This window comes from Carettochelys insculpta, chromosome 6, assembly GCF_033958435.1.
Source record: "Carettochelys insculpta isolate YL-2023 chromosome 6, ASM3395843v1, whole genome shotgun sequence".
Classification (NCBI taxonomy): Eukaryota; Metazoa; Chordata; order Testudines; family Carettochelyidae; genus Carettochelys; species Carettochelys insculpta.
Window position 1 is genome coordinate 107,293,801 of NC_134142.1, and position 63,843 is coordinate 107,357,643.

Below are 63,843 nucleotides of genomic sequence, written 5' to 3' on the forward strand. Positions count from 1 at the left end.
CCCATGCATTCATTTACTCTCATATAAAGCATATAAAGTGCTGCCAAATCAGAAAAGTATTGATTTACATCCAAGTTTCATAGGTATAAACCACCATGAGGAATGAGGCAATCACCTAAGAGGGTAGAGTGTTGATTATACAATTGTGAAGGGCATGTAAAATATTCTACTGAACCTACAAACCAAATAAAAGGGTAAAAAATCCCTTTCTCCTATAGGAAATGCAACAGATGAAAGAAAGGCTAACATTTTCAATCTATGTTTTGATTATCCTAACAGATACTCATTTGAAAATACAGAAAGTCACAAGAATACATTGTCATATACCAAGATAATATACCCTACATCTTTCTTGAATGGCTGAGTTATCCTGCTAGATTTTCATACATTTAGGTTGGCTGTATGAGCACTTGTGATCACTTTCTTCCCTTTCAGGATAACTGTGGCTTACCTGGTATCTTTTAAGGAATCTTGGAGCAAAAAGAAGTATAATTCTACAAATTAATGCAAACCAATGAAAAATATAAATAAAATGTTTAATGCCTGTAATTTATTATATACATAATATGCCAAACTTTTATCTGCACTGTGCATGTGCAAAAAGTATACATTTTCTTGATAGCACCAAGAAAAGAGTTAAGCTATGTAAGTTTTTACCTGATTTGTCACATTGTGTAAAAAAACACTTTGCACAAATGAAACGGCCAAAGAAAATCATAGGCTAAACAAAAACTGCTCAGTTACACACTGACAATTCAAATATTGCATCACAGTCATCAGAATAAATAAAAGTCAAGTACATTCATCACAATTTACACATCAGTCTCTCTCCATATATTTTCTCTCTGTGTTTGGTCTCCTGCAGTAGCTAGAAATATGACTCAGATACTAGATGAAGTTTCCAATGAAAACTTTCTTGCACAATTTTGGGGTTTACACAAAAACAATTTCCAACTCCAGTGAAGAGATTATTTCATATACTTTGAAAGATTACTACTTGCAAGCATAGCACAGAGTTGCACATTAAGGAATCCTGTGATATGCATTACCCTGACCTGAGGACACTGCTCTGAAGTTAAAATACAGCTGAACTATAAATATAAAACATTTTCAAAAGAAGTCTAATACAAAGTGCCCTTAACTTCTTTTAGTACTCTGGGTAAAGAAATAGCTACTATACTTGTGCAGTCAAAGCCTGTATGAAAGCAAATAGTTTCAGGCTACTGAACTAAAGGATGTTATCTGTGATAGCAGAAACAGACTACTTTTTTAGGCTCCTACATTCATGAACAGATTTTCTTTTTTTACACACAATTTAGTAAAAAGGCACATCTTCAAAAACTTAACTAAAAATCTGAAACCACAACAAACATTTAATTATGATTAAAGTCATTAGCTTAACATGTAACCCTCATAAGCACAAATAGGAATTTTTTTTGGTTTGTTTTTTCCTTCCGAGTATTTTGAAAAATCATCAGGTATTGATTACAGTAACAAAAGTATCTGGTAGAGAGTAAACTGATTCTTGGATATAAAGCCAGGATTTTTTTCAAAGAATGTTTTTGTACTTTCCCATCTGAATTACAAAGAATATAGTAAATGTACAAAGACATGTTAATTAAAATTTAGTAACATACAACATTTGAAAAATCATTAGTAACCCATACTAGTTAGGAGAAAGTATTTTGTTGTCTGCAAAGATTAAAAGACAAATTATCAAAAAAACTAAACAACGATTATTTTGTGAGAACAAAGAGTGCAAGGTGTACTGTGAGGAAGGTTCACAGTGCAGACATTCAATCATCTACAAGACAAATGACAACAAAGTGCTTTCAAGATTAAAGATTTCAACTAATCTTGTAACAGTGGTTAAATACAACATAACTGCCAATCAAAGAAGTAAAAAAGGACAATCTGGGTTTTATTTCACCTATTTTTATCTAAAATTTAGATTTAGCTCTAAACTGAGTATTTTGGAGTTGTCATTTTCTTAAACATATTTTTAAAAATTTCAGTGGATCATACAGACTGTTTTCCATTTCCAAAGGTTTTTCAACAATTCAGATGATTACTTGTGGCAAATATAGCTACTGGGCTAACAAAGATCTAGGAGGTCCAGTTCAGTTTTAAAAAAATGAACAGCAACTTGGTCCAGGTTCCAACATTCAGATGTTGTCTTGAGTGGATAATGCTAGAAACGACAAACAATTTCAACTGGTCCCATTAAGCAGAGCAAACATACAGTGACATGTAAATAATAAACCAATGAGGTTACATTACGTTTCATCATCTCAAATATATATAATTGGTACATTAACACAACAAAAATGGGTCCATCTTTATTGTACTTGTTCTCTCTCTCTCTCTCTCTCTATATATATATATATGTCTCTGTGTGTGTGCATATATATATAGAGAGAGAGAGAGAGAACAAGTACAATAAAGATGGATCCATTTTATGTAATGTTATATAGTTTTTTTTGTTTGTTTTTTTAAATCAGGGGCATGCTGGTAGTTACACCTTTATCTGGGCATCTCTCTTAAATACTACTACAAGAATCTGTAACGACTATCCAAAGATTTCATTCATTTTAACAATGTGTTGAAAAGGTGGAATGCTACACCACTGCCCAAACCAGTTTATAATATGGAGAATGCCCCTTTTTTTTCTTTACAATAGATCAAGATACCCGCTGACCTGATCCTTCCACATTGATGTTAGACTTGGTATTTCTGGAAGCAGCAATAACAAGAAATACTCTCTGATCGACTAAGCTCCCTTCTTTCCTGCGAGTCTACTCATTTTTCATGCAATTTCTCTTCCCACAACTCTTCCTGTTTCCTTCACCAGTGTCTTCTGCTTACCCCCAATAATTTCCCACAGCACTCTGCCAAATGTTTCTAGCATTAGAAGTTAGCAACAGTTCAAGTATCTAATGGTAGAAATACTACTAAGGGAGAACTAATGCTTGAAGCGAGTATGGTAGCAATACTGAATCTTTGGTGAGACTACACACCATGGTAGCTTGGAGGATAATAAAATAGATTAGGGCTGTGAATCCAGATGCAATCTCTGCAGATTTAGGTTAATCCTGTGCCTACATGCTTAAGTTTCTTCTCAGTATATATCTTTGTAGTGCATAGCTTGAAATAAAGGTGTGTATGGGCATCAAAACAGAGGGTGTAACTCTCTTGATATACATCAGATTTACATTTTTGGTTTACTAAAATGAAATCAGAAGCATTCACTAGTTAATTCAGGATGACAACTGCCAAGTTATTTGATATCACAGAGGAATTAAAAATGCAACTTGGCTTGATCAGAAAAATGTCTGAAAATTCTGTATTTCACACATCTTAATTCTAAATGTACTCCTCCAGTCTTTGGAACTGCTTGCATAAACAGCTGCTTCATATATTAAAAACCTGTTTTTAAAGTCAGAGAAAACCTAAGTGTACTGTGAACTCAATATGTAAAAACAGCTGAAATTGTAAAAATCAATTTTAAGATTCACAAGGGAGAAAAAAATTCCTAAGCACAAGTTATATACAAACACTGCAAATTCCTATTAATTCAGGAAAAATGTTTATTATCTCTGTTTTACCAAGATAGATTGGCATTGACATTCCAAACAAACTCCAATGTAATCTTTTGGTCACACTGCTAAATGCAAGATATAATACATGACAAGCATGTCTTAAAAATCAAAGGTTCTTCTGATTGTTTAATTACTCTTTTTGTTAAGACACAAGGTTCTCAAATCAGAAAAGCTTATAATTTTATTGCTTTAGACATCCGTGGCCAGGGCTGAAATTTATAACCAAGCTATTCTGAATAGAAGGTATTTCAATATTTTGAGGGATCCTAACTCAGGAAATTTAAGACCCAAAGCAGTAATTTTCTCTCTCAAGAATAACTAAGGAACATAAACAACATTCATATTTTTTCACATCAGATGCAAAGTGCACGTCTGATTTACTGGTATATGGGCCCACATAAATCTTGCAAGCCAGTGCATAGTTAGTCTATATTTCTGATGGCATTCTGAACTAATTTAGTCAATGGAAACATTCATTAATATTTTTTATTCCAAAAATCTGCCTTAGTTTCTTTGTGTAAAAAATTAACCCTGGCAAGTATTAAAAATAAATATTTTAGGGTCAAACTAAAGCCTTGTTTTCCAATGCCCTGTCCTCCCTTTACATATTCTCTTGCTCTCCAATAAGTGATTAAAAACTAAAGCTGTACTATAAGAAAAGCTGAAATGGGGAGGCAAAGGGGTGACCAGGAGAGTAGGAAAAAAAAAGAACAAATCCACTCTAAATCAGTTAACGTGTCCTCAGCTTCTTTGCCTGCCTCTTACGCTTCAATTCCTCCTCTTCACGTCTCATTTCTTCCAGATCTTCTTGAACACCAAGTCTCAAACTGCCAAATGAAAGATATCACATCCTTTACACACTGCTACCCAGGAGGCATTAATGTGTACAAGTCCTTTTCACCGAGAAAAAGTAACTAACACAAATTTAGAGTTTAAGTTAAATACACACATCATGTATTGAAGTATTAGAAGTCTGGCTTAAGACACTGCTTTTCTTTTTAAATGAAACCTGCATGGTACCCAGAATTTTAGATCTGTTGGGTTAGAAAGATTTCTCTACTCTTCAAGGATTCACAAGCAGCCTAGGATATTTGGTTGAAGCATTTTGGGGCAGAGAGATATTTTGCATATGTGCTTTACAATTAATACCATTATTTCCCTGGAGTACTAAAAACTTCAAAAAACAGGTTTTTTCAGTTAAACAGGCAGCCAGGGGATCAAACGTTTCAGGGTCCTAATTACACAATCTGGTGAAGAGCAGTTGCTGTGTAGCATTCATTAAAGGTTTGGACAGCCGGTACCCTTAACTCCTACTGAAGGCTGACTAACTTTGTGAAAAGAGTCGCTGTATCTGGGGAAGCAATCAAGACCAAACTTACTGAGAAGCTGCAGTTACGTAATATCTAACAAACCTTTTGAAAGAAAACAAAGGCCCAACAATGGCAAAAGGAAACTCAGGTAAGTATGTTTGAGTCCTAGTATTGAGTAGCTGGAGTAAAACACTGAGATAATTTTATAAATATATCACATTCACTTTCAAACCACACAGATATAATTACAGACTGTTGGTCTGTGTTACATATTGTCACTGAAGAGAGGCTCCAGCCATGCATGACTGAAATTCAAAAATATACTTTATTTTTCATTATTTTATTAATACTGCATTTTGCATTTCTGTGTCTGGACAATATTTATATAAGCATCTACTAGTCAATTCCTTTTCCAGCTCTCAATTAGTAATATCCTATAAGGTTTTTGATTGGAATGATAAGACATTTACGGAAGATTTTTGGCCTTAAGTTTTACATAAGCCTATTTAGGACCAAAATTTCACTTGTCTAATGTCCATTTTAGTTCAGCTGCATGACTTCAAAGATTCTAGTAGCAAGCAGAAGAAAATTCTTGCTACCAAAATTTAAATCTAATGCATACCTCCTGGCTTCCTCTTTCTGTTGCTCTTTCCAGCTACTCTCCATGTAACGTAAGGCATAATCACTTTCATCATTATATCTGAAAGCAAATAGTCATATTTAATCCAACAGCATTAGAAACAAATATTTAGAGCTAATCTACACTAATACAAATAGTTGAATTATGACTAACCATGATTTTCTTAGAAAGATTATCCTGATCTACGCCCTATTACATTTCTGCAAAAAAATCAAAATTAAGGTTTAAACCACTGAATAATAAGCACGCTTCAACTTACTTAACCACATATTTGTTAACCCGTACTCAATAGTGAATTACAGAAAACATGTCCTGTCCTATGCAGCACACCTGACAGATGACATGGGCCATTCTGTTTCATTTCCATTGCAGTGCTAACTACGTCACACCTACTGTTGCATGTTCAGGTGTCCTTCACAGCACAACATGAAAAAAGCTAAAATCCTTCCTAGTATTCTTCATTAGAAAATAAAAATTTATCTGTATGATTAGTCTTTGAGCCAGTAGCTCAATATTGTAAAAGAACAGCTCCTGACAGTATGCCAACTTTTACTAAGTCTCTTATTTGACTAATTCTAATCTTTTCCTCACCTTTGCACTGCTTAGTTACCCAGCCTCCTGCCCATCCACCACAAAATGGCAAATCAAAGTACCAAAAGTAGGCAACTGCTTCTTCCTTCACAAATTCAACGATGTGGTTGAACAGTCATGATATTTTCATGACAGCCATAGCAACCAGCAGGACAGCTATGGAGGAATAATTGAAAGGAGAAGACGATAATACTTCTGCTTCATAAATCTTCAGGTCAAAAATGTTCACCTGACAGTATCCAAACTAATTAATTCATATGTTGGGTTATGCCTACATGACAACACTATGAGGGTTGCCCTAATGTGTCAAAGAAAACATGGATTTTATCAAGAAAAATTGAGGATTTAGAAATAACATTAAGTTTAAAAATATACATTTTGAAACAAAGCCAAGTACAAAACGAGGCAAATCAAAGGCTTCATTTCTGCGTAAATGTGCACATATATTTATTGCTCTAGAAACACCTATCAGAGGCAATTAACACAAACTGAAGAGCTAGCTATAGAGCTTTTGCTCTGGGGACAAGATACAACAACATTGACTACAGAGCAAATTTAGAAGAGAACTTGTGAAATATTACACATTTCTACAGAAGGCATTAAATACTACAGGACTGGAAAGGTGTGTTCTCATCACGTACAGAGATTGAGGAACTGACAGAAAATAATTTCATCACTTATGTTTCATTACCACAAAAATTTATATAATTATATTTTTTTAATCAAAATGTCATATAGCATGAAGTCAAACACCACATCTAAATATATTATGCAACATTATTACTTTTATCAGCCAAACCTGTAATTTCATGGTAGAGCGAGACATCAAGCTCGTTTGAAAAGATGTATTTTCCATAAAGCCATGGTGAGAGGCATTAATTACATTACCATCCTTTAACTGTTCATTAACAAAGACTTATAACAGACATTCCATTATCTTGCCTGGAATTCACGGAAGGCTGTCAGAACTATTATTACATGGGTCATCCCATTTAGCCTTTTTTAAAACTTGACAAAACATACATTTTCTCCACATCTTCTGGAACTTCCCCTGTGCTCCATAACTTATTGAAAAACAACATTAACAATCCAGAGAGCTCCTTGGCCAGCTTCTTAAACATTTTTGGGTGCTAGATGTTTTAAAATCAGCAGGTCCATATAACTAATTTTAATAGCTTCTGTTTAACACCCCCAGAAATTTTTATGAATACAAAGTTTTTCCACCCCAAATACTGAACATGAATATTTACTGAACCCTTCTGTCTTTTATCATTGTTGACAAATCTACCATTTCCATACAGTAACAGACCAAAAACATTCTCAGGATTTCTTTTAATTTCCCATATAGTTTTAAAAATCCTTCATATTGTCATTAATTCTGCTGGCTACAGATTTTCCCTGGTGTTCTTTTACTTCCAGTCTCAATTTTCTACAATTCCTAACTTTCAATTTATATTCATCACTGTTTCCCTTCTTCCATTTGTGATATAGTATTTATAGTTGTTTTTACTTCCCTTCTAAGTCAGACTCAAAACAAAACAAAAACAACCCAGCATGGCCTTGCACTTCAGTTCTTGGTTTGTGGCTTTGGGGGCATTTCGTAAGGCTATGTCTTCAATAAAAGAAAGTCAATTTTAAGGAATTTAACTCGATTTTATAATGGGACTATCACTGCAAATACCATTAAGTCCATATTCAGAGGTGAGAAGGTTGATTTTCTTACCCTGCCCTCTCCAATGTGATATAACATCAAGTTTGAATTTACAAGGTTGAATTAATGCTAGTGGGAGAGCACCCAGCTGACTCAACCATTTCAATAGGTTGTTCAACTTGTTTACTTTGCTTCACATTATACAGTACTGGCTCAAGAATCATTGAAATGGCAGCAGAATGTAACTATGAGGAACATACGGAGTACACGTGGCTTGCGGGAGGATTTCACAGGAAGCAATGTAGTTTGCTTTTAAGGAAAACCATAACCTTGTTACCAAGTGAGTTCTGGGATCACCCAACTGACAATCATTTCAACAAGTTGCTCAACTTATTTTCTGCACTTCACATTTGTATGGGGCATCCCCCACCAAGGCAGCATACAGCTGACAGACTAGCCCTCACCTCACCACACCATGTGGAGGCTGGGCTGTGGGGACCACACTTGCAGACAGAGGTATGTCTTGCCCTGCACAGGGTGAGGGCTTCTTCTCTGCAAGAAACTTATTTTCTCTGCTCACATTTTACAGGGCTAGCCCTGGCAAGGTGCCAAGCTTCTGGCAGGCTAGCCCCTGTGCCACCACACCACATGGTGGCTGGGTCATGTGGACCATGCCTGCAGACAGTGGCATGTTGTCCTGCACAGGGCTTCATTGCTTGAGAGGGCTTACTTTCATTGGGACGGAAGCAGAATGTGACTGGGGGACATAGGAAGTATTCTCCCTTCCCAAATCATGTGGCTCATCAGAGGATTTCCTATGATGGAATAGAGCTTGTGCGCTCTCTCTCCCCTTTCCCTCTCACACACAGGCAGTTGCTAGGGCTTTTTAGTAGAAGAGGCAACGGAAACCCCTTCATTCTTTCCTCAACTTTTCCTTTTCTTCTCAGGCCACTATTAATTCCGACAGGGTAATGGCTCCTTCCAGCAGCCCACCAGACACCAACACCCTATGGAATTCTTTCTGTCTCTTCTATATAGTCTTGGGGATTCATAATGAGTCTGGAGCTAATACTTCTAATGGTTTCCTCCCCACCTGTTGGAGACCTCAGTGCAATGGCTTCCTTAGAGTATTCTTCACTTCTATGTGGTGATGACTCACAGATTTCTCTCTCTCCTTCAAGCCAGGCTTTTTCAGCCACATATAATGAAAATGTGGTAGTGCATCTTCTTTCCTTGTGAATATGAAGTCTTTCCATAGTCCCATGGATCCTAGTTGGTGAATTTTCACTGGAAGAAGAGACACTGACCACTAGAAACAAATTCCCTCTGTCTTTTTCTCTTCTTCTGAGTCATGCTAACCACTAGATATCAATGCCCTCTGGGATTCCATACTTTTCCTTTTTTCCTTGAGAATAATATGAAGGCTTTCACTGGTTGCACAGGCCCACTTTATTCCATTTGGGTATCATGGGGTTCAGCTTCTGAAGCCCACCTGTTTGGTATATTTTCACTGGGTAAGATATTTCTGAAAAATGGACTTTCACTTCTGTGTGTTGATGGCTCACAAATTTCTCTCTCATTCAGACCTGGCTCCTTCAACCTTGTATTTAATGTCAATTTGATGTCTCTTGCAAAAGCTCTTTTCTAAAAGCTACCTCTTTCCATAAAGATGATTTTCAGTTAAAAAAAGCTCCATCTTTCCATAATGTGGACAACCCAAAATCTCTCTCACCAGGGAAAGAGACTTCTGAAAAATGGCTGTTTGTTTTCAATGGCACGGGTGAATGAGGGCAATGCAGTCTGGGAAGATGACACTACACACCTACAACCACTTACGGGGGACGTTCTGCCCCATAATGCATTGGCAAAAAAAAAAAATGAGAATGCAATAGGGCTGAAGGAACTGTGGGATAGATGCCTGCAATGCACTGCTCTAACAGTTGGACTTTGGAGATTTAGTGGGGATGCACTAAATCAACTTTTTGAGCAGGTGGGCACACAGCGTTTTGACTTTATAAAAACCTAATGATACAAAATCTATATAATATATTCAACTTTATTTCACAGTGTAGATGTAGCCTAAGATGTTTTGAAATTATCCTCAATTATAATTCAAATTTTCTGATTAGATTAATAATTATTTTCAGCTTTCTAAAGTTGGCTCTGCTGTAGCATCGGGTACATATATTACTTGTCAGGACTTTATTCTGCTTGCACATTATAAATGTGATCAAGTCATGATCATCTGTAACTAAGCCACCATTAATTTTTAGTTCTGTGATCAGTTAGTTATGTGTTAGAACAAGGTTTAATAAAGAATTCTCTTGCATTGAATTCAACACTTATGGGCCATGTCTACACGAGCCCCAAACTTCGAAATGACCACGCAAATGGCCATTTCGAAGTTTACTAATGAAGCGCTGAAATGCATATTCAGCGCTTCATTAGCATGCGGGCGGCCACGGCGCGTCAATTTCGAAGCGCCGTGTTCGCCCGCATGCTAATGAAGCGCTGAATATGCATTTCAGCGCTTCATTAGTAAACTTCGAAATGGCCATTTGCGTGGCCATTTCGAAGTTTGGGGCTCCTGTAGATGTAGCCATGGTTTATCAACATTATTTTAGGATGAAAAAATTAATTTCTCTTACTTAGTCCGATCATAGCCAAATATTTCTCGAATGTGTTTTGATATTTCTTCCTGGGGCTGCTCTTCATCATCAATGAAATCATCCATTTCAGAATCATATTCATCATCATCATCTTCTATTTGCCTTTTATAACTTATAGGTGGAAGAGGGGGCCTTGGAAGATCTAAAAAGAAAGAGTAAAAATATTTATGATGTCTGTAACCCAGGTGTCACTAAATAATCTTAACTACTGAAATTATTATTTTTATTTTTCTTCTATTCATACTTTTCCTCATTATTTCTCTTCCCTCTTTTTCTTAATAAATAAATGACTGCACTGGACTTTATGGAGGAGTATTTATGAGACAGAGGTACAGATTACAGCTCTGGGCATTCCAAGGGCCTCACCAAGATGAAATAAATATTTCCTCTAAGCTACATGCACATGCCAAGTTTCCCATCCTTACAGTCAATTTCATCCCACAGGAACTGACAGAGAGAAATAATTTACACTAGCATATTTGTTCAACCATGGAATTTCAAATACACTAGTTTACAAAAATGCTATTCTATTTACAACTACAAAGATTATTTTTTAAAGCTTCACTTCCCAATGCCAATATAATGGAGTAAATTCAGAAAACAGTTAAAGACACTTCACAGATTTGCTGTGGGGCTTAGTGTTTACACCGTGCTTTGAAGGCCTTGTAAATAAAGTACTGTTAAATATTAAATTAAGCACAATTTTAAATGACACCTGATTTCAGAAATCATTTCTCTACCCTTGGACACTCATCTAGCCACCATTAAAAATAGCTCGGTTGCATCTACAGTGACCCTCCCTTTTGGAAAGGGCATGTCAATGCAGTGGATTGAAAATGCTAATGAGGTGCTTGTATGAATATTCAGAACCTCGTTTGCATAATGACAACCACTCACCATGTCAAAAGCGCTGCTTTGGAAATGTGCACTAGCCGTGTAGACAGGGTTCCTTCAAAAGGAAGCCCTGCTTTCAAAACCACCCTTCTTCCTGAAGCAAATTAGGAAGGGGGCGCTTTCGAACCCCATCTATACAGCTAGTTTGCATTTCAAAAGTAGCACTTTTGACGTAGCGAGTGGCCAACATTACACAAATGAGACACTGAATATTCATATCAATGCCTCACTGGCATTTTTGATCCGCTGCATTTACATGCCCCTTCTGAAAGGGAGGGCCAGTGTAGATGCAGCCCTCATGTTTTAAATGTATCTGAAAAGACACAATTACTTTTTTTGTCTAGTTGGATTCCCCTTCTTCCCTTCCATTAATTTTGTACTTTCTCCTTCCCTGGAAAAGATATACCTAACGATCTTGTTTTCTTAGGTGTGTCAGGTGAAGAGGAAAGAAGTACTATAATGAGTGGCAAAGGGAGAGAAAAAGTCACTGTGCTATTCAGCGACAATCTTCAGAACAAAACTCAGTTTTAAGTGTATCTGAAAGCTAATCTATCTACATACAATTTGTCAACAATTCTGCTCATCTGCAACCCCAGAAGTCTGGAACAAACAATACATGAAACCTAGTAACACAAAACGTAATTTGCTGAAAACAGCGTACCTCGTGAATTAAACACTGGTCTATGCCCGGAAGTCGGTCTTGCTCCATTCATATGTGCACTGCTTGGTCTCGAGACTAGATTTTTTGATGAGATTGTTTCTGACACAACCGTGCACTTAGGTTTGGGAGTTGCAACCGAGCTGTTTCCTGGTTGCCCTGGTCCAATGCTTGAACTTGACTTTCCAGGTCCTCGACCCATGCCACTCCCCAGCCCCGCAGGCTCCCCCATCCCCATGTTGCTTCCTGGCCGCCCAGGCCCGCCCTTCCCTGCACTGCTTCCCAGCCGCCCAGGCCCCCCACTTCCTGCACTGCTCCCTAGCCCCCCACTCCCTGTGCCACTCCCCGGCCGTCCAGGCCCCCCACTCCCTGTGCCACTCCCCGGCCGTCCAGGCCCCCCACTCCCCGTGCTGCTCCCCGGCCGTCCAGGCTGCCAACTCCCCGTGCTGCTCCCCGGCCGTCCAGGCCCCCCACTCCCTGTGCCGCTCCCCGGCCGTCCAGGCTGCCAACTCCCCGTGCTGCTCCCCGGCCGTCCAGGCCCCCCACTCCCCGTGCCGCTCCCCGGCCGTCCAGGCCCCCCACTCCCCGTGCTGCTCCCCGGCCGTCCAGGCCCCCCACTCCCCGTGCTGCTCCCCGGCCGTCCAGGCCCCCCACTCCCCGTGCCGCTCCCCGGCCGCCGTGGCCCCCCACTCCCCGTGCCGCTCTCTGGCCACCGTGGCCCCCCACTCCCCGTGCCGCTCTCTGGCCGCCGTGGCCCCCCACTCCCCGTGCCGCTCTCTGGCCGCCGTGGCCCCCCACTCCCCGTGCCGCTCTCTGGCCGCCGTGGCCCCCCACTCCCCAACCGGCTCATCCCTGCATCACTCTCTGGTCGCCCAGGCCTGCCTGGGCCCATGCTGCTCCCTGGCTGCCTGTGCCCACCCATCCCTGTGTTGCTCCCTGGCCTCCCAGAGCTGGAATTTTTAACAATTTCATGGTGGAGGGGCATTGCACTACCCAGTTTTGTATGGGGAGAACTAGATTTTTTCAGACTAAGTTCTTTAGAAGATTGTACTTTCTGAGCCCCATTGACAGGTGCTTTTGATCTTGGTGTAGGAGAGCTTGACCCAAGTTTTCCTAGTCCATTGACTGAAGATTTACTATTGATACCACTAGATGAGATTTTTAAAGATCCACATTGTGTAAATTTTGCTTGTTCTGCTTGACTGGATTTGGAGGAAGATGATAACCTTGCATGTTTGTCACTAAACACAGGTCCACTGGATTTCTTATCAGCACCACACAGAGAGCTGCCTTTTGAAGAGGAACGTTTATCCACTGAATTTTTGCTAAGTTTTGCATCGATAAATTCTTTTTGAGAAAAGATTTTTTTGGAAGAACTTGGTGCAGCTATACTCTTACTATCTTTTTCAGGATTTTTTTTCTCTTTCTGAGTTTCCCTTTTTTTGTTTTTCCGGTCCAAAAATTCTCTCTCTCTCAATTCTTCTGCTGTTCTTGGCCTTTCTTCGGTTTTTTTCACTACTTTTATTTCTACTGGTTCATACTGTTTTTTTTCAGCCAGTCTCAAAAGATCCATAAAGTTGATAGGGGCTGGAGCACTTTTGGGAGGTGCCTTTGGTTTCACTGCAGTTTTGGATGGTTTTTCTTCATATTCCTCTGGTTCATGCTCAGATTCAGTCTGACTGTATTCAAATTGCTCTACATCATCTTCTGTCACATATGCTGCATCTGTGTGTTGACTGACTTTTTCACAAGTGTGTCTCTTTTTGGGTTTGTCTTCAACAGGAATGCCATTATAACCATAGAAGTTGTCCTTTGTCCGTGAAGCCATAGCTCTTGCTTTTCTGTCATGTTTCAGTTCAATACGCTTAGCTAGAAGTTCCTCCTTCTTCCTTTTTGCTTCTAGCTCTGTAACAGAATGACCAAGAAAGGATTTTTCAGTCATTTCTAATTTAAATTTTTAAAGACAGTGAATTCCAGAGGGGTTAAGTAAATATTACAAAGCAATGGCTACAGTTCAGTCTGCATAACAACTAGGGGGAACTTTAAAACACCAATGATCGGAATAAAGGCTATAGTCAAAAGATTTAAAATTAATCCAAATGGCATTAACATATCTAATTTTAAAAGCACACTGTTACGATGTAAAGACAGGAAGCCTGGCTTTTTGTCACTATTGGACATTGTTAAATACAGTTTTTTCAACTTTAACAGTTATAACAGAAGTTCAAAACAATTTCTTGTACCCTCTCCTGATTAGGGCTACAGTAAATGCTTTCATATCCAGCAGCCTTGTTATGCTTATAAGTAGTATACACGATCTTTTGGAGGAATAAGGCAAGAACGCTGCGTTCACTGAGAATACAGACCTTTATATTACATGCATATAATATACACACAGTTCTCTCTCTCTCTCTCTCTCACACACACACACACACACACCTTGTGGTTGCCTACAGTTATCAAAAGTTGCTCACACTAATCCACTGGCCAGAAGGATTAGATGTGTATGTGGAGCCAGGTTCTGTTGATCCGGAACAATGCTCCAATGTTGGTAAGACAAGAAGAGGAACCCAACTCTTTAGTGGTGCATGCATCTTTTATAGCTTTTAGTCCATAGTTCTGATTCTGTCCCACTTTCCTAGTACTAACAGTCATCATTTGGGTTTGATCCTTTCCCACTACCCCAGGTTTCTGTGTGACTCATCACCTGAAGATGGGACTTAATCTTCCTCTCTGTGTGGGCCACTGCTATAGAGTTCAATTCTCATTGTTCTTCCCCAACTAAGTCTGTTGTCCAGACACACTAGCTCCAAAGGTTAACTCCGTAAGCATCCACATTCGCACTTCCAGATGGTTCTCACACACATACATCCTCACACAGAGACAGCACAAGGTTTACAAGCTAATATAACAGAGCATATCCCTCAAAATGAAGTCTTAGATACAATATGGAGTCCAATACAACGTGTCTATGACTATAAAAGAACAAATAGAAAGGATAATACAAAGGTACAAAGCAATCTAAAGAGTCATACAAAAGTATGAAATAGTACAAAGCTCCTATCAAGAGATACAGGGAATACAGGGAAATACAAAGATACATTCATGGTAACACAAAGTTTCTATTAAAATATATGTATCTATTTAGGGTTTTGACAGCTCTAGGTCTGAGAGGTTGCTGGATATACAAAGTATTCTGGATAATAGAGAGGTATGCCTAGCAATGCATAACACTAAAGAAAAACAAGATTAGATATGGAGAAAGACAAAAATACATGCAGAGTACTTTATTCACCCACAGTAGTAGTGTACACTAATCTAACGTTGTATTTGTTGTATTTATTTGTATTTACTCTCACTAGACTGTATTTATGGAAAATTTAACCAAAAATTACTTAGTGTGAAAATGCCAGTTATTTGAGAGTTTTCGATGATAGAATGCCAGACATGAAAGTGCTTACTGTATTAGTCCCTTTCTCGTTTTGACAATAGCACGCACATGCTGCTGAGCATATATTTGGATCCATGAAGGAGAATGAGCACATCCCTAAGGATCACTGTTTTACAGTGGGTTCTGACTCCACAGCTATTATGTCATTACATTCCAAGAGTGGGAATCTATAACGATAAAATTCAAAGGCTTTTAATTAATAGGGAAAAGCATCCCAAATGGAGTTACTGAAGAAGCAGTTCGCCAGTAGGTACCTTTTTTCCTAATTTCTTCTTCTTTACGTCTCAAAAAAGCTTGCACTGCTGCAGACTGGACACCCTTGACTTTTGGATCTTTTTTGGGAGGGCCAACTGCCAAACTGTACCTTTTCTGCAAAGAGAAAGCAAATTAATCAGAAGAAAAAGTATTTAATATTGATAGCTGTTTCTACTAGACATGAAAAATCACAATCAATGAGAAGTATCACAGGGCTAGCCAAGTTAGTCTGTATCTTCAAAAACAACAAGTTCTGTGGCACCTTATACACTAACAAATATTTTGGAGCATAAATAAGATTTTTGCCCACGAAAGCTTATGCTCCAAAATATCTGTTAATGAGAAATTTAGGCTACGTTTCCGCTGAGGACCTTGTAACAGCATAGCTGAACATTTGCAGCTGTGCTGCTCTGAAGTCTCCCATGTAGCCTCTGCATGCCCGTGTAAAACAGCTATTCTGAGGGCATAATTAAACCGCCCTCAGGGTACAGCAGGAGCTACGTTGGAAGGAAACCCCCTTCCGGCAATGTAGCACTGTTCCCACCAGTACTTTTTTCAGTGAAACTTTTAGCAGTTGAGGGTATAGTTTTTCCATACCCGTGATTGACAAAAGCTCTGCCAACAAAAATGCTAGTGTTGACAAACCCTTAAAATATGTTAACAATAAAAGGCAATATTCATTACACAACAGACTTCAACAAGAAATTAGGCTGGTGAGCACTGCACAGGAATAGGCCCTATGTACCAAAGCCACAGCAAAGGAGCCAGTCTGGGCATAAAAGGAACAAGGAAGCAGAAAGGAGGAAATGGACCAAAACTGAGGACAGACAAAAACTAGAACAGAAGAGAGAAAAAATAAGAAAAGGAGGGGTGATTGAAAATACGTGCAACAGATACTCCAGTGGCCCAGTAGAAAGAGCCATTAGAATGGACCCATATGTAGTGCTATACCAGGGATGGACAACCAATTAGGGTTGAAGAGCCATGTGGATAGAGTGCAAAGAACCATACAGCTATCTATTTAGATATAAAAGATACATAGACAGGTAGATAGATAAAAATAAATATATATCTGGCTCAGTGCCCTCCCCCTTCCCCAGAGCCAGACATCACAGCCCCCCACTCTAACCCAATCCCCTTCCCCTCCTCCAGGACCAGGCACCCCCAGCCACCACACTAACAAGGCTCTCCCCGTGAACCAGAGCCAGGCACCCCAACCTGCACCCCTCCCACACCCCCTCCAACTTGATGCTGGCAACTCACCAGACTTTGACTTAAGTGGTTATCATCACCACCACCACCACACACACCTTTTGAAGTGGAAGAAGAAAAAGGAGAGACTAGGGAATTACTGGAACTTCTTTCCACATACAAAAAGACATACTTCAAACTAGAGGGTTACAAAAAGAAACGGAACCAATGGGGAAGATAAAGGAAATAGGGGACATAAGTTAAAGCCAAAAGTAACTGGGGGAATCCAAAGAAAAGAAAGAATTTTAGAAAGCATACATCTTACTTTCTGCTAATAAGCCAAAGCCTTAAACTAATCAGACTGCTAGGTGATACAGCATCCACCTATAAAATTTTGAGATTTCCCCCATTTGAAAGACTATCCTGGGAAAGTACACTGAAATCCTACCACATATGAAACCACAAGTATTCCTACAGCTGGCAGCATGCTGAAACACACCATTGCTTGGGTGGCTTGTCTCATTAACAAATATCACCACCAAGACCCTTAATTGAAGAAATCATTTCACTGAGAATCATGGGGGGCAAAAATCTACACCCAAATACCAAGAAAGCAAGCCGTGCTAGTCTATACACTAGCAAAACAAAAAGCAGTCAAGTAGCACTTTAAAGACTAGCCAAATAGTTTATTAGGTGAACTTTCGTGGGACAGACCCACTTCTTCAGACCATAGCCAGACCAGAACAGACTCAATATTTAAGGCACAGAGAACCAAAAACAGTAAGCAAGGAGGACAAATCAGAAAAAGATAATCAAGGTGAGCAAATCAGAGAGTGGAGGGGTGGGGGGGAAGGTCAAGAATTAGGTTGAGCCAAGTACGCAGACAAGCCCCTGACTCACTATAGGGGCTTGTCTGCGTACTTGGCTCAACCTAATTCTTGACCTTCCCCCCCACCCCTCCACTCTCTGATTTGCTCACCTTGATTATCTTTTTCTGATTTGTCCTCCTTGCTTACTGTTTTTGGTTCTCTGTGCCTTAAATATTGAGTCTGTTCTGGTCTGGCTATGGTCTGAAGAAGTGGGTCTGTCCCACGAAAGCTCACCTAATAAACTATTTTGCTAGTCTTTAAAGTGCTACTTGACGGCTTTTTGTTCCAAATACCAAGGAAGCACAAAACCTGGCTAGCAGTGTAAAGTTACATATTTGAGTATATATCCATTTGGAGTTTTTCAGCACTTAATTTCTGATTAAGACTGCAGCATACCAATACAAATTATGGGAGCGTTTTATATAAAAAGCAAGTGCGTTAAAACAAATATGTACCTACTGAGATTCAAGGTTCAGAAGATCATTTCTATGTGCTAATTTAAAAAAAAAAAAAAAAAAAAAGCAGCAGCCAAAACTGGTTCCTAGAACACCAGCTGCAAGACTCTTGTAGTAACTGTTTAAATGTTGCCTTTTAATAATTCCTGAAATTGCTAAAGCGAAACTTTAAAAAAAAAACCCCACAACCTCATTTCAGTAGCAAAACTTGACATTCAGCATCAAAAGCTTTCGACAACCGGAATTCATCTATTGTTCAACATGCTGCTGCATAAAATGCTGCATCTTCACAATCTGGGGACTTCTCGCAAGCCCCTTACCCTTTTGGATAGTTTTTAACAAACACAAACAACAAATGTTTGCACTTGCAGGTGAAATCAGTGGGACTTATATTAGTAAAGACAGCCAGAGAGAGCAGAGATTTCCAGTTTGGCAAGTTGTTTGAAAGGCACCAGTAGCAATTGTTAGTAGCTCAACTTCACTATTGGGTACAAAATACAACATCCTGGGATCTAAGCATTTCACAGGACCTGCAGTTTCTCACGTCTGGGTTTTTGGTTCAACTCCAACCTACATTTCTAGTAGGTGAATATACTGCCATAAAAGAATTCTTACAAGATCAATTGGAAGTAAATTGGCACCTTCAGTCCAGCTCTTACTGGGCAGATACTAACATCATTAAGACTGATCCTTTTGCTGACAGTTTCAGGTGTTAGACCCAAGCCTGGAAGGACAAAAAGACTCAACTACACATTCATTCTTAAGAAGAGATCCTTCCAGAACAAGGCTGATGCGCAATGGCGAGCAGTTTACAGACACCTGTTATATTCTTGCTCTGAGGATGATTTTGTTCCTAAAGTGCATAGCACATTTCTCCAACAGTAAATTTAGTTTTGAGAAATTATTATTCAATGTTTTCATATGACTTTAAAAATGATTACACAAAATAGAGTTTTAATGGGACCACTTGGCCAAAAATGCTTCACTTATAGCACAGCCAAATTCAAACTTATCTATCACATTAGAAAGGCTTATAACAAAACTGAGTGTTAGAGAACTATTTCTGAGCACTGTACTATAATGCAACAAAATACACTGTATGGCAGACCACAGCCTGTAGACTGCAAGAGCCTAACAGAAGGCATGCACATGGGGAGCTGGGTCAATGCCTTCCTGTTCCCTAATTAGGCTGACAGCCAGGGCTTGTTAAGGACCAGATGCAGTACTAGGCCAATCAGGCACCTGCTGCTGGGGTAAATCTGATGGCCCACTACAAAAGGCTTTCCTTCCAGGCAGAAGGGTGAAGCAGTGGAGAAGCACACAAGGAGGAAAGGCTGGAGGTTGCAGAGCAGAGCGACCAGGTACCAGAAGGAATTGGTGGATGAAGCGACCCAGGGAGAGGCTGTTACATTACGGCAGGGATAAGAACCCCACTAACTGCCCCTCTCTCTTAGGGATCCTGGTCCTGGACTCCTCCCACCCTTCCCCTGGAGGATTGCCCCACTGGGTAAACAGGGGCAGCCACAACCCTGTAAGGGGAGTCTGCTCCACCTCCACAGAGCACTTGCCTGTGATAATAGCTCTGTAAATTGAGACCCTTGCCTTTAGAAGGATCCAGGCAGCTAAGGGGCCACCACAAGTCTCTGAGGCACACACAAAACCACTGAGAAGCACAGAAACCCTTAGGGGCCTGATAGGGACCTTGTCACAACTGCTTTCCATTGAATAAGCAACATTACAATCAACACTTTCAATACCATTTGTGCGTGAATTTGTACATGAGAAACATTAGTATTTTTTTAAATGGGTCCTTCTAAGTCAAGGAAGCTTTGGGTCATTTCTATTTGATCTTGAAGATGCAGTTTACAAATTATTTGTTGTTTTTCCTGTTCTGAATCAGTAGTTCTAGACCAAAAAGTATTTTGTTCAAACTCTGATGGTAAGCATCGTGAAATAAATAATCAAAACAGGTTTATATATTTAGCTCTATTTAAAAATCAACAGTTGGTCTGAACCATAAAGCTGTTCCAGAATCATCCAACATGAATTTCCAGGCAGGACAAACAAGATAAGCATGAACATTCTACTGTTTAATCAAGGAAGCAGAAACACCACCAATCAAACTTCACAGCATTATCAGAAAGTTTGTCGAAAAGAATAGAAAAACAGCCTTTAGAAAAGAGCACGTCAAGCTATTCTGGAACAGTGTGCTTCTCAAACTGTAAACACCAAATCTCTCTCAGGGGAGTGACTGATAGCAGGTCCAAGGCTAAATATTGCTAAAATGTAACACATTTGTGGGAAAGGAAAGCCAAATACCAGATACATTTTCAGGGATCATCCAGAGGGTGTTGAAACACCTCATCCTCAACTGTATGTTACATGCCTTAAAGTACTGAAAAAATTGCTTACCGCACCAATGATTTATATTGTTAGAAGACATTCTCTTCTCCACCCACCTCCTTTTAGGCTCCACTGTGCTCAGAGAATGCTCACTTTTAACCTCATATTCCCTGAGTTCTGCCCACAACCAACTCAACCCCCGACAGCAAGGCAAGCCGGATGAGGCTCCCTCTGTCCCAGATCAAAAGGGAGGAGATGTTCAAAAACTAAGTGTTTTCAGACTTCCTTTGCCCAGGAACGAGCACTTGCACTAGAGTCCTGTGGTTCAGCACTCTACACAGCACGCTGAGCTACAACTAGACCAATGGCTCTCAAAATATGGGTCAGGAATCTAACATGAGTCATGACCCTATTTTAATGGGCCCACTGAGACTGGAGTTAGATATACTGGGACTCAGGGTCAAAGCACTGGTTTGTGCAGCTCAGTTTTCTGGGCTCTGGCCTGGGGCTGAAGTCTTGGGGCTTTGGCTTTGCCCCCCTTCACACCCCAAGTCAGCAGGGCTTGGGCAGACTTTGGTTTCCATTCTCCTGCCACCCCTCCAACAGGGTCCTGTAGCACAGGTTGAAACTCCAAAATTTGTGACTCTCTGGTCTGGCAACATCTGCAGTTCAGCACAACCATGGACATTGCTGGACCAGAGAGCCCTGGTGACCTAAAGTGGGAACCAGCTGAGAGTTGGGGTCTTGGAGCTTCAGCCCAGCCCAGCAGCCACAGATGAGCCAGTGATGGGGAAGGCAACATCCAGCCATGGCCAGGAAGCGGTGGCTTGCAGCAGGGCTGAGGAGCAAGGTTCAGGGAGTAGAGCTGAGAACTGGCCTCCCCTGGTCTGGCAAAATCCCTGATATGGGACTGCTCAGCTCCTGAGGGTTATGTGAGGGTTGGATTCCCACATACCCTCGCATAACTCAAATTTTGCATAAGTCGGGGGGTGGCTTTTTCGCCCGGCAGTATGCACGTTCCACAGCCAGGGAAGCAGCAGGAACACATGGAGCTACTTTTCAAGGTCAGTCCTGGGGTTGAGGGGGGAGCAGTTGGGGAGATTTAAGCCTGGTGGCGGGTTGGAGCTGTGGGAGAGGGGGATTAAGCCGAGGGGGGCGGGGGTTAGGGCTGCAGGTGGGTGAGCTGGAGCCACGGGGGGGTGTGTGTGTGCGTGCATGCGCATGCACACATGCCATAGCGGCAGCCGGAGCAAGGGGGAGGAGCCGGGCGTGTGTGAACCCAAGGCAAGCAGGGGTGGGGGGGTTTGAGCTGGAGCCACACATGGTTGAACTGAAGCTGTGTGCGCGGGCAGGGGGCGGGTTTTGAACCATGGCAGCAGGGAGCAGGATTTTGAGTTGTGTCGTGCATTTCGAGGGATTACTGTAATTTTTGTTACCAGAATGAGGTCATGGTGCAATGAAGTTTGAGAATCTCTCAACCAAGCTACTAAGCCAGCCGAATTTTTCTCTATGCCTGTAAAAAACCTGTGACTCACTTAAACCCTTAAGAACTGGGATCTACTTGGCTTAACCTGATGGGTGGCAAATAATAAATGTTAGATTACTGTTCATCAGCCTGAACATTTGTTATTGTCACAAAACCTTAGATTACTGTAGCTAAAATGATTACAGAAACACTACTTTTCTGTTTACTATATTCATTTGGCAACATTTACCAATAGCAAGTTTCATGATTCCCTCCATATAGTCATTTCTCCTTGATTGTATGGGTCATTTACACACCAACAGATATTAATTTAAAAACATATGAGAAGTAGCATTCCTGCACACATTTTGGTTATAGAATCTGGTGGAGCCTAGAGCTCAATTACCAAAGAAAATAAAGGTCAGAATAAATTTTGTCACATCCTATGGTCTGCCTATTATGGAAGTTGGTCTAGCAGGATGACAGATATTTCTATGCTCTGGCTTTTGCGCTAAGAGGCAGTTACATGACATGAGCTGTGTCTACACGTGCACGCTACTTCGAAGTAGCAGCACTAACTTCGAAATAGCACCCATCGCGGCTACACGCGTCGGGCGCTATTTCGAAGTTAACTTCGACGTTAGGCGGCGAGACGTCGAAGTCGCTAACCTCATGAGGGGATCGGAATAGCGCCCTACTTCGACGTTCAACGTCGAAGTAGGGACCGTGTAGACGATCCGCATCCTGCAACATCGAAATTGTGGGGTCCTCCATGGCAGCCATCAGCTGGGGGGTTGAGAGACGCTGTCTCTCCAGCCCGTGCGGGGCTCTATGGTCACCGTGTGCAGCAGCCCTTAGCCCAGGGCTTCTGGCTGCTGCTGCTGCAGCGGGGGATTCATGCTGCATGCACAGGGTCTGCAACTCGTTGTCGGCTCTGTGTATCTTGTGCTGTTTAGTGCAAGTGTGTCTGGGAGGGGCCCTTTAAGGGAGTGGCTGGCTGTTGAGTCCGCCCTGTGACCCTGTCTGCAGCTGTGCCTGGCACCCTTATTTCGATGTGTGCTACTGTGGCGTGTAGACGTTCCCTCGCTGCGCCTATTTCAATGTGGTGCTGCGCAACGTCGATGTTGAACATCGACGTTGCCAGCCCTGGAGGACGTGTAGACGTTATTCATCGAAATAGGCTACTTCGATGTAGGTTTCACGTGTAGACGTAGCCATGATGTGTGTGTGGACTGACTGTTGGTAGGTGTGTCATGCTTTTACTCTACATCACAGCCAGTCCTCATTTTATATGTAAAAATGACATGCCAAAGTTTCCACCGCCCAATAAAGACAGTAATACACATTCCAAAGAGTACTTGTATATCTTATGGGTCTTCAGCTGTTCATAGCCTTTTTCAAATACACACGTGGGCTACAGTTATACTATGGTTTCTATTTCAGGATACATTTGTATCCTGAAAGAGAAACCTGGTGGCCAACACCACACTCATAATTGGGATATTTTGTTCCCGTTACCCCTCGTTGCAAGTGGAATAGTGGGAAGTTCAAAATAGGCACTTATTTTGAACTCCACTGCCATGTGGCCAGCACCAAGTATGAAATAAGTTATCTTGAAAGAACTTAAGCAATTTGTGTAACACAAATTGCATAAGTTATTTTGAGATACTGAAGCCCTAGCCTTGGTGTCATAAGCCCTCTTGGCTTGACCTGTTCATAACCGTTCATGAATTGAAGCTACTTCTTAGCCATGTGTCTGCAAAATTCTGCTGGAGTGTACTACTTCAGCATTCAACTTGCACTGCACCCATTTAAATTCAGCATTAGTCAACCTGGTTCATTTTACTCACTATAAAAATAATTCTGCGTTGCTATAAAATAATGTACCTTCAGTGAGTGCTGGTCTGGAGGAAAGTTGTTTCACAGTTTTGGGTGACTTCCATGATATTTAAGTGAAATGCACTTTCAGCTTATTAAGTGATGTGTTTAATGAATGTCCTATAATAAGGATCAGCCTTTCATCAGAAGTAAGAGAGATCTCTTGTAAGTGGATTTTAACCTACGGTCCACAAACTATATTTAAAGGGTCTGCAAAAAGTTTTTGCTGCTTTAGAACACTGTTTTACCACCTGGGATCCACAGACTGTGTCTAAGATTTCCAAAGGGGTCCACACCTACAATTGTAATTTTTTAGAGATCTGCAAATGAAGTAAGATTGAAACCCACTGTCCTATGTGAAAGCATTTCAGTTACTGATGAAGTCTCTGGCACCAGCCAGGGCACAGATGTAAATAAAGGGGTGGAACTGATTGTAATGGGTCTCAAAATGTTTGTTACAAAGTTTGTAATTTCATTTTGCATATCCAATATTTTGCACTCTTTAGTACCTTCCATCAAGATATCTCCTCCAAGTACTTTACCATCTTTAAGCCAAAGAACATCTCTCTGAAGCAGAGACATGGCCACATATCACACAGGGAAATGGAAATAAGGGTTTAATCAATCCTGCAGCCACTGAAGTCAATGCAAGGGTTTAGTCCTGCTCTCATTAACTAGTATGGTGCATGAGCAATGTACTCATGAAGAATGTTAACTGGTTAATAGATTGCCAGACCACTTAACCATTCACTGGCCTTTACTAGTTAACTCTGGCTGCAGCCAGCTGCACCAAGTTAGAGCAGCCATGGAGGAGCTAGTGGGTTGGGCAGCAGGACCCTAGCAAGATCCCATGGTTGCAATGAGGCCAGGCAGTAGGACTTAGGTTAAAACTCCTAATCAGTTAAGCGCTTTCATTTCACAGGTTAACCATTTTAATATGCCTTGTACTCATGCCTGCATCTTCAAACGTATTTAGACTCCTAACTTCCATTGGCGTTGATGGAAGTTAAGCATCTAAGTACTTCTGAGGATCTGAGTCCAATTGACCAGCCAAGTTCATGCTAGTAATCTGTGCTGGAACTGACTACTAAATATATGACACTGAAACCACTGTATAGTAGAATACCTACAAGAGACAGGAAAAACTGTGCTTACAGCTGCATCACACTTTTCTGAAGCTATTAAAGCTTTTGGCAACATATGCCTAATGAGCTCATTAACCAGATTTATACAGTCATGACTGTATTTACTGATAACTATACAATGTATTTTCTTTTGAAAATCCAACATTTCCCTTATCTTAATTAAACCACTACTTACAATATTAGTTATTTCTGAACTTGGTTTTCTATGGGGAGATGAACAGATCTATAATTGTACTGGGACATGATGCAATACTATCATTCACCATCATCATCCATGAAAACTGCTAAGGGATATTGCCTCCTGGCAGCTTGAGTACCACTCTAATTGATCTCTGGCTAAATCCTTAAGATTGCTAGCACAGTGGTGAGCAATCTGCGGCCCAAGAGCTGAATGCAGCCCATCAGGGTTCTACGTGTGGCCCATGAGACATTTTGTTTACCATTGCCCATGCACAGGGTTGACAGATTCTGCAGGTTTCCATATGCATAGGCTTTTTTCTATCAGTATTACTAAAATGACAAGCATGTAAAGCAAGGGCATGTGAGGTGTGTGCTGATTGCAGACATCAACAGAGAGAACGGTGTGCTCCTTCTGCATCCAATCAGGGTACAGCTATGGTTCAACTGGAACACCTCAAATTCTAGGTATGCAACTGCAGTTAGGGAAACTACCCTATCTGGGGAGCCCCAGCTGATGAACTTATCTTGGTTACAACAATTTTGTGGCCCGCTGAGATGATGGAGAGCCACTTACATGGACCACTCACTCGCCAATGTTACACATTGATGATCTGACTGAATGTTCAGTCTACAACTTTCTTGGGCAATATCATGCCATTGAAATTTGATAGCCACCTAATCACCAGCCACGTTGCAAAATTTGTTGGCAAACAGGATTTGCAATTTGTTATACTATCATTGTTTTTAACTAAAAATTGACAAAACCACTCAATTTCTTTTAAAAATGTGTTTTTGTTTTGATAAACTGAGTCAACTTTCACACAGATAGCCTTTTATGTAGAAAAGTGATCAAGAATACCACTTTGACTTCTAGCAAAGGGCTATTCCTTCAGATTTAATAGGACCAAGCAATTACAAACCTTATCTATTAAAATCACATTTAAATTCAAACAGGCAGCATCAACACCAATTATGCATTAGCCATACCCAGAAAAGGTTAATGAATGACAGATCAAATATTCTGGCTGAAGAACTTGCAAGTAGTGACAGAGAGAAAGCCTTGCTAGTGTATATACTATCAAAACAAAAGAGCAGTCAAGTAGAACTTTGAAGATTAACGAAATAATTTATTGGGTGAGCTTTTGTGGGACAGACCCACTTCTTAAGCCATACCAGAGCAGACTCAATATGTAAAGCACAGAGAACCAAACACAGTAATCAAGGTGGACAAATCAGAAAAAAAATTACCAAGGTGAGCAAATCAGAGAATAGAGGAGCAGAAGGTAGGGGAGGAAGTCAAGAATTAGGTGAAGCCAAATATGCAAATGAGCCCCTATAGTGACCCAGAAAATTCCCATCCCATGTTAATGTGTCAAATTTGAACATAAAAGAGTTCAGCAACCTCTCTTTCAAGAGTGTTGTGAGCCAATTTGGTGTCTGACCTCTGTAACTTTGTTCTCACCCACAATTATTTCTGATTTGGGGACAATTTATACCTCCTTGGGCACCCGCATGGCCCCACAATATGCAAATATATTTATGGCTGACCTGGAACAACGATTCCTCAGCCCTCATCCTCTATTGCCCCTCTACTTAAGATACATCGATGACATCTTTATGATTTGGACCCATGATATAGAGACTCAAGAAGAATTCCACAGCAGAGACTTTAACAATCTGCACCCCACCATCAATTTATGCCTCTATTACTCCACGTAAGAGAAACATTTCCTGGACACTACAGTACAAATCAAGGGTGGCCTGATCGGTGCCACACTGTACTGGAAACCCACTGATCGCTATACTTACGTACACACTTCTAGCTTCCACCCTGCACACGTAACTAGATCCTCTGTTTATAGTCAAGCCCCTAGGTACAATCGCATTTGCTCTGAATACTGCCAGAGACCAAAAACTACAAGATCTTCACCAAATATTCATAAACCTGAATTACCCACCAGGAGAAATGAAAACACAAATCGACAGGGCCAGATGAATACCCAGAGACCAGCTACTCCAAGACAGGCCCAAAAAAGCCAAGAACAGAACACCTCTGGTCATCACCTGCAGCCCCCTACTCAAATCACTGCAACAAATTTTTGAAGACCTACAACCTATCCTTAATCAGGATGCCACACTCCAGAAGGCTGTAGGTGACAGGCGTGTTCTCTCCTACAGACAACCTCCCAACCTTATGAAGATGCTCACCAACAGCCAGTCTATACTGCAGGAACACCAGTCCTGGAACTTTTCCTTGCAACAAAGCCCGCTGCCACCTTTGTCCACATATCTTTTCTGGAGATACCATCACTGGACCTAACCAGGTTATTCACAGAATCACGGGCACATTCTCATGTTCCTCAACTAACATCATTTATGCCATCATGTGCCAACAATGCCCAGATGCTTTGTATATTGGACAGACTTCAAACTCTCTTAGACAAAGAGGTAATGGGCACAAAACAGACATAAAAACACTCCTGATCCACAAATCTGTTAGCCGGCATTTTAATGGAGTGGGCCATTCTGTTAAAGACTTAAGAGTCTGCATGTACTGAAGAGGAATCCTCACAACACTCTTGAAAGAGAGGCTGCTGAACTCTCTTTTATATTCAAATTTGAGACATTAACACATGGTCTGAACCGGGATGAGAATTTTCTGGGTCACTATATGGGCTCATTTGCATACTTGGATTAATCTAATTCTTGACACACACCCCCCCCCGCCGTCCCTTCTGCCCCTCTACTCTCTGATTTGCTCACCTTGATTACTGTTTTTGGTTCTCTGTGCCTTAAATATGAAGTCTGTTCTGGTACGGCTATGGTCTGAAGAAGTGGGTCTGTCCCACAAAAGCTCACCCAATAAATTATTTTGTTAGTCTTTAAAGTGCTACTTGACTGCTTTTTTGTTTTGCAAGCAGTGGTTTTGCTCCATTTTCAAGGCAGGCTGCCCAACCAACCTCAGCATTCCCATTCCACCTTAATTGTGCCTCTTAAAATAGTCATTTATAGCCTGGCCAAAGTTGAGTTTGGAGCTAAATTGTCTCTCTGCTAGACCTAATTATAACTCTACCCCACTTTTCAAATTGTTGCGTGAAGGCTCTAGATTCAGAAGCTCTAGATTCTATTAAGAAAGCATCAAATAATTTAAAGGGAAAACTGCAGCAAGATGCTCCAAGTGATTTTATTCCAAATACAAGATGGATTCTGTTGGGGGAAACAAAAGATGTTTAAGTCTGAAAGCCAATTAATGATAACACAGACAAAAAGACAGCAAAGCAAGCTTTCCAGTACCCTTAAACTGCCTTTATGTTCACTCAGTGACAAAGTTAGACAATCTGTTTTGGTTTTCCAGTTTTAAATATCTGGTCGCCAATGAATTTATTCCACCCAAAATACTACATTGATAAAGCATTAAGGTTAAAGCAGCAAAAATCAGGAAAAGTTTACAGTGAAACTGCACGCCTTACCTGAGACCATGAGCATGGAGTACAATACTACTGAACAAAGATGACATACTAATTCTAAAAAATACGGATAAGACTTTTCTACAATTCAAATGCTTATGCACAGCATCCTGTATTTTTTTCATTGTCATTAAGGTGGAATATTTTTGTCCTTTACTGACTTTGACTTACAAGTCCTCATAGGCACCCACACTATAACCTCATCTATAGTACATAATCTTTCCTTGAGCAAAATTCAGGGAAGAAGTCACTCAGTTAGGAAAGTATTGGAGGGGTAGCCGTGTTAGTCTGGATCTGTAACAGCAACGAAGGGTCCTGTAGCACCTTATAGACTAACAGAAAAGTTTTGTTAGTTAGGAAAGACGCTAACCTAGCTATAGTAACAGAGAGATAGCCGTGTTAGTTTATATTCTATCAAAACAAAAAAACAGTCCAGTAGCACTTAAAAGACTAACAAAATAATTTATTAGGTGATGAACATTTGTGGGATAGACCCACTTGGTCTGAAGAAGTGGGTCTGTCCCATGAAAGCTCATCACCTAGTAAATTATTTTGTTAGTTTTTCAGGTGCTACTGGACTGCTTTTTTGTTTTAAACCAGCTCTGAATCTGTGGCCTGTATATGCCAGGAAATTTCGCTAATTAGTCTGTATGATATATTTAACATGAAGTATGATGCATACCTTTGATTCATACTGTTTTTATAAATGGCTTTCATAAACTCAGGCATACACAAATAACATCTTTTATTATAGTGTGTCCTAGTAATAGAAAAAATGTACTAAATGGCACACAGTGTATGCAATCATGTAATTAAAGATGACATTGCAGAGAATGTGCAGATGGGGGAGAGTTATGTACAATATGCAGCTTAATTTAATTGACTTTCCATAGCATTAATCTTTAACTATACAACTTCAACACTCTCTTCACACAATTTATTTTTTCTTTTAGAAGAACTTATGCAAACAAATGTTCTTAACTGTCCCGCTGGTTTACAAAGGACTTGACATAGCATATATGTACATATTTCATAATCCAGAATTATTTTTGCTATACCCCACTGAAACACATTGTCAATATTACATTTGGAGTCAACAGCAGGGAGAGATGCCCTACACATCTATGTTCAGAAGTCCAGAAGAAACAGTCTCTCCTATGAACCTTAGTTTCTGCACCAAAGAGACCATGCAGCAGAGTTCCTCCCTGAAAACCTCACTGAGAGCAGCAACCCTTTCCTAGCCCCTGCACACTGCAGAGATGGCCTTATCTTCAAACATAAGTTGCAGAGGTTTAACTCATACAAGGTGCATTTTTTCACTCTACAATTAAGTGAATCATGTAAGTAAATCCTGCTGATCCAGCTTCCTCTGAAGACAATGGCAATGGCTAACCACCTCTGACAAGCAACAGGAACAAGACTGGGCCCTTGAATAGTACAAAACATCATCTATGGAATATGAGAACTGTTTCAACAATGCATGCTAACAACATGCAACTAGTAAAGATAGGAAACAAATACAGCATTCCATTAAAACAGCAGGAGAAAACTGAGTAGATATAACAATTTTAAAGAGGAGTAGCCAAGTTAGTCTGTATCTTCAAAAACAAGTCTTGTGATGTTTTATAGACAAACAGATATTTTAGAACATAAGCTTTCATGTATCTGATGAAGCAGTCTTTTTCCAAGAAAGCTTATACTCCAAAATATCTGTTAGTCTATAAGGTGCCACAGGACTTCTTGTTGTTATTTTAAAGGTCTATGACATCTAACTACTACAAGACACAAATAGATCAAGTGTTAAAAATAAACACACAACATTGAAACAAATGAATGACCTCTCAGAACAAAAGTTTAAGAGTCTTGCTTTCCCTCACTAACACCAAAAACAAGTGCCTCCAGCTACACTGAGATGAATGCAGATATCAAATGTTACCAGGAAACAAAACTCTAAACCATGGGTGTCCAACCTTTTGGCTTGCCTGGGCCGCACTGAGTGAAGAGGAATTGTCTTGGGCCACATATAAAATATATAATATAGTTAACGTATATAAATCACATAATCATGTTAAAAGTTTACGATCTTGTAGGGCCGCATTACTAGCTGTCCAGGGCCACATGTCACCCGCGGGTTGGACATGCCTGCTCTAAACCTTTGAGTTGTCTTGTCCATAAGAAGAATTTAGTACGTAGCAACAGCAAATTTCCTTAACTAGCTGGAGCAATCACTGCTGAAAAATGAAAGGAGTCATTTGCTTTCTCCAAACAGGTACACAGTAAATAATTTCAGGGTCTGCCAGTAAAAGTGTAGCAAGGGCAAGAACAAGGACTCCAAACCACCTGATAACAGTACCACTACGAGGTCAGTGGCCCCTGCCTGCTATCAGAGTTCACACGTACCAAACAAGTAGCTCATTTTATACACACCTCTAGATTTGCTTCCGTTTGCTGTATAACTGAAAAAAGGCAAAAAAATAATTTGGGGAGTTTTACATAGACAAATATATTAATCCTAGCACACTGCAGCCTTCCTCCTGCCGCTGCCGCTGCCGCTACCTGCACATCACAGCAATCACAGCCAGCACAGCTCTGCCGGGCTGGTTAGTAGGTAGGGCTGCTCCAGGACGATCTTACTTTCTGCCTCTGTCCCACGCCGGAGACGGCTCTAACTGACGCCGCAGCAGAAGGATTAACTCCCTGCGCACACCGCACCCGAATGCGCCTCTCATTTCGGGCAGGCTGAGGACGGGCACCCGCAGCTCCCACTGGGCCGCGCTACGCCAGGGAGCTGACTCTCGATTGGCAGAGATCTCAAAGGTCAGCTCCCAGGTCAACGCGTGCCCGCCCGTCCCTCCAGGGCCCCAACCTCCCTTCGGCGCCCCCTCCAGCCGGCCTCGTCCCAGCTCCCAGCTCAGTGGTCCTCACCCCGGCTCTCACCGATACCGAGTTCAGCCCCTGCTGCTCAGACGCCACCATGAGAACCTCTCGGAAATCCATGTCTGCCCGGGGCCGGCTCCGGGAGGTGACAGGCCCCAGCCCTCCCAGCGGAGGCCGCTTCGCTCCGCTCCAGCTGCAGCCCCGCCGCGCCCACTTCCGGCCTCCCTTGGCCAACGACAGTGCCGAGCCAACGTCTTATAAGACCTCGTACACGTCACCCCTTCGTATGTCACTTCCTGAAACGTCATGTTTCCCCCTCAGTCGCTGGGACACGTGTCAACATCAACATGTGACTCGCGTTCTGCTGACTCCACCTCTTACAAACCGCAGGGAGGGGGTTAGGTGGCGCCCACACAGTGCAGGGTGCGGAAGGGATTAGCGCTCTGGCTGCGACCCCGAAAGTGGAGGGAGGGTGGGGGAAATTAGGGTTCCTCACCACAGGGTGCAAGGGGGGGAAAATCACATAATTTTTTCCCCCTCCTCCACAATCCCTGTCCGTAGGAGTCAAGGGAGGGGAACTGAGGGCTATACTTCCTTGCCCATGATGCAGAGAACTGGGAAATCAGGTACCTGGTCCCCATCCTTCTAAAAAATGCAGGGAGGAGAATCAAGCCTCTTTTGGCTTTCTGATGCAGTCTGGGACGGTGGTGGGATTCAGAGCTTCACAAGCCCAAAATATTCCCAAGCAAATTAAAATTTTCAATTCTAGGTGCAAGTTCTAAAACATAATGCAAACTACTCCTGTTTCCACTTTGCATCACCCACCTTGCTAACCTGCAGTTTTATGAAGAATTCTATGATATTTGGCATTTTTCTTAAAGCATCATTTCCTGGAATTGTGATTGTAACAGATTCTCAGTTTTTATTTTTTAAAGAGTAACTTTTAGTTCTTTTGGTTGCAGAGAAAAATGAGATCCCTAAAGACTCAAAAGCCAGATGGTAAATGAAAAATATCCAATTTTTGTTATTTTTTAAAAATGTCATGGTAAGCTGCTCTCATTGTTTTAGAACTTATCTTATCCTTTTTGAATGTGTGGCATGAGCAACCCTGCATCCCAAAAGTTAAAAAGGGCAAATACACACTTGAGGAAAGAGCATGCTGGCTGTATGCACCGTATAGTTCCTTCAGCATGTCCTTAGGTTGCTTCTGTTGGCCCCCAACACTGCTCTGTCCTTCCTCCAATTTGGAAAACAGAATCTGTTTTGGGAAGCGCTGACCAGACATCCAAACCACATGACCAGTCCAACAAAGTAGCTGATGAATGATAATGGCTTCAATGCTGGTCAAGTTTTACTCTTTCAGGAGGCAAGTGTTCATGTGCCTATCCTCCCAAGAAATTTAGAATTCTCCTGGGCAGTGTTGATGTTGTTCACGTGCCTTCAAATGATGCTTGTATGTTGTCCAGGTTTCACATGCCTCCAGTAGCGCTGGAACAATCACTGCATGGTATGCAAAGAGCTTTGTCTTGGGATAGATGTCCCAGTTCTCAAAGACCCTTTGTCTCAGGTGGGAGAAAGCAGAGCTTGCACGGCTCAGACTATACCTGATTTCTGCATCAATGTGGACTTTAAGAGAAAGAAGACTTCCAAGATACGGGAAGTGCTCCACATTTTCCAGCAGTCCTCCATTGACTTCAGTGGAAGGTACATGAGATTGTCCCATCAGCGAGGGTTCTTGGACCACCTTCTTCTTTTTGATGTTCAGTGTGAGGCTGAGATTCTTGTATGCTTCAGTGAAGACACTTACGATGGTCTGAAGGGCTGCATGATAAAGATCAGCAACCATGTTGTTGTCCATACACTGGAGCTCCATGATTGAGGTTGTGAAGGTCTTTCTTTTAGCCTTCAGTCTTCTGAGACTGAAAAGCTTCCCGTTCATTCTATAGACAATCTTTATACCATCTAACATAGTGAATGCTAGTGGGAAAGGGGTAGGGTTAGAAGTTGCAATAAAAAAGAACAAGTTAAAAATCACTTAGAAAAATTAGATGTCTGCAAGTCACCAGGCCTGATGAAATGCATCCTAGAATACTCAAGGAGCTGATAGAGGAGGTATCTGAGCCTTTAGCTATCATTTTTGGAAAATCATGAGAGACAGGAGAGATTCCAGAAGACTGGAAAAGGGCAAATATAGTGCCCATCTATAAAAAAGGGACTAAGAATAACCCAGGAAACTACAGGCCAGTCAGCTTAACTTCTGTGCCAGGAAAGATAATGGAGCAGGTAATTAAAGAAATCATCTGCAAGCACTTGGAAGGTGGTAAAGTGATAGGGAACAGCCAGCATGGATTTCTAAAGAACAAGTCATGTCAAACCAATCTGATAGCTTTCTTTGACAGGATAACAAGCCTTGTGGATAGGGGAGAAGTGGTGGATGTGGTATACCTAGACTTTAGTAAAGCATTTGATTCAGTCTTGCATGATATTCTTATTAATAAACTAGGCAAATACAACTTAAATGAGGCTACTATAAGGTGGGTGCATAACTGGCTGGATAACCATACTCAGAGAGTAGTTGGTAATGGTTCTCAATCCTGCTGGAAAAGTATAACAAGTGGGATTCCTCAGGGGTCTGTTTTAGGACTGGTATGTTCAATATCTTCATCAACGATTTAGATATTGGCATAGAAAGTACGCTTATTAAGTTTGCAGATGATACCAAGCTGGGAGGGGTTGCAACTGCTTTGGAAGAAAGGGTCATAATTCAAAATGATCTGGATAAATTGGAGAAATGGTCTGAGGTAAACAGGATGAAGTTTAATAAGGACAAATGCAAAGTGCTCCACTTGGGAAGGAACAATCAGTTTCACACATACAGAATGGGAAGAGACTGTCTAGGAACAACTACAGCAGAAAGGGATCTAGGGCACCACAAGCTAAATATGAGTCAACAGTGTGATGCTGTTGCAAAACATGCAAACATGATTCTGGGATGCATTAACAGGTGTGTTGTGAACAAGACACGAGGAGTCATTCTTCCACTCTACTCTGCGCTGGTTAGGCCTCAGCTGGAGTATTGTGTCCAGTTCTGGGCATCACAGTTCAAGAAAGATGTGGAAAAATTAGAAAGAGTCCAGAAGAGAGCAACAAGAATGATTAAAGGTCTAGAGAATGTGACCTATGAAGAAGGGCTGAAAGAATTGGGCTTGGTTTGATTGGAAAAGAAAAGATTGAGGCGGGGACATGCTTGCGGTTTTCAGGTATCTAAAAGGGTGTCATAAGGAGGAGGGAGAAAACTTGTTCTTCTTGACCTCTGAGGATAGAGCAAGAGGCAATGGACTTAAACTGCAGCAAGGGAGGTTTAGGTTGGACATTAGGAAAAAGTTCCTAACTGTCAGGATGGTCAAACTGGAATAAATTTCAAGGGAGGTTGTGGAATCTCCATCGCTGGAGACATTTAAGAACAGGTTAGATAGATGGCTATCAGGGATGGTTTAGACAGTACTTGGTCCTGCCATTGGGGCAGGGGCCTGGACTCGATGGCCTCTCGAGGTCCCATCTAGTCCTAGTGTTCTGTGATTCTATCTGGAAGCTTGCCATCAATGAGGTGAAGGGTCATAGCGATGAAGATGCAGACCAGTGATGGTGCAATGATGCAGCCTTGTTCGGCTCTGGTATTGACCTCAGTACCACTTTGGGATTCGTTGTTGCTCAATAGCATGGCAGTTATGTTGTCATGAAGAAGCCTCAAGATGCAAATGAATTTTTGGGGGCAGGCAATCTTTGAGAGGATGGTCCATTGAGTGCTACAATTGACTGAGTTGAATGCTTTGGTCAGGCTGATGAAAGTCATTTTATAAGGCTTGGTTTTGTTCACAACACTTTTCTTGCAGTTGCTGGGCAGTGAAGATCATGTCCCTCAGAATGGCCAGAAGCCACACTGGGATTCTGGGAGAATTTCTTCTGAGGGTGGCAGGAGTTGCTTTGAAAGGATTTGTGCTCAGATTTTGCATATCATTGCCAGGAGGAAGATGCTACTATATTTTTCGCAGTCCAACTTGTTGTCCTTCTTAAAGAGAGTGGCACTCATTGTCTCTGAAATCTGGCAGCATCTGCTCCCTATCCCAGATCTTGAGAATCAGGAGATGGAGTTGTTTCTGGAGCCCTGGCCTGCCCTCTTTGAAGACTTCGGCTGGGATTCCATCTAGACTGGTTGCATCTAGAGGATTTTTTTGTACATAAGAGTGCTTTCTTCTTCAGTTCTGTCATCTTTCTCATTAAACACTCATATTTCTCTTACCTCAACACACAACATTTGTCTGCAATTTTCCCTCCCTCCTTCCCTCAACTCCCTATCATCACCATTCACCCTCTCCATCTAGGTTCTTATTGACTGCAGGAGGATTAGTGAAATCTGACTTTCCCTTTTCTACATCCCTTCCTTTCCCACATCCCTTTTTCCAGCCACCAGCCCTGAGGATACCCATCTATTCACTTCCAATTCTTCCATTTCACCTTTGACCCACTCTCTTTCTCCTGTTCACCCTTCTTGCTCCTGATCTCACAGTTCCCTCACCTTGAAACTCTGTCCTCTTATTGCTTTCCCTGTATGTACAAACAGGCATTTATTCCCCCTTCCTAAAAAACACCTCTCATCTTGTCCATCTCTGTCCTCCCCTTTACTTCTGATCTCAATGGAAGGCTGGCTACAAGTGCTACATCAAACTCCCTTCCTTCAGCTTACTTCTAGATCACCTCCACGGTGAGTTCTAGCCCCTTCATTACATTAAAATCTCTAACACCTTCTCAATCAAGTTTCAGAGCCCTGTGCTGCTTCCTTGGCTTCACCACTGAGTTTGATATGGTGGATCGCTCATCTTCAACATTCTACTGTTTCTCAGAATAAATGATGCTGTTCTCTTCCTGCAGAATTTATCTGGTGTCTCTTCCATTAGAACTTCCCACCTCATTCCCCCATTTGTCAGGCCCCTGCCCTCCCTAGACGGGCCTTCTGTCTTTGATTATGATTCAGATTCCTGTGAAGCAACAACAGCCTGAGGGAAGAAAGCCTACTAGTCTGTGTTGGCTTAATCTTTTTTTGTATTTGGTCCCATATACTCCCTTTATTCTGATAACTGTAATCCTGGGAAAGAGTGCAGGAAACAGGGTAGCTGCATGGCAAGTGTGAAAAATTGGGATGGGGGTCAGGGAGGGTAATAGGCACTTACAGAAGACAAAGTGCCAAATATCAGGTCTGTCCCAATAATAGTGGTAAACTGGTCTTTTCCTAGATTTGACAGGATAACAAAGGCCAGTCTAGGATATAAGTACCATGACTGCATAGCGACCTGCATTCTTCTGGCTCTCGATACTCAGTTGCCACTTTTCCCTGTGCATCATAATAGAGTGATTTCCTGACCCTCATTATCTCCATAGCAGTGGTGGTTAAAATGCTGATGTTGTTATGTGTGTCATCATCAGGCTGTGTGATGTAGGCATTTTATGGGCTACTGATAGTGACTATAGGACATGTAAACATTCACAGGCAGTGCCTGAGGAATAGATATTTCTGTAAAGTAACAGTCATTTCAGAAATCTGAGCACATTTACACATCATCTTGCAGCCTGGCACTGCCCAGTCTCTTCTCTGGCAGTAATGTGACACAAAGGACAGGAAACTTGCTGTTGTGGATAGCTATGACTCTGTTCAGACAACCACAGTACATCATTTAAGGAAGTCATTTCCACATTTTGTCTTGTCGCGTGAACTTCTCATACGTTTGACCACAATGTGAAGAATAATTCCAAAATAAACTCCTCAGACTTTCCCAAAGTAGTGATTCAGCTCATGAGGACAACAGAGTGTACCAGCTCTGGAGTTTCTAAGACTGATTTCTTATTATGGCCTGGCATTAAAAAGGTAGGATTTGGGTTTTTTTTCCTCCAAACTTTCTAATCTGATTAATACATTGCATAATTGCCCTCAAACTTTCTACAACATAATTTTAAAAGACCAACGTAGTGAAGATGAGAAATTTCAGTTAGATTTGTTTATTTTCACAAGAGCCACTTTAAAAATTGCAAAGAAAAGTTCATATTTTTGCTACTGTTTTATAAAGCTGGTTAATTGTTTGAAAAATCAGGTATCTAAAAATGTGAGTGAAAGAATGTCCCCAAGAAATATTAACACAAGTTATCAACCAGTTCTAGTTTTCGCAAAGGTAAAGGAAGTTTACAAAAACACCTTGAGAGTGAGAACCTACTTACAATTAGAACTGGTTTTAAAATGGACTTCTTTTTCCACAAATGTTTTGCCAGAAAAATGGTTTCAATGAATGTTTGAACCAGCTATATTTATTACAGTAATAGAACTTATCACAATTTTTATTTGCTGTGTGAGTGGTCTAATTTCAAGTTAAACATGTGTATAAGTGTTTACAAGACTGACAACTTGATTTACATGTCAGTTACAGTCACTGAATTTCAAAGAAAAAGCAGTCAAGTAGCACTTCAAAGAGATGCATCATGTGTCACTTCAGCATTTTGCTTTTACTTAGATAATATTTTGTATCAGTTATTCTCTCCCCATTTCATCTAGCATAGTTTGTGGAATAAATTGAATGTTTATTCCAGCAAAATCTTTCTTAGTCTGAAATCATCCTAATATTTGAGACTAAATTCTCAGATCATAAAACACCTTGTATTTTAGCACAGCTAGTGGTTTATACTCAAGAGAAGCCCCAGACTTGAATAACATGGGTGTTACAAATCAAGATTCAAGTAAGTGGGCAAAGAGTTTGCACAATGCCTGTCATGCTTGGCTTAGCCCTTGCTCTCTTGGGCACTAAAACTCACCTAAAATCTGTCTTTAAACTAGTGAAACAGTGAGATGAAGACACAGTTTGCAAAATAAAATGGAAGGTGAAATGTGACTCAATAATTGCAAAAATATCTATGCTTGGATTATGTACCTGTTTTCAAGAGCATCTATTGCTTAAAATGGCACAAAATAGAAAAGGGGGAACCCCCAAGGCAAAAAGATTGAATAAAGGGGAAAGTGCACAAAACGGAATCGGGGACAATGACTGCAAAAAGTGTGTGCTGAAGAGACTACAGAGCCATAAATAATTTTCTCCATGTCTAGGATGCCTGCCCCCTTTGAACTCAAACCTCCCACTGACTTAGTTGTTCAAGGAACACAGGCTTTTTAGTAATGTGTCCCAAGTAATTTCTGGTCTAAGGCACTAGCCTCTCTGTTCAAGAAATGACTCCTTTTGGACCAATGAATTGATACTGGTACAAGATCTCTGCTAGTGACTGTCTGGAACCAACCCCTCAAATCTATTTCTCTGATTTGAGTTTGGAAACCAGGGATGAGCAATTTAAATAACATCTGAATCCTATTAGTTGAATTTGAACAAATGGCACCACAGATGCAGGTGTAAATCCAGATGAATATAAGTACCATAAGTTGACAATGACATCATAATCGCAACTCTCTCTGTGCCAGATAATAGGCACCCACCATCAAAGCACTAGAAGCTGTGTCTTTCATGCTAGTTGTTTGTCTGAATGTCATGCAAAGTGTTACAGCTTTGTCTCGTCTCTGGTTGTAGTAAATAAATAAAAACGTAAAATAAGTGAGAGTAAATATGAAAACCTAGGCACAGTGAGGAGAGAGAAACTAAGGACTTGCTCCTAAATTGAGTCCTTTCAATTAACTCCAGTAGACTTTGGATTAGGCACTTACATTGACAAGCTTTTCAATTTTAGGCCTATTCTACACTACAATGTTAGGTCTAGGTATGCCATGTTAGGTCAAGTTAATGATGTATGTGACCCCACTACAGAGTCCCACCAACTTAAAGGGATTCTGTACTCCATCTCTGTGAGAGGTGTCGCACTTCAGTCAACATCCATGTATCAACATAGGGATAGTGTGGACACTGTGCTGTGTAATTTGAAGGGATTGGCCTCCAGGAGGTGTCCCAGAGTTCTCCTCTGTGACTGCTCTGGAGAGCACTTTCCATATCACTTAACTTCAGCCAGGTACACAGGAAATAGCCCCTTCCTGCCTCTTTCCTCTGGCTGATGCCACAGGAACTGTTTATGTACCTGGGGATGGCCATGGAATCCTCCATGGAGATCTCTAGGAAGCTGTCTTGGAGGCACTCTGCAATCCTTTCCAGAAAGGTTCTGGGAAGGGCTGCCTTATTATGTCCACCACAGTAGGACACTTTCTTGCATCACTACAGCATTAATTCTCCTGGCATCATTGCACCACAGAGCATTGCAACATAAGGATATGTCTGTAGCTGCTCCCTTTCCACCTCTGTTACTCTCAGGAGAGTGATATTGCATATGACTACCTAGGGGAAAGAGATGAAGTCATAAGGACTCTGTGCCTTTAAGCCAAGGGTGAGCAAACTTTTAGGTTGCCCCCCCCGTTTTTAGGTCTGCAATTAGCCAGGGCCCCTGCAACCTGTGGGAGGACCACAGGAAGGGATGCGGTGGGTGTGCTCTGAAAGCAGGTGGGATGCTTGGGAAGGGGGTTGGGAGGCTCCGGGGATGCCCTGAAGAGGGAGGGGTGCTCAGGGGAGGACCCCAGGGGAGATCCCATGAGGGTACCTCATCAAGCTCGGAAGTCGCTGTCTGCCCCGACTCCTTGTCTCAGGATCTCTATGCCCCTTCTCCCTCCATCCCATTGTTCCATGTAGCGACTCCTGCTTCAGCTCTACAAATACTATAGGGTAAGACACGAGGTGTTTGCAATGCTCACAACAACTACGTATGGCTGAATGGGGTCTATGTCTACGCTGCTACAACATCTGTACAGGTAACCCAGGCTTAGGAAAAAAGGCACGGAAAAGACTAGGTTTGTTTGTCATTGATTTCAGGAAGGGAGACAGGGAGGCAGTTAAGTGCATCATGGGAGGCTAATGCCATGTTCCCATAATGACCTGCACAAATGTTTTCATCCCCTGAGGCACTGCGAGCCCAACCCAGCATTCCAAATGGCTCCAGACACGGTGGGAGAGCTACCATGCAGTGTGGGAGAGCTGTCTCCTGTGTAGCACTCCATGTGTCCAGTTAAACCCTACTTGTGAGGATGTGTTCTGCCAACAAAATGTCCATAGTGGGGACATGCTTACTTAAATTGGAGACTCAGTGTTGATTTAAATAAAATTGACCTGATTCTGTAGTGTAGACATACTCATGGTTTCAGGTAATTTAGTTGAATCCTGCTGGAGTACTAGTGCAAAGCAGATGGCGCCAGAGTCCTTATTATGGCAGCAGCAGTAGAAAATAGTATGCTAAGAGATATTGCACTATCGCATGTCAAAACAAGCATCTGTGAACTTTATTTGGTGCCAGCCTGTTGTTTTTATTGGCTGCACAGCAGACAAGTTTGTACATAATGTCTTTTCTCCCCTAAAAGTCTCAGCGTTGTGTTACTGAGCTTTAAACTCCAGAGGGCCTCTGCATACAAGACTTTTTCGTATGCAGGATTGAAATGAAAGCAAATAGCAAAAAGAGCATGCACAGGAGCTGTTTTATTTAATGTGGAATTAAAATCTGTTCACAGTCATGCCTTTTTTACCCTTCTGAGAAGTGGGACTTTGCTTCATGCAATTACAGATGGTTGTGTCATCTAAAGCAAGTCAGAGGGGTTGTATGTTTTTAGATATCACTCCTGAGTCAAGACATATTCATTTCAAAGTCATTTCTCTGAGTGTTTGGGTTTTGTTCCCAAATGATGCTAGCAGCCTGATTTTCAGAGCTAATCTCATTGTTTTGTGCTCAGGTCTTCTGTACTTCAACTCCCAGCTAATTTTATAAATCTTCAAAATAAATGAAATAAAAATACAATAAGATGCCTATTATTATGATTATGATTGTAAAACAGTGTTCCCCAGTACTACAACAAGAAGTTCCAGAATGCACTTCCGGTACATCTGGTAGGTGAAAATGCTGGAAGTATTGGAACACCACTGTTGCTCTGCCCCAAAAATTCCAGAACAGTAAAGCAACCCCCTGCATTATATGACCACCTTTATTCTCAACCTGCCCCACTCAGAGAATAGGTGCACCCTCAGCATGTTCTTCTGAAGATCAACAGACCAGGGTTCTGTTAGAGCAGGGCAGGGAGTCAGTTCCAAAGGTGAGGACTGCTGACAAGAAAGTGCTTTGCCACCATCCTGTTTTATTTACATACACAGCAGTTAGTTCAAGAGAGTCTCTTTTGGTTGCATCTATGGCCATATCACCCTGAAGTAGAGAGGCTTTCTCAAGTAAGCAAGTCCTAAAGCATCAAAGGCAGTGGCGGGCAACCTCCAACCCATAGGCCGCATGTGGCCCACTAGGGCTCCACCTACCATCCGCAGATTCTCCATCTGTCTCCCTCCCTTGCGCACCTCTCATGCATTGGGGCACTGAAGCCCTGCACTTCCTACTCCTCCCCCTCCCTCCCTGCACTTTCGGAGCCACCAGTCACCTGAATCGCACTGTGTCCCAGCTCCCCCCCCCCCGCCCCCCCCCATCTGAAACAACCATGAACAGCTGATTCATTGCATTCCAGCTCTGGGACAGAGAAAGGGAGGGAGGGAGAGGAGTGGGGCTGGAGCAAGAGTCAGGGGATTCATGGCTCCAAAAAAGTGCTTGGTGAGAGGGGGAGGAGCAGTAAGCGTGGGGCTCCAGTGCTCCAGTGCGTGAGAATGGAGGTCAGTCGGGCAGGAGAGGGAACTGCAGGTTGCAACCCAGTAGGCTGCAGTTTGCTGTTGCCCACTAAGATGAAGGAGGGCCACTCATGCAGCCCACTCCCCATTTTTGGTTGCCCATCACTGATCTAGGGCATTCTGATACTCAACCAATGCTTTAAACATCACCAGGAAACTAGATAAAGGTCAGTGACGATCCTGACACATCTGAGGAATACATTGTCTGTGTGAATAAACAGGCTGCTACACTCTACCCTAACCTCATCTTCCAAATACAGCCACATGTTGAGTGTATTATAGGAGTGTAATCTCAGACAAATGCATTTTTCACCACATGAACCTTTACTGTCATAAACTGTTTTCAGTGAAGTCAACAAAATAAAAACTAGAACATGTAATATTTAAAGCCAGTGGAAAGAAGTCTTGTTTAACTGCAGGAAGGGCCTGATCTTGCAAAATCCTAAACCTTTATGCCAGTGGAAGATGGAGGTGCTCAGCACCTTCTAGTTTTGGGTCGAAAATGCAGATGAGGCATTCATTTGGATAAATAAGGTTCCTGTTAAGTGGGGGACTTGTAGTATATAGAGGGCATATTCATTCAGATACAGTTTTTAGGTATCGGAGGGGTAGGCACCATCACTGCAGGGTCCAGGGTGCCTGGGTATACAGCATGATCCCTGTTAGGCTCAGGAGAGGTTTTAGGTGTGGAGGTCTGGTTAGCCTTGCTACATGTGATCACTCCCACCCTCTTAACCTGGTTAACATGGTTGGCCAAATATTCCCCCAGCAGCATAGGAACAGGGTAGTCATCATAGACTGCAAAAGTCCAAGTCCCTGACCAGCCCTTGTACTGCACTGGTAACTGGGCAGTAGGCAGGTCAAAGGAGTTAGCCTTGAAGGGTTGAACGGTGACCATTTTTAGGTAGTTCAATTTTGTAGGCTCGACATTTCACTATTGTCAGATATTAGCTACATTTTCATCAAAAGTAGATTCACTCCATTTCAATTAATCCTCAATTTCTTAGGAAACATGTAATTTGTATCACTTCACATTGCAACTCCATCGTTACTTTGAAAAGTAGAAGACCTTCAGCATTTTAAATGACCAATACTGTCTTTTCTGAATTTCCTTCAGCAAAACTGTCATTAGTGATGGCTTTATGCTGTAATAATCTACTGTTTTAATCCCTAACGTAAGACGTTTATAGGAGAAACTGTCCATTCTGTCTCTGTTTTGCTTCAATAAAGCTAATTCCATTTGCATAAAATTAATACAAATTGAATCTCTCTAGTCCAGTCTGGTGCTGAATGAGAGAATTTGCTGGACGATGGGAGGTCAATATTGTCTAGCAGCTTTACCGACACTTCCACTGCTTACTGGGCTCTTAGATGAAATCTAGGGGTACATTACAGCTAAATAACAGCACAGAACACTGAGAGCCAGGACTCGTGGCTGTAAACAAACTTTATGAGACCAAGGGGAAACTTGGCCACACCCACGATAAGTGGTCATCCAACTAACTAAAATCATGCCAGATTACTGATGTTGCCACATGAGAATGTGCTGCCCTAGAGAGGTTCAACTTATAGTACAAAAGAGGTCAGAGAGGACAGTGAAATACCATGACATCTTCACCTAGATCCTCAGCTGCCATAAATCAACATAGCTGTATTGACTTCAGAGGATATACGCCAGTTTACAACAGATAAAATTCTAAATCAACACTATAGTCACTAAAGTAGCCTCAGATTGGAATTTGACCTTTAAATCAGATTTTCTTGCTTTTGTGAATTTAAGTCACAACCTAAATATTATTTTGAAGAGCTTCTTTTGTGGAGGGTTCTGGAGATGTAAGTTGCTCCGAAAGTTAGAGGAATTCCCACCCTTCAGAAATGAGCTTTTCAAGCAGGCCCAGTGGTGTTAATATACAGCTGGAGCAAACTGAACCCTTGTCAGATTTTGCAATCCATATGTTTCAGCTTTTGACATGCAGCCTTCAGGGCAACACAATGACAGGATCAGTTGATTCAGTGTCCAAGGCTGTAATGATGTGCTTCTCCTCAGTGAGAGATAATTGAGCTTAGTTCACTAATGTTCTTCTGAAACACTCATCCCCTGATAGTACTAAACTTGTAAGAAGTGAATACTTACAGAGGAGACAACATACCCTATCTACACAAAATTCACTGCAGGGAGGAGCCAGCCAGACTGAAGCACAAGCAATAATGGCTGTAAGCCTAGGGGTGCTGGAACAATTTGAATGTGGGGGAGGGTTGCTGAAAGACACTGAACCAAACTGTAAATCCTGTACACGATGGAAACCACTTCAAGCCAAGGCATACAGTAGCACCCATGTACCCTAGTTCCAGTACTTATGTGTCAGCCATTATATCCCAAAATACATCTTCCCTATCCTTTAGTAAAAATTGTCCATGCCACTTGTGTTTATTACAAAAGACATCTGTGTTGTGAAGCTGGGAGAGCAACTGCGGAAGGAGCTTATGCTGGGACCTCGGGATACAAATATTTTCTACAGTTTTGGCTGGGTGTTCTTTCCCGTGTGCTGACTGGCTGTTCATGCCAATTCTTTCCCACCCCGTCAGTCTCTTTTGCCCCAGAGACTCATTCCTCACCTGCCTATCTTACACCTTCCTCCTTTCCTGTGTTCCATCTATTCTTTTTCAAGCCTTGTGCCCAATAAATTGTTATGTGCACCGAGGAATGTGTGAATGTGCACCACCAATAGAAACACAGGCTGCCGCTGACTGTGGGTGCTCTGCTAATCAGCGAGGATGGCAGCTGACTCTCTTGGGTGCTGCTCACGCACTCAGTTTACAGGGAACATTGCCCTCAACCTCACTTGGTTTAAGGTTCCCTTCCTTCATCTTTCTGCTTAGCTTAATGTCTCCCACTTAATCACCTTCCTTCCCAAGTAAAAATGTGGTGCTTATTTGATGTTTGATGTCATCTCTGTTCTTTCTGTTGATTTGTTCTACACCTTTCCTACCTTGAATCTATGCTATCCATATTGACTGTATGCTCTTACAGTTAAACAGCCCCCGCCCCAATGTTTATATAGTAACTGGCATAATGGGACCTAGATCTTGGCTGGTCCATAATAAACTGTTCTGCTTGTAACTCTCTCTGTTGCCTCTGCTATTACTTATGCTGTCCAAGCTTAAGCAAGCATTCACCTCTCTCAGCTTAGCTTCTCCTGCCAGGCCCTGCATTTTAATTTCACTTCCTAGGCCCGAGCAGAGAGTGAAGAAAGACCTTGAAGAATTGATGGAACACTGTTTTTACTAAATTACATAAAAAGCATGTTATTTGGGGCTGTCGTGATCTACATACAATTTATAGCTACAACACCCTGACATCACAAGGTTCAAGCCAGGTCAGGGGTTGGATCAGAGACACCTATAGAGAAAGAGGAGGAACGGGAAGAAGTCACACTGGCAAATTAGCAGGTGGCAGACACTGAGTGATCCAGTGCTCTAGGATAGCTTTGAGTGGACTGTGCAGCTGCATTGCCTTTCAGAAGAGACACTCTTGTGGACATACTTGGCTCAATTTAATTCTTGACCTTCCCCCCCACCCCTCCATTCTCTGATTTGCTCACCTTGATGATCTTTTTCTGATTTGTCCTCCTTGCTTACTGTTTTTGGTTCTCTGTGCCTTAAATATTGAGTCCGTTCTGGTCTGGCTATGGTCTGAAGAAGTGGGTCTGTCCCACGAAAGCTCACCTAATAAACCATTTTGCTAGTCTTTAAAGTGCTACTTGACTGCTTTTTGTTTTGATAGTGTATAGACTAGCACGGCTTCCTCTGTGTTACTATTCTTGTGGACATGCATTTCTCACAAACACAGGAGTTTTAGCTTCAATGTTTTGACTAAATTCTACCCTCAGTAATGATATTTTGCCTGCTTCATTTCTCCTGCTGTTTCAAGTCCAATTAAGTTAATTGTCATTTCCTGTCTTAAGTGTCAGGTAGTTGCTGTGGACTCATTTAACTGTAACTACCTTTAACCCAAGGTGTTGCTACATATGAATGGAGCGGGAGGGATCACAGTATATACTGAAGCCTTCAGGGGAAGGTGTTGTATGAATGGAATATATTATCACCGCACCGAAGTCCCTCTTGAGAAGTCAGATTAACTCTTTGACAGTTTTTGCTGAATAATGTGCTACCGGCAGACCAGGCTCAGCCATTTGCTCAATCTAAATTCAGATCACCACCACACTTACTTTGGGAGCACAGGTTACAGATTTATTGGCTCTTTTAAAAGATTGACAAAGGATGGCAGTATCAGTCAAGACACTGATCTTTACTGTAGACTTTTTTCCAAAAACAGCTTTCTGCAAGGCCCCACTTCTCACAAGAGCCACAGCACACTTTAGTGGCAATCGAAATAGTGAGAAGAGCCTTTTTTTTTCAGATTCAGTTATAAAATCAATACTTTAAGATCTTCAAGGCTGGTGAATAAGAGACAGTCATACCCTACTTTTTGTCACTCCTATTTTCACAACAGTGCCCAAACAATGATTTGTACCAGTTAGATAGTTGTTACCCCATCTCTTGGCTTTACCCACCTCAAACCCCAAGTTTAACCCTTTCAGCCAACGAGTGCCGCACGCTGCCCCTGCCCCCCCGCCACCTCCTTCTCTGTGTCGCTGTGTAGCTCCGGCAGGGGCAGGCTCAGCTGCCCCTCCCCCAGCTCTCCTGTTGGCTGACTTTTGCCCACACGCAGCCTGGCTGGTTCCTCCCCCCCGCCCGCTGCAGCTGACTGCACATCCACCAGAGCCACCCATGGAGTCATTAGTGGCAATGCTGTGAGCCACATGTGGCTCCGGAGCCACAGGTTGCCAACCCCTGTGCTAGACCAAGGCTTCCTTGTGCACCAAGCACCCATTTGAGATGTCCAAGAACAAACTGTGGCCAACTCATCTGCTCAAAGCCAGGTGCTGCCACATCCCCAATGTCCTGTGAGGCTAGTGTATGGATATATAGGCCAATGACAGGCTGAAAATGGGATGATGCATCTTCCTGTGCTCTGAAGAATTCTGTGGTGTCCCCTGCTGTGGGGTTTGCCCCCAGAAGTTTTTGCACCATGCATGACTGAGCACAGCAACTGTGAGGAGGAAAGGCATCAAAGTGTTCCCTCTAAGCTGAGTCCTTTGGCAGCCACGCAGGAGAGATTCAGGTGCTGCACAGCTGATTAGCAGACCTCCCACAGCTACCCACAATGGGCAATATGTTTCTTCTGTCAGGCACATCTCCACGCACCTGGGTTCATGTAACAAAATTTCTTCCACATGGATGGGAAAAAATTAGAGGGAACACTGGAACTAGCTTGCTTTTCAGTGAAGTTGCACTCTCTTGTGCAACAGAAGCTACTTGAGGTTGAATCGTCTGAGTGAATTCTGCAGGGTGGATAAACTCTGGCAGAACAAAAGAGGGTAGGGAAGTGGCATGCAGTATAAAACTCCCCCTTGCTCCCCACAAGTAGCACAGAGTTCACAGTTGCTAGTATCACCCATCAAATTGTCCAAAGTAACAGCCACTTCTCACCAATTGCTCAAGTGAATTCCCTCCCATCCCCATCACTTAGATCTCCTATGCAACACCCATGTGCTCTGGCTTTGTGTTAGGGTTAGGAGTAGCATTGGCCTTTGGGGCATTTCCACCCAGAGGCTACATAAGAATGGCTCTTACTGCTCATCTCCAGGTAGGGGGATCGAGTAGCAAGATGGAAAAATCAGGATGGGTGTGTGGGCTATTAAGTGTGTTTTGGATTGTCCTAGTGATAGGCCTTGCGTATTGGATTGTCATAGTGAGAGATCTGACTGTTGCCATGGTAATGGAGATAGATCATTAGTGAGTTAGCTCAGCTGGTTTTGTTTGGTTCTAGTTTTTAGCGTGAGATGGAATACATGGGAAAGAAGATTTCTGTGTTCAAGTGATTTCTTCCTAAACACAGTGATGCCAAGCAATATAACATTAAGTACCTCTATAAGATAAAACCCTGACTATCAGGGCAGATGGTCATGCTACCTCTGTTCATTTCTTTGGAATTGCACTTGTGACAAGCACACTGCAAACAAAGTGTGCTAACTCATTTATATAGTAAAACATTCTAAACTGAGGGTCAAATCCCCAGGTTCTTGGTGAGGCAAATCCTCCAACACGGGAAATGTGTCAAAATCAGGGCCATGCTGTGCCACCACTTTTTAGTCAGAAATGCCCAATGATTTCATTCATACTTAACATACACCCGCTTCTGATCACAAGTAGAGTCCACTGGCTTCAATGCCTCACTTTGTCAGGGTGAATATTTTAAGGCTGATTAGCTAATTGATTCTAACCTAAGACTCACTATATGACATTAGCAGGATTGAAACAACTGTATACACTTGATTCTTAAGACAAGAACATTGGACTGTATGTGGAAGACCTGAGTGCTTATCCTTTCTCTGCTACATATGTACCATGTGGCAAGTCACTTCATCCTTCAGTGCTTCTCTCTTTCCATTTGTCTGCCTAGTCTATGTAGTATGTGAGCACTCCAGAGCATGGACTGTCTCTTATTTTCTGTATGTACAATCACAGTGGGGTCCCAAACTCAGACAGGGCCTCTAGGTGCGAGTGTAATAAATGAATATTAGAACAAGATTATAGTAGCAGTGTTACTGTGATGATTTCCTGACAGTATAGCCATGTATGCTGGAAAAAAATCTCCTTTAGTGGCTAGCTCCAAATGATGTCCTCCCCTTGCATTTCATTTAGCCCAGAAAATGAGAAAAGCTGTCAAGGAGGAAGTTATGGCCTTCCTGCTCCTTGTGCACCAGCCTTGGATGATCAGTATAATGCAGAGCAGCTAATGCTGAGCAACAAGCTAAGGTTGCTGGGATTTACAGTAGTTGTGGATTAGTGTAGCAAAGGTGCATTCCTCCCACCCCCAGCTCACCCCGATGGACTTTTGCCATAGGAACAAGCTATACCACTTGCTGTTAGAACAGAGCGCCTCCTTACCAGGGAAATTTTCAGCTGGCTATCAGGGCAAGATTCTGCTACTTTGCACTTTTATGAGTCACCTGAAGAGGCCAGAACAACAGGAGGGATTTTAAGTCCATTAGTCTCCCGTTCTTCCACTTTTACTAGATAATGTCATGATTTGTGTGGGGAAAAAGGAATCTTCTAATGGGACACCCGTAGCAACAGGAACACCGTCTGGGAACAACTCCAATTTCCAATTATTTTATTGGCAGTTATGAGCCAGCATGATTTGTTGATTCTGTACAGAAATAGAAACAAACACAAAATCTGCCTCAGGAAAGAACTGATTTAAATTCCCACTTGACCATAATTCCTGGGGCCTCTTAGCAAATGCACAAGAAGGAAACTGTCTCAGGTCACTAGAATCTTATTGCCTTTCCTCTGCACTGCCTCAGGCATACGAGAAGCAGGGCAAATGTTCCACCCATCCATACCTTGAGGACTGTAGCAAAAAGATCACCAGGAGAGGAATATCCAATACTCTCCTGTCCTGGGGAGTTCCTGGATGGTACTGGGTTGGAGCACTGCTGGGACTCCTCTCTCCTGCTCAGGAACTCTTTGGGCAAAGGGGGTTTTTGATCTCTCTTTTGCAAAACTCCTTAGCTCCATGGGAAACAGAGAAGCACCTCTCCTCCCTCCCCCACCAGAGATCACCCACTTACCTTAAGTTGCAGTAAAAATATGTCAGATCCTGACTGTTAAAAAGTCAGCTGCCTCTTAAGCGCCCCCATGGCCTAAGGTCACACGGCAACAATCCTGCCTCAGTTTCCACACTTTTCACAGCTCTCCCACTTAAACTACCACAACACATTCTGATTCAAGAACAAGTCTGCTTTGGGCTAACAACGATTCTTCCAATCAATGTACCAAATCTCCAGCAAGCCCATAATCTCCCACAGGGAGTCTCCCAGGCCTTCTATGGCTGGAACCTTTTCCATAAAGACTCAGGGATACCTGTCAAAGTCTACTGGCTCTCAGCAGCCACACCACGCTTTGCTGAACTTCTACTAAAAATCTCCTGCACTCAGTTCATTCTAATCAGCTATCTCTGCAGTGTGTTGTCTGCTGCTCTTTATAGGGAAATCGATTCCTCTATTTCCAGCTGGTTTTACTAATTAAATTTCAAGTCACACCCCATCCTAGAGGTGGCAGGCTGGGTTAATTGACAGACCCATTCCAGGCCTCAGGCCCAAAGGATTTGCCTTCCTCTCCCCCTGTACATTTACATTTTCTGTCAGCGTCCGAGTGTGTTGAACAAAACCAAAAAGGACAAATAATGGTTGTAACAGCTTCCTCTTTAAGTTTAAATTACAAAGGAGCCTGATTCTTGAATGGTATGTGAAAGTCTGAAGGGTCCAAGTTCATATCATGTTTCTCATTTACAGATGATGAAATAAAATCTATACAGATTCAGGACAAAAGACTCTCAAAGGGTCAAACTTTAGCTGCTTCATATTTCTACATAAAGCAGCTGTTTCCAACCTTTTCGAGTCAGGGACCCATTTTGACTTTGTGACCCAAGGCAATTCAAAACTGGGGAGGGGAGGAGGCTATCCCCTGGGAAAAATACCCCTCCAGCTTAAACCCCTCTCAGCCCCAAACTGCTCCCTCCACCCCCTGGCTTAAACCCCTCTCAGACCCCCTCATCCACCTGACTCCAGGCCTAAACCTCTCTGAGCTAGGGTTGCCAGATTTTTGGAAAACTTATGTGGGACAGGCAGCCCCACCCACAGAATTCCTAGCCAGGGCTGCATGTCCCACATAAGAGTTCCAAAAACAGGGCTGGGGAGAGCAGGTTTCTGACAGCCCCACAGCTGGGAGCCAGCTGGGGCACGGATCCCTAGCCAGCAGCACCAGCCAGAGGAGCCCTGGCCAGGAGGATGGGGAGGAGCCCACAGCCTGGCGGCTGGGTGCCGGCTGAGATACAGAGCCCTGGCTAGCTCTCAGACACCCTCCTGCCTCACCACCCCCAGGCTTGAACCCCTCTCTGCACCTACCTCACATGAGTTCCGCGTGCTGCCACTGCTGCCCTCCACTGTTCCTTCGCTGGGCCTCTGCGTGACTCCCCCCAGCCCTCTTATTCCCTTACCCCACCCGCAGTGCAGGCAGTTCCCTGCCCTGCTGCACTGAAATGGGACTCAATTTAATCAGTTTAAGAGCTGGATCCCTCCAGCTGGCTGTTAAACCAAGCAAACTGAGCTTCATTTCAGTGCCGCAAGGCAGGGCAGGGACTGGGAGCCAGAGAAATGAGCAGTGACAGAGCCACAAACGGCTCCTTTAAGAGCCACATGCTGCTCTGAGCCGCCCACCAAATCTAATTGTGACCCATGGTTGGGTTGTGACGCATAGGTTGGAATCACTGAAAATAAAGGCATCAGTTTCTGATGCCAGTAATCCTGGCCTAAATCTAGAGTAATTCTGTTGACTCCAGAATAGTATCTGTTGTTATTCAGAGCAGAATTGGGCCTGTTGCTTTGAAATATGTCCTAAGATAAATTTACTGTTAGGAGGCAGATTTATTTTTATTTGGAAAGTAATTAAAGCTTTGCGGGACATACATGGCTCGAAGGTGACAGAGAGATAGTTGTGTTAGTCTGTATTCTATCAAAACAAAAAAGCAGTCAAAATAACTTTGTCAAATAACCACAAATATTATTTTGTTAGTCTTTAAAGTGCTACTTGACCGCTTTTTTGTTTTGATGTCTTGAAGGGAAAATTGAACGGTCTTAAGAATGGAGCCACTAGTAGCAGCTCTGTCTGTGCTATCTAGCTAAGTGAGATTCTTTGAGAAGATCCATTTTAAACCTATTTGGCCATTTCCAAGGCTTTGCTGACAAAGCCAAAGGCTTGTTGTTGACTGCTGATGACTTTGAGGAGTTAGATTAGCTATCATAGTGACACGCCTGTGTGTCCCATCAATGCCTGCTATTTTTCAGCTGGATTTGTTTGGAGCTCTGTTGAATATTTTTTGGCCAGTTTATTTGGCAACCCTGATGAGCTAACGCCAAGAGTTGATGAAACAGGAGCACTGCTAAGCAACTGAAAGTGGAGAGACTGAGAGCAACAAGAAAAATATATTTGCTTTTCTTCAATTAAATATGATTTACTGGCCGTGATGTCCTTTTTCCAAAGTCAAATCAGGAAAATCAGGTATTCATTAACATACTCCAGAGTATAAACACACCATACATTTAAGCCTACACGTTACTCATACAAATCTCTCTCAGTGCACACAATTATAGCTTATAGTCATTGCAACATTACATAAGTAAAAAATAGACAGCAGTAGTTGAGGACAATGGAGACAGACAGTGGTCAAAGGCTGACATGGGGAACCTCAGTGGTTATACCTGTAGGGAACAAAGTAGAGGTAGGTTCTGAGCTTATCACAGTTCTACAGGACACCCTCCTATATCAGGGACACTGAGTTCAGGTGCATTTGAGCTCCTTTGCCCCATGGCATTGGCTCCGTGCAAGTTATAAACAACCTCAGGAGCCCTTTAATCCATGTCAAATTGTAATGGGCTTGGTGGGGATAGCCAGAGTGCAGCACCTTGTGGCCCACACTCTTTTCCATTTGCCCCCCCCAATGCACCCCCTATGTCAGGGGGCAGGAAAGGGGGGCACATAGAACCAGTTACAGGAGCTCTCTCTGCTAGACAAAGGGTCATCTATACTTAGTGAATCCTAAATTGCCCGCTGAGGGCTGCTTTTGAGTCCCTTTGCAGTATTCAGAGCAGGAGTCACAATCTGGCATTGCACAAACAGAGGACTTCCGTCCCCAGAACAGTCAATCTGCCATGTTGCATCAGTACTAAATTCTTGCTGAAATAAATAAAATGATCCAAATCCACTAGAAATCAAAGGCCCTATACCCCAAAATTCCGAACCTGTAGCAGTGTGAGAATGTAAATAAGTACTGCAGCTAATTGAAAAAATAACAGAAGTTGTATTGTCTGCACCCAAATCACAGAACCGTTCTCTCCTCATGTAACCGGTGCTTGTACCACGAGCAATCACAGGCTGTTGAACTGGCGAGCTCACTTTGCACCTTTTAACTTCACTCACACCAGTTAAAAAATGTCTTTGTTTCTGTCACAATGACAAGGAGGGTGGTGACTGTTAAATGAGAGGTGGGGGGGCACTAGCTGCCTCTTGTGCTGGTGTGACTGCTTTTATTTTTGAGGCAAGCAAAGTCTCTTTTGAGATGAACATTACTAGTACATAATGTGGTTTTCAGAGTGTATTGCAAATCTAAATTGAAAAAACTGTTAATCCCAGAGATCTCAGTTGAATTACCCCATTTTGTATTCAACACATAAAAAAAATTAACTAACCTTAAAAAAAAACTTTTTATACCTTATCCCAACTTAGTGCACTCTGACATTTTTTGATTTGCTAAATATACTATACTGCTTATACTAAAGTTCATGATTATGTGATATCAGGAACAGCAGAAGTCTCTTTGTAGCCTGTGAAATTTCTTGTAGCTGTAATCTCATAAAATGATGCATTATTTATGGAGTAACCTCACTGAGCCAGGAAGGGCCCATATATTTCACCATTGGAACTGTAGCTTTTTAAGACAATAAATGGACTTCAAATTTGGCATAAGGCTTTTCTCTCCTTCCACATCTCAAGCAATCCTGACTCCCCTACTACTTCTGTGAGTCATGTTGCTACAGTGTGATTCCTGTACTAACCTTTTTACCCCTGCCCTGACTTCCCACTGCCCTGTTGCTAACCCTTGTGACTGTCTACCTCCTTTCCCATTTTGTCCCAAGCCACAGTGTTAGTGTGCACCCCTCCCCCAACAATTATATCTTCATCTGACCTCACACTCAGATGCTTGGAACATAGGGAAATGAATGAAGACTAGGGTCTGCCACTTCTGTGCACCTGCTTTGCTATTCACAATCTGCTTCCTGACTGCTCCGGAGTCCGTGAATCAATGCACTGTTCCTTGCTTGGGGCACAGAGCTTGCTAAGTCCTGGAATCAGACAAAATAGCATTGCAGGGCAGAAAAGCAGTGGCCATTTTAATGTCTAGTATTTTATAGTAATTTAATAGTAGGTCTCTGAACATTTTATTAAAGCTAAAAATGATGTTATATGCCATTGGGAAACTTAAAATTCCATCTTCTTATTGCCTTAAAGCATTTATTTTTATACTCAAGGGTTTGCAAGGAATAAAATTACATAATTCTGCTTCACATCATACCCTTACCCTTCTCCTTTTCTGACCTAATTGTAGAAGCTGCTATCTTAAGGACCATTCATGGCTTAAATCAATCTGTAGAGCATCTAAGGGACTGGAATCCCAACTTCATGTGGGAACAATTTTCTTCCTTCTACTCCAAGGCACAGGACAGTGCATATCTTGGCATTTCGGCGGCACTGCTGCCTCAGACAGGGGTCTATGGAGCCATACTCAGCTCTTTAAGGACGTTTTTGTGGCTCCCAACACTGTAGTTGCAAAGTAAAAAAACCCTCCTGGTTATTTTTGATAAACAGTGAACATCTAAAAGCCCCAAAATTAACAATTCATATCTAAATAGTAAACAATATGTGATCTTGAAATGTTGGTTAACAAACTCCCCCTTTAATATGTGCAGTGCATTGTGGGATATGATGCTGTATCTGTGTTTTTATCGTGTTGCTAATAAAGTCTTGATTTTGAAAAGGAAAAGGAAGCTTGCAGCATTGCTGCTGTGAAGGGCAAGGCACATTTTACGAAAGAAAACAAATTAAATGTGAAGTAAAATTGGCATAATCAAGGTAGGTTCAGGAGCAAAAGTCAGGAAGATAGCAATACAAACACAAACACATGTAAGGTGTGAGGAAACAATATATAAAAAGTTTGTGAATGTCCTGCAGTAAACATATATCACATGATAAATAACATCAACCCATACTTTCTGTAACCCCTCTTTTGAGAACAGCACACATGCATAATGATTTCTAAAGGATCGTCTCATGTTCACATACATTGCGGCCCTTGAATTGTTGAGTTTTTAACCAAATTAAAAAAAAATGGCTCTTCTTGCTATTTTGGTTGCTGACCCCTTGCTTAGGATTATTCTTAAATGTATTTCTGTTTTTCTGACCCCTTCACACCATTGCTCTGTACACAAGAATGTATGGCCACATGTAGCTGATAGTTCCATAAACTTGTTGCGGCTATACAGTGCTGTGTACAAACCTCTGGTGGAAGGGGACCAGAAAAACAGAAATATTTTAAAGAATAATATACATAGCGGAGAGTAGTTTGCAGAGGCTAGAGACTGGTATATACAATATTATAGTGGTCTATTTTCAGCAGCTGTGGTTACTGCCTATTTCAATTCTGAGTAACTTCTGAATTTATGGCCACTAAAATGAAAATGAAAAACATATTAATTAGGATCCTCAGAGTGGCTGAAATGAAATCTTCTATTAACATTTATAGAACGGATAAACATAAATAACTCCATGCCTTTCTCTATTTTTATCATTTACTTTCACAAGACTCCTCAGATGAGTTTGGTTTTTTTTTGGGCGGGGGGGGGAGTGGGACCATAAATGTCACAGAGTCACTGCTTTTGTGCCTCTGAAAAAATTATCACCCTCTTTTAGTGCTTTTCTAGGTCCGTATCAGAAAAATGTTGTGCCTCTAACTAACTCTAATGCACAGCTGCCAGATTTTATACCCACTCCTCTGGGCTGGAGTCCCCTTTCATTTCAACCAGTTTTACTCTAGCATGAGTCTGTTGAAATAAATGACTACAGAGCAGTTGCTTCTGATTTACAGCACTGAAGGAGAGAAGAATCACCTCCCTCCTTGGTTTTTTTTGGCCTTTTTAGAAGAGACTGGATACAAGTCTCCTGATTTCTCTTTAGTCTGTGAAGTGATGTGCTTTCTGATTTCCCACAAGCTTTCTTTGTCAGATTTGTTCTCTGGTGTCTATAAATCCAGAGGGGCTTTTTGTATGTGCCTGTTCTTTGATTTCTTGTTTCTCATGCCCAAACTGTTGATTGTCTTTGCGTTTAGTGACTGGTTTTAACAAATGTTTCTCATAAACCTGCTATTTCACTTGCAAAGGATAATTGCAGAATTGTACTAACTGAATGAATTTTCTCATAGATTTAGTTGGGTGCAGATAAATAATCTTAAATTCTCTGCTGATTGCAGTAGTGTTGCCCTATGATTGCAAGCCTTAGGAGAATTTATATTAAGACCTCACATTTGCAGTGAATGGCTATACTACATTGTCAGCTATCCTTCTATTTGAAAACAACCAAGCAAGCCAAGAAACCTTCTGTAAAAACTGCATTGCAAGGGCTTTCAAACAAAAAACCAGGATATTATTGAGGGTCATTAAAGTCATGGGAAAGCCTATATTCTGGCAGAAATCTTGCTAAAGGAAAGCCCAAGTCCTACAAACATTGGCTTTACTACTTGGGATATGTCTAGACTTCACTCTGAAGATGTGACTGCAGTAGGGGTAGACTTATAGTGAAACCACAGTTACACCAGCACAGTCCCAGGGCATAGGTGCAGCCTTCACACCAATATAAGTGATATTTTCTGTGGATGTGGGAACAGCAGTCCCCTGAACAACATTAGCTACATTTGTGGAAACACTCATCCGTATCTGTCTGTATTCAGGGTTTTGTCAGCATAGCTACGTCAGTCAGGGCTGCAAGTTTTAACAACATCCCTGGCTGACATAGCGATTGCAATATAACTTCTTACAGTTTTGTCTCTGTAACACCAACTATAGTCTACTGCACTGCAGGCCTGACCTAAAGCCTTCTGAAGTCTATGAAAAGATTCCCATTAGCATTGATGGGCTGTGGACAGTGGTTCCTATAAGCCGAGTGCTTGGGCAGCTGCCCAGGAGAGACTCCAAATAGCAGAGTGCCCATGGCCACCCACAGCTGGCAGCATGTGTTTCTATTAGTGGTGCACATCTTCACAGGCCTTAATGCACATAACAAAATTCATTCTACTCAGGGATGGAAAAATTAGAGGGAACACTGGCTGTGGATCAGGCCCTATCTCTGTAAATGTTGTATTCAAGGAAGGCCAAGGAGCTGGATGTAGGAACACCCTTTTTATAATGTTTATTTCATTTCATATAGTTACCTTCATCAAAACTAAGGGCACCTAGTCAAATGCACACATCTTAGGGCATAATATCAGCAAAGAAAATATTGTCATTATTTGTATTAGATTAGTGCCTAGTGGTGCCAAGTGAGGTCAAGGACTCATTGTGCACACATATAGTAAGAAATAGAATTAGACCTGTATGGTCTGAGTACAAATCTAATATCTTCTCCACAAGACCATCCTCCCTCTTACACATCATACAAAGTTACAGTTACCAGTACATGCAAGATTAACAATAGATTGTGTAAAAAGGATTGTTAAAAAAGGGGGGTTGGCCCTCGGATTTTTATGTCAGCTTCATTTTGTGCTGTTTGAACAGTGATAATTACTGGCTATGTTGTGGAAAACAACGAACAAAGCACTTGTGCATTTTCCTGATAAGGCAATCTTGGAGGAGATTATGTACACGTGTCCCACTAGGGTCCACATTTCATAATCCTCTTGACGTTTCAACTTTCAGAGTTATGAGTTGCACCACTGTGAATGGCCGCGAGGGAGAGGTTTTAGCTGAAGCAGCTTTTTCTTTACAGTTCATATATGGAACAAGTAAAACAGCCAACTTTCACTAATATTGTATAGCGAAAGCAAACTCCTACTCAAGTTAAGGTGATTCCTCAGTCCCATGAATTATTCTAAACAAAGCACCAAAGGTAATACATTAGCCTGGCTGGAAACTTCTCCTACCATGATCTGTTGCAAGAGTTAAGCTGTTAGCTAGACTTCTCAGACATTCATAATTCTCCTTTTCCTAGTTTAAAACTATATTCAGCTGTTTTATTGCTCATTTTACATTATCTGCTATTGGCCAGGCCTCAAAATATAGGTGATCCTTAATGACAAGCAGGGCTCCTTTGTACTAAACAGGAAGCACGTGAAACTGTGTGAAGAAACAATATAGATGCTTACGCAGTAGAACGCTTAAAATTGCTACTGACGTCTGTGAGCTTTGAATATGAGGATCCTCACCTTCAATTCCTGTCTTTCTTGCCTCCTGGAAGACAAATGTGGAGAAAGCCAATGCAATTGCTCATATATTTGTGAAGGCTATATTGAAGAAAAATGGAAGTTCACCTTACTGGTACATTAATCTAGGATTCCTCTGCCCTGGCACAGTGCAGTATATCACCATCAACCATGACTAATTGGAGGTTTTATATTTAGAGCAGGTGGGCTCATGGCAGGGGATGGACTCCAAATGCACTTAAGAAAAAAAGAAAAATCTCATATATTTTAATTCAAAATCCACTGAGCTTGGAGGAGTCTGGATTTCCTTGATTCATGATATCCACTGTGGTTCTATGCTGCATAGACTGCAAGGCCCAGGGGGATCATCTGGCCTTACCTCCTATAAAGTGGAAGTCAGAGTTTGCCCCCCAAATAATTTCTGTTCGCTGTAAAAAATATGTTTTAGAAAAACACGTAATCTTGATTTAAAACTTGCCAGTGATGGAAGATCCACAAATCTCCTTGGTAAATTGGCCCAGAGCTGGATTATGCTCATCCAGAATTTATGAGTTTTACACAGACAAATTTCCCAAATTGTCACATTGACATCACACTGTTTCTTGCCTGGCTCATTGCACTGACATGTCTTTCATTTTGCTTGGCTTAAAGACTTATATATATCAGAGATAAAGTGAGTGAGGCAATTGTTTTTGAAAAACTAGCTTTTATCAGATGCTTCTGGTTCAAACCAAGGACTTACCAAGGACTTACCATCTGTGGTTAAAAACAAAGACAGATTAGTTCTGCTAAGACACTGTGAAGAACTTCCCTCTAACTTGGAAGAACCCTTGTAGCTCTGGCACTCCAAAGAGACACCTATAGGAGCCTACTAGTGGAGCAGTGGCGGGTGGGGAGAGGAAGAGAATGGGTCAGAATTCAGACAGAGAGCCACTGGGCCCATCAATGGGGAAGGGCAAAGAGGCAGTTGCATTAGGGGCCAGCATTTCAAAGGGGCCCAGAGCTTCAGGGTCCTTTGAAACACTGCAGCAGTGCTACTCTGCTCTTCCACATGGCTCTGAAGGAGGCAGGCCCAGCACCATGGTCTGAGTGGTGCTAAGGGCTCACTGCCTTAGATCCTACCCCTTCCACTCTTGCCCTGCCCCTTCTCATGGCATGGAGCCAGGCCCCCCTCCCACTTTGCCTGGGTCCTGTCGTGACTGTTGGCCCCACTGGGAGCCACTACCAGGATTCTGATATGTTCCAAACTGCAGAGCACAGTACATACACATACAATCCTTGAGAGGCTGCCAAAAATAATGCTCTAATGTATGCCAAGTGATGGAGCAGACCCCTTAGCACCCCATCCCAGAGGAGCATAAAGATCGCTTAAAAAGACCTTTCTGTATTGGACCTCAGAGACAGCATAGAATTCCAGCCAACATTTCTATACTGTAAACACCTACAACAGTAAGCCTAGAGGACGATATGCAGTTGATTAGTTCTTTCCATTTGAATACTTGTCCAGACTGGTCTCCAAGCATCATGAGCCCTTAAGTTGCTCAAGATCTTGTGATCCCCATCTCTACATAATAAAATTTATATTATCATTATTGTGAATAACGGGCTGTAGTTTCCTTGCTTTAAGAAGGGAATTTTGGGTCAAATGCCACTCCTTTCTACAGCTGTGCTGTGTGGCTCTGAGGTTATGTAAAAATCCTGAGGGCACAGACTGAAGGAAAGTAGAAACAGTTCTACCAAAGTTCTAGGTTAGCCATAGCTACTGTCGCTCACTTTATAACCAGGCTAGGCTTTCACAAGGACTAACTGAGCTTGCATCTGAGGTTGCATGCCCTAGTGGAATAATCATATTGAGGGTGATTAACCACTGGAACAAACTCCATTTCTCAAAGTTTTCAAGTCAAGACTAGATGCCTTTCTGAAAGACATGCATAAGTCAAACAAGTTATTCAAGTCTTTACAGAAGTCAGTGCTTGACATTCTATTACTTGTGTCATATAGGAGGTCAGAATAGATGCAGAGGACAGACTAAATTACCACAGCAGATTGAAATACATGTTGCTGGGTGATGCCAGGAATGCAAGGATTGGACAGAAGCTGTTTCCACACTACCATTAATCCGAATGCTTACATTCTAACTTCCCGCTAACCCCACTCATGTTGGAGTAAGAATATTGGCCATAGTGCCCCCTAAATTCAAAATAATGGCATTTGATGTGTGAACAGTCACAATTTAAAGTCGAACTAAGTGCCTTAGATTTGAATTTATGCTGTAGTGTAGACATAGCCTGAATGACCTCTCGAGGTTCTTTTCAGTTCAGTAGTCTACAGCCTAATGTACATGAAACATGGGAGCATCTGTGACATTGAGTCTCCTCTGTGTTTTTGGAACCATATACATCATTTTAGCTTTTTAACATCCACCAAACAAATACATTGATAACTATTCCAGCTTCATTTATTTTTGTGTGGATGAATATAAATGGGGTTGTTAGAAGCAATACCAAATGTTTGGCATTATGTTAATTTTGATCACACTTTTCTCCCATATCGGGTAAGTAGCAGGGAGTGCCAGTATCAGAGAGATCTGATTTGATTTTTTTTCCTGGTAGTATTTTGGCATTTGTCTCCAATTGACTGCTGAAAAGCTAGGTGGATATTTATGCTCCAAAATGTGAAACCATTTAGTGCTAACCAGGATGGACAGAAGTGAAGGAAGCTAAGGGCAGCCAACAGCTATAATTAGTAGTTTTAAAACAATAATTTCAGAACTCAGGAAGCATGAAAACAAAGTCATTATTGATTCAGTCCCTGAAATGTTTGATTCTGTCTGTACCATGCAGAGCATGTTATCAGCACCAAGGTTACAGTCCCAGTTTTTGACAGATAAGTTACACTGTGGGGGAGGACAACAGTAGTAACTTGGGCATGGGATCATATCAAATCTCTTTTACCTTCCTTCCGATCCCTTTTGTTCTAAGTCCCACCCCCATCATAAAGTGTGGTAAAATGTAGAGTTTTTAAATTAAGGTTATTAGACATTTATTTAGAAAGAAAGAATAGTCTTGTGGTTAAGGCTCTGGGTGGGATTCAGGAAGACTGGGGTCACATTCCTAGCTCTGCCACTGCTGTCCTACGTTAGGGTAAGTTATCTAACCTCTTTGCCTTGGTTCCCCATCTTTAAAAGGGGGATAACTTTTCCTTAGTACATCTCTCATTGGTTTAGACTGTGAGATCTTCACTGGAAAGGCAGTCTTTTACTGGGGCCCAGAACCTCTGAATGTATTTAGGCATCTAACTCACATCATTGGGTCTATGTGGTTGGCCCTGAAGGCACTATTGCCACATCGATAATAAGGCTCTATTTAATGTTAATAAAACTGTTTCAGATTTTCCCATGACAAATGTTATAATCAGAAATGTTAAGCTTCCCTGTCTAACCAAATGCCATATTTGACACTTTAAGAACTGGCCTAATTTTAAGAAGTGGTAAGAACCCACAGCTAAGTAGGCTGATCCATGACCTTCCTCCTTCTCCACACAACTAGCAGGCTCACAGTAGATCTTAGCACAGTTTAAAAGGGGTACAGGGATGAGATTAACAACCCTGGAGTGTTTCCATGCAGAGCTTTCCCCCTGAATCTGCCTCACTACCATTTTTTTCAGGTGATCTGTGTTTGAGCCGCCATTTCAGCTACTGTTATTGGTCATCTGTCAAGCTTTTTCCTATTGGTTTGCTCATAGATCCTAGATTTTTAAAGTCAGACAGGAACTTTGCAATTTCATGCTGCATGTGACAAATGCAAGTCCTGCTTCAAGGTAATAAAACACACCCCAGGAACCTCATTTTTCTGCTGGAGCTACCCACAGACCCTCCCACATTTTCCCTCTGTTTCCTTTTCCAGGCATGATAGCCTTTCTCCTGACAGCAGGGCTTTCACCCCACTGAAGACCTTGATCTCCCTTCTTCTGCTAGGATCTTTCTCTGATGATCATTTTGAGGCCTTTTGCCTTAGACGCAGTAAACCTGTCACCCCCATGTCAGATCAATTACAGGCCTGGGAGGGTAAAATCATTCCCATCAGCCGGTCCCATTTTTGGTGGGAAGGGGTGTGGGAAGTGTAGGGAGGGGCTGGACTGCAGGAAGCTGCAGGCTTTTTTGCCTTCAGCTTGGCTCACTGTGGCCAAGCACAATCTATTCATTTGTGCCAGAACAGAGCTAGCCTTGAGCTGTAGCGTCAAAGAAATAGAGACAAAGCCATTTTTCAATAAGGACCTTTTATTGCTTAAGAGTCAGGAAGAAAAGACCCTTTGGGGTATTCAAATCTTTGTTGGCTTTGAACCAGAGTCTAAATGGGCCAGCTGTCAAGCACCCATAGCACATGCATGTGGGAAGTCTAGAATATTCTGTCTTATTAAATCAAAAAGCATTCTAGCCTCGTCACGCCACCGTGCTCTGTGCTAGTTCTGTTGCACTCACTTACACCTTTGTATTACATGCAAATTAAAGTAACTTTGCTTGTCTGTCTGGCCAACCTGTTTCAGGAGCATCCAATAAATGATCATAAATCTCCTCTGTCAGCTCTTAGTAGGCCAGACCAGACTGCACTATTTTTTACATTGCTTTCAGTTCCCCCTATGTTTTATTTTTGTGAACTTGGAGTCTTTTCCTGCTGACTTTTACCTCAATCTGCTAAGAATTTTGCTGATTGTTCAGTTGTGGGTAACACACAAAGGGGAATCTAGATTTTGTTTTACAGTAGCATTTGGGACTCCCCATAAAGCTTTCAGCCGTTCCCATAGGAACAGTACAGAGAGAAAAGAAAACAAAGCAGAAGGTTCAGGTTGCAATTCTTATTTTTTTTTTATTCATGCCTTTCATCAATCAGTTTCCATAGTGACAAGGATCTGTGACACTGCTGTAGATATCCAATAGAGCCTAGCTCCAGTGTTATCCATTAATTCAGTAGCGTATGCAAGTTCAGAATTGTGAGGCACATGGGCAATTTCGGCACTAACAAATGGTGCGGGAAAAGCCATTTTCAAACAAGCTGAACACGACCACAGTGAGCTGGCTGGAGTGCACTAAGCCACAGAATACTCTACTGCTAATTCCAAGAACACACTTGTGCATGCTTTCTGGATCATGTTTTGATCAGTTTCAGCTACCTATATTCAAGTTCACTTGGGTGGGGCCAGAAGGGAGGGAAAGTGGTGTTAAGAAAAAAATCTGCTTTCAAACATGGGTCCATATTCTAGTCCAGACCAGCCAGCAGGCCTAGAGAAAAGAAGTGGTTTATCCAGGGTCACGTAGCAAGTGGGCAGCAAAGCTGAAAGTAAGACCTACATCTCTGACTATGAATCCG

The 63,843-nt window shown here is 42.0% G+C and overlaps 1 protein-coding gene across 1 annotated transcript; it reads right to left on the reverse strand.

The window, feature by feature from the left end:
* Positions 1-397: 397 nt before the first annotated feature.
* SPTY2D1 (SPT2 chromatin protein domain containing 1) lies at positions 398-31,801 on the reverse strand. The gene is made up of 7 exons (XM_074997781.1): positions 31,637-31,801; positions 15,718-15,832; positions 12,277-13,917; positions 12,016-12,204; positions 10,440-10,602; positions 5,532-5,609; positions 398-4,426 (listed from the first exon to the last, which is right to left on the reverse strand). Exons 1-7 carry the CDS (start codon positions 31,706-31,708, stop codon positions 4,330-4,332), a joined length of 2,355 nt encoding a protein of 784 aa, XP_074853882.1. The 5' UTR covers positions 31,709-31,801; the 3' UTR covers positions 398-4,329.
* Positions 31,802-63,843: the final 32,042 nt, after the last annotated feature.

What these genes read in the sequence shown, in the direction of transcription:
- SPTY2D1 (XM_074997781.1), bottom strand. Translation starts at nt 31,708, where the DNA reads ATGGATTTCCGAGAGGTTCTCATGGTGGCGTCTGAGCAGCAGGGGCTG. An exon ending in AGAAGAAATTAGGAAAAAAG is followed by an intron (nt 13,918 to 15,717) that starts GTACCTACTGGC and finishes ATTCTGTTACAG; the next exon opens with AGCTAGAAGCAAAAAGGAAG. An exon ending in ACCAGTGTTTAATTCACGAG is followed by an intron (nt 10,603 to 12,015) that starts GTACGCTGTTTT and finishes CTTTCTTTTTAG; the next exon opens with ATCTTCCAAGGCCCCCTCTT.